Here is a 72,089-nt window from a genome sequence, read left to right as displayed (position 1 = left end):
CTTTTCTACTTTAAACAAACAGTATGTTTTTGAGCATGGCTTGGGTTGGATTGCCCACCTCCAGAGAACCTGTTTGTCTTACACTAATCAGCATTATCACATCATTCTGTCCACGTGACTGATTCAGAGTAGGCATGTGAACCATTAGTGGACAATAAAGGAGACAGTTGCTGGAGTTTTGTTTTGTTTTTTGTTTGAGACTGGGTTTTGCTCTGTCACCCAGGCTGACGGGCAATGGCGGGATCGTGGCTTACTGCAGTCTCAACCTCCTGGGCTCAAGTGATCCTCCCACCTCAGCCTCCCAAGTAGTTGGGACCACAGGAGGGGGCCACCACACCTGGCTAATTTTTTGATGTTTTGTAGATACAGGGTCTCCCTATGTTGCCCAGGCTGGTCTCTAACTCCAGAGCTCAAGTGTTCTGCCCACTTCAGCCTCCCAAAGTGCTAGGGTAAAAGGCCCGAGTCACCAATGCCGGCCAATTGCTGCAGTTTTTGGAAAAGAAAATTCCTGTCTGATCCATGGGAGTTGCTTCAAAGGTACTCTCTGCTTTTGTAGATATGAACTAGGAAGAGTGTAACTCTTGTTGCTTCTGACTACCATTAGAAGAGGCAGCCTAAGATGAAAACTGCATCACAGAAGACAGTGCAGCAGTGAAAGAAAGTAGGTCTTGATTGACATTATGGGACTACTAGTTTTCTTAAAATCTGCCCAGTGTTTGGTTCGTCAGTCATGTCGGCCAATACATTCCCCTAGTTGTTTAAATTGTTTGATTGGATTTTCTTACAATTAAACTCTTAAATTTGAGTGAGACTAATGATTTTCTAGGTCTTAGGAGACAAAGCAATCCCTTCAATTTCCTGGCTCCCTAAGTAGAACAGTCGTTAGTACCATCTTCTCCACTGTGTTTTGCTTGGTTCTGTACCACCTACCAGAATATCTAGCACACATTAGTTGCATCATCGAAATGTATTAAATGATAAGTTCCCTCCTCTTGAACACTCTCAGTAATATGATCAGCATACAGTCTTTGAAAGTAGTGGATTTCAGGGAGGCCTCTGACTTTCAGGTTGTGTGATGTGCTCTTGGAGAAGATTAAAGACAACTATTAATGAAATGAAAGTGATTAAGAAAGAAGCCAATCCACTTCATCAAGGCTGGGAAAAATAAACTGATAGTGCTATGCAAACAGACATCATACCACGTTTTTCCTTATTATATATTTTGTATAGTTATCCTCATTCTTACCTTAATGAAATTGTGGTGCTCTACATTTAGAATGCAGATAGATTAAAAAAAAAAAAAGATTACATTTTCCCATAGTCAAAATTAAGGTGTGTATCTGGGACTTTGGTACATTACCTCACATAATCCTGACAGTCCTGACTGGTGGGTATCATTAGTTCTATCATACAGATGAGGAAATTGAGGAAGAGAGATTAATTAACTTGTTCAAGTTAGTATGTAATGAGAGTTGAGACTGAAGTTAAAAGGTCTACTATTACTTTATGATAATTCCAAATACAACTCATTTATGACCTCTCTGGTCTTGCTAGGTCTGAAGCTCTTGCTGAAAGGATATCATAGCATGCATAGACTATCTCTGGTGATAGTGGTTCCCTCCAAAGATGCTAACTGGGTAACTGGGAGTGGGAGACATTTATTTTTCACTGTCCAGTGTTTTGTACCTTTTGAAATTTGAACTATATGCTTATATTACTTTATCCAAAATATACATATTTACAAAAAAAAATTGTATCATGGAAATTTTATCTGATAAAACAATAGGCCTATAATAGATGATTTGGAGATCCCTTCTAGTGCTAAATGTATTTCATTGTGTGAGTCTATAAAAAGGCCTCCCAGTTTTAGCGAATACAAAGATTTCCGCACTGAATGTTCTCCCAAACCACTGAAATTGCCTAAAAGGATCTTTAAAAAGGTCATCTATAGTTTTGGCAGTATGAGTGACTTAAAAAAAAAATCAGATCAATTAAATTTTGGAAATTAAGCTTCAGATTCAGATTAGGCCAAATGTCTCTGGGGCCCAGTAAAACCTAAAGGGACCTGCCAGCATTTTTCACTTGAAAGGACAACTTTGTTGTGATTAACACCAAACTACCAAAGGAATGGAGAGAGGAGCAGTTAAGAGTCCCGCAATTAATCACTCAAGATGTCTCCCATGGGTATGGACAAGCTGAAGGGAAGCATGCGTTGCACATTTTATTTTCTCAGGAACACAGCAGGCATCTTGTAAAATCACTAGGATGGGCCTCATAACCAAAACAAAGGAGGATAAAGAAAATTCATATACATAGGCTTTGGCAATTTGCCTTTGTTCTCTAATGACAAACCCTATAGGAGACAGGAACCCCTTGGAGTCTGACCTTGCCTCTTCTTAGTGAGGACAGCTTAGTATGTGCATGTGTGTGTTTAAAGCAACTGCTTCACATGTAGGAAATCTTTCAAGTGTCGGATATACCAATTGTATGTTATCATAAGAGCTTTTTTGTCAAACATGTCATAATTTTTCAGTACAGCTACTTGAGTGTGCATATTTTTGAGTAGCCTGAAACAATAAAAACAATGAAAAACCTTTTAATGCCCTGAAATTAGCACAAATATGAGCTATGTAGCTAAGCTCCATTGTTCATAGCATTGAAGATAGTCACATCTAATTTTGCTGCTATAGAAAGCAAATCAGTTCTGCTAACTGAAGCCCACGGTAGTTTGCACATTATTTTTTTTTATTTTTTATTTTTTTTTATTTTTTGAGATGGAGTCTCGCTCTGTCGCCCAGACTGGAGTGCAGTGCCGGATCTCAGCTCACTGCAAGCTCCGCCTCCCGGGTTCACGCCATTCTCCTGCCTCAGCCTCCCCAGTAGCTGGGACTACAGGCGCCCGCCATCTCGCCCCGCTAGTTTTTTGTATTTTTTAGTAGAGACGGGGTTTCACCGTGTTAGCCAGGATGGTCTCGATCTCCTGACCTCGTGATCCGCCCGTCTCGGCCTCCCAAAGTGCTGGGATTACAGGCTTGAGCCACCGCACCCGGCCTGTCCCAGCATTCTTTCTGGAAAAAAGTCTGTATACTGTCTTTTGATCTCTGCTACTAGTTCACAAGTCACTCTTGACTGAAGTTATAAAGCAAGAGAGGGGATTTTATTTATGGGCTTTTGTATTTTTTTTTTCTATTCACTATAGTGCTTTTCCTCCTCCCAGGCCATAGGATTCTGCTGCAAATTCTAACAGGAAGAGGCAATGGCAGCCCTTACTAAAACAGAACTACAGGAAGAGGATCCCTGAGTAGGATTCCTGTGTGAAAGGCATTTTCGCCTTTTTGTGTATCTTCAGAATCTTAACTTGCATGATACAAGAATAGAAATGCAACAATGGAACAATCCACTGTATATATGTAGCTGGCGATTTAATAAACGTGAAGGAAATGCTACGGAGTCCTGTCAGTGTCTTTCTTGGCCCACATGGGGCTTCTGTAGGAAACCCTGTCTGTGTCAGGCCAGGAATTCCATGTAACCAGTCTTAGATTTCCCAGTGGTGGTGCTGAATGGAACGTTTCACTTGGTGTCATTGTCAGACAGTTCTGCCAAGGTTGTTATTAGGCCTCACATGGCCTATATAACAGGTTTTCCCCTACATCTTGTCTAACCAACCTAGCAAAACTTCCAGTTCATCCCCTTCTATTCCAATCTAATCAAAGCTTGAGAGTGTCTCATGAAATTTTATAGGTTTTGTTGTCTCATTTAAATCACCACCATGAAAATCTCCTGGATCTTAAGATTAATGTAAACTTTAATCTACAATGTGATTTCTTCCCTACCTGTGGCCTGATTTTTAGTTCCTTTGTAATTGTTTAATGGAAGAAGGCAAAATCCTTTGAGAAAAGTAGTTCACAACCTTCCCTGTTGCCTCTGGAGACCTCTGCTCCATTTTGCTTGTTATGGTTTTATAAAAGCATTGAGACTTCCCTTAATGAAGAGAACTCAGAGAGCCTCTGTCATGAACTTTGCTGAACTCAAATCAGAAGACCAGAACATATAAAACCGATTAATTCATGAAGACCCTTAAGGGAAATTCTTAACAGTCTGTGGCTCAAGCTTTATGTTATTTTGAAATACAGATGAAAATGTCATCCTTAAAGGGATGCTTTATGATTAATGAGATAATGTGTATAATGTGTTCTGAGTTCCTACAGCAATCATCCAATATAAGGCAGCTATTATTATTTATTATCAGCACCCAGATACTGGGACTATATATTTGCCAAGGACAAAATAAAATATAGGACAGATGCAAAAATTCCAGATTATCAGTAAGCTCTAGGGAAACTAGCATATGGTGGTTATCCTTTGATAAATATGCTAAATATGTATTTATATGATAAACTGGCTAGTGAAATTAGAGATGCCTTTGAGAGTTATCACCAGAATTCAGCAAGTCCTTTGGTGCACTGACAAGTGGAGAATTCTACAGGCAGTAGATGGGTTCTTGCCAGTATTTGGAATACGCCCCTTCTCTTACTGTAGCTGGAAGCAATGATTAAGAAAAGAACCAGTGAATAAAAGATGTGCTCTTTTATTCACTTTTAGTGGGAGTGAAACTCGGCAACTCTTTAAGAACCCAATTTAACAGTATCTATCAAAACTGCAAACCACCTGTAATTCCAGCACTTTGGGAGGCTGAGGTGGGCAGATCACAAGGTCAGGAAATCAAGACCATCCTGGCTAACACGGTGAAACCCCATCTCTACTAAAAATACAAAAAATTAGCCCGGCATGGTGGCGGGCACCTGTAGTCCCAGCTACTCAGGAGGCTGAGGCAGGAGAATGGCCTGAACCTGGGAGGCGGAGCTTGCAGTGAGCCGAGATTGCGCCCAGAGGGAGGGAGGGCTGCTAGGACGGTGTCATCTCTTAGTATGAGTGCACTTGTGTTAATGAGACAAAGGAAACCTGGGATGTATGCAAAATATTTTTATGTGTATATTTACCAAACTACTATTAACTTTGCTTAATTCTGAGGAGAGGAAGAGTGTTATAAAAAGGAAAACCATTTTTCTTTTATTTAATACTTTAAAAACCATATATATACTACTTTAATTTTAAAAACAACTTTTTTCTTTTTTTTGTTTTTCTTTGTAATGGTAATCAATTTTTTTCTCCAAGAAAGAAGGAATCCTTTTTTCCTTCTACTGCAGCTTAGAAGGCATCTTGAAAAGCTATACCGTTTTTCCGCCACGGCCGCCTCTGGAGAGCAGTAGCCATGGCTCTACGCTACCCTATGGCCGTGGGCCTCAACAAGGGCCACAAGGTGACCAAGAACGTGAGCAAGCCTAGGCACAGCCGCCGCCGCGGGCGTCTGACGAAACACACCAAGTTCGTGCGGGACATGATTCGGGAGGTGTGTGGCTTTGCCCCGTACGAGCGGCGCGCCATGGAGTTACTAAAGGTCTCCAAGGACAAACGGGCCCTCAAGTTTATCAAGAAAAGGGTGGGGACGCACATCCGCGCCAAGGGGAAGCGGGAGGAGCTGAGCAACGTATTAGCCGCTATGAGGAAAGCTGCTGCCAAGAAAGACTGAGCCCCTTCCCCTGGCTTCTCCCTGAAATAAAGAACAGCTTGACACAAAAAAAAAAAAAAAAAAAAAGAAAAGCTATACCTATTTGGCAGCTCACACTGTGGCCATTATTCCTTTTTTTTTTTTTTTTTTTTTCGGAGGCCCCCTCTTTCCCCCAGGCTGGGGTGCAGGGGGGCAATCTTGGTTCCCTACAATCTCTGCCTCCCGGGTTCAAGCGATTCTCCTGCCTCAGTCTCCACAGTAGCTGGGACTCAGGCTCATGCCAGCAGACCTGGCTAATTTTTGTATTTTTAGTATAGACGGGGTTTCCCCATGTTGGTCAGGCTGGTCTCACACTCCTGACCTCAAGTGATCTGCCCGCCTTGACCTCACCAAACTACTGGGATTACATGCATGAGCCACTGCGCCCAGCCCCCAAGATATGTTTTTCAACAAGATGTAAACCTATGTGTATGGTATTGTGTCTGGAATTGGTGGGTTCTTGGTCTCACTGACTAAGAGTGAAGCCACAGACCCTCACGGTGAGTGCTACAGTTCTTAAAGATGGCATGTCTGGAGTTTGTTTCTTCAGATGTGCCCAGAGTTTTTTCCTTCTGGTGGGTTTGTGGTCTTGCTGGCTTCAAGAGTGAAGTGCATACCTTCACAGTGAGTGTTACAGCTTTTAAGGCACCCTGTCTGGAGTTGTTCCTTCCGGTGGGTTTGTGATCTCCCTGACTTCTGGAGTGAAGCTGCAGATCTTGGCAAAGAGTGTTACAACTCATAAAGACAGTGTGACCCCCAGGAGAGAGCAGCAGCAAGATTTATTGTGAAAAGCAAAAGAACAAAGTCTCCCCAAGGTTGAAGGGGACCTGAGCACACTGCCCAGCTGGTGGGGGGCAGCCTGATTTTATTCCCTTATCTGACCCCACCCACATCCTGCTGATTGGTCCATTTTACAGAGAGCTGACTGGTCCGTTTTGACAGAGTGCTGATTTGTGTGTTTACAACCCCTGAGCTAGACACAGAGTGCTGATTGGTGCATTTACAATTCTTTAGCTAGACACAAAAGTTATCCAAGTCCCCACTAGATTAGCCAGACACAGAGCACTGATTGGTGCATTTACAAACCTTGAGCTAGACACAAAGTGTTGATTGGTGCATTTACAATCCTCCAGCTAGACATAAATGTTCTCCAAGTCCCCACTAGATTAGCTAGATACAGAGTGCTGATTGGTGCATCCATGAATCCTGAGCTAGACACAGAGTGGTGATTGGTGCATATACAATCCTCCAGCTGGCATAAAAGTTCTCCAGGTATCCCCCCGACTCAGGAACCCAGCTAGCTTCACCTGGTGGATTACGTGCTGGGGCAGTGGGCGGAGCTGCCCGCCAGTGCCCCGCCGCACAGCGGCACTCCTCAGCCCTTGGGCGGTAGATGGGACACGGCTCCGCGGAGCAGGCGGCGATACCCGTCGGGGAGGCTCCGGCGGCGCGGAGGCCCACCGGTGGGGGCGCTTGGGCGTGGTGGAGGGGCTTGGGCATGGTTGGGGGGCTTAGACATGGCGGGCTGCAGGTCCCTAGCCCTGCCCCACAGGGAGGCGGCTGAGGCGCGGCGAGAATTCGAGGGCCTCACGGGCGGGCTGATAGTGCTGGGGGGCCCAGCACACCTTCGCAGCTGCTGACCCGGGTGCTGAGCTCCTCACTATCCCGGGCCGGCGGCGTCGGCCGGCTGTTGCGAGTGTGGGGTCCGCCGAACCCGCGGCCACCTGGAACTGGCGAGGCCAGGTTGCCGCAGGCGTCTCTCCCTCCACACCTCACCGCAAGCAGAGGGAGCCAGCTCAGGCCTCCGCCTGCCCAGAGCGGGGCTCCCACCAGTGCAGTGGCAGGCTGAAGGGCTTCTCAAAAGCAGCCAGAGTGGACGCCGAGGCCGAGGAGGCGCCCAGAGTGAGCGAGGGCTGCTAGCACGGTATCACCTCTTAGTATGAGTGCACTTGTGTCAATGAGACAAAGGAAAGGTGTATAACCTGGGATGTATGCAAAATATTTTTGTGTGTATATTTACCAAACTACTATTAACTTTGGTTAATTCTGAGGAGTGTTATAAAAAGGAAAACCATTTTTCTTTTATTTAATACTTAAAAACCATATATATAGGCCGCGCGCGGTGGCTCAAGCCTGTAATCCCAGCACTTTGGGAGGCCAAGACGGGTGGATCACGAGGTCAGGAAATCGAGACCATCCTGGTCTACACGGTGAAACCTGGTCTCTACTAAAAATACAAAAAACTAGCGGGGCGAGATGGCGGGCGCCTGTAGTCCCAGCTACTGGGGAGGCTGAGGCAGGAGAATGGCGTAAACCCGGGAGGCGGAGCTTGTAGTGAGCCGAGATCGCGCCACTGCACTCCAGCCTGGGCGACAGAGCGAGACTCCGTTTCAAAAAAAAAAACCATATATATATTACTTTAATTTTAAAAACAACTTTTTTCTTTTTTTGTTTTTCTTTATAATGGTAATCAATTTTTTTTTCCCCAAGAAAGAAGGAATTCTCTTTTTCTTCTAATCTAGCTTAGAAGGCATCTTGAAAAGCTATACCTATTTGGCAGCTCACACTGTGGCCATTATTCCCTTGACAGAAGCACCTTTGGACACCCATGGGGTTCCCGAAATCTCATCGTTATGCTAGAGTGATCAGATCAGAACCACTTGGTTCACATCTAAAACATCTGTGAGGTAAAATCTCTCTTATTCTCTAAGCCAATGTGGAAGTGGAGGGATAAAATGGTATTTATTTTCCACTCTCATCATCAGTAATTTTGCTTAAAAAATCTGTTTGCCTTAAATTCACCTAAAAAAAAATTTGTGACTATGTAATTGAAGTCACAAATCTTCATTTCTAATTGTTATAAATTAATTAAAGACTGTAAATGTTGTCTCTCTCATGAAACACCTGTTCTTTCCATAATTAACAATTTCCACTTGAGCATATGCATTTAAAGTAATACTCTTCCAACAAGAATATGAAAACCTGGCCGGGTGTGGTAGCTCATGCTTGTAAACCCAGCACTTTGGGAGGCTGAGACGGGCAGATCACCTGAGGTCATGAGTTCAAGACCACCTTGGCCAACATGGTGAAACCCCATCTCTACTAAAAATACAAAAAATTAGCCAGGTGTGGTAATGGGTGCCTGTAATCCCAGCTACTTGGGAGACTGAGGCAGGAGAATCGCTTGAACCCGGAGGCAGAGGTTTCAGTGAGCTGAGATTGTGCCATTGCATTCCAGCCTGGGCAACAAGAACAAAACTCTGTCCCCCCCTCCCAAAAAAAAGAAAAAAAGAAAAAGAAAACCTAGCAGGTATTATTTCCTGTGATAGCCTTTCTTATTTGAAAGTCATATGTAATATATGTTTGTGAAAAAGCACTTACTATAAAAAAAGGGATGAAGTGTACAATTATGAAGGAATCCTACACTTAAATTTGTTACAATAAATGCATCATCCAAAAACATTTTCAGGTTTCTCATTTTAAAGGAATTTAAAACTAGTTGCTAGAAAGAATCACAGCACAGTCATGTTGAACACACGCTATGCAAGTATGTAGTTATGAATCATAGTTAGAAAATAAGTCATTTACGAGAATAGTAAGCAAATTTTCATCATTAACTGAATCTTCCATTTTGAGTTCTTACACAACATCCAAATGTTAGGGAGGAGAAATAATCCTCAAACTATTTCTCTCCTGACGTATGCTCAAATTGAAACAACATATTTTGCTAAGGCTGAACCCAGTACCCTTACACGTGTCATTTAAACCCTCTCAGGGAAGTTTTAGGATGGCTGTGCAAAACCACTGCGATGTAGTTGAAGGAGCAAAATCTGCACGTCTGCACTTTGACCTCCCTGGGCTGGTCTTGAGACCACCTGGTATAATTGATGGGTGAAATGATTCTCTTGCTTTAGTGTGTAAGGCTGTGTAACATTTGCCACCATGGATCAGAATTACTTTATGTTTCGGCCGGGCGAGGTGGCTCACACCAGCAATCGAAGCATTTTGGGAGGCCGAGGCCGGCAGATCACCTGAGGTCAGGAGTTCAAGACCAGCCTGGCCAATATGGTGAAACCCCATCTCTACTAAAATACAAAAATTAGCCAGGCGTGGTGGCGGGTGCCTGTAATCCCAGCCACTCTGGTGGCTGAGGCAGGAGAATCACTTGAACCCCGGAGGCGGAGGTTGCGATGAGCGGAAATCATGCCACTGCACTCTAGCCTGGGTGACAGAGTAAGACTCTGTCTCAAAAACAAACAAAGAATTACTTTATCTTTTATGACTTTTTTTTTTTTTTAAGAGACTTGTCTATGTTACCCAGGCTGGCCTGGAACTCCTGGGCTCAAGCAATCCTCCCGCCTTGCCTCCCAAAGTGCTGTAATTACAGGCATGAACCCCATGCCCAGCCTATTTTTTAATGCTTAAAAAAATATATATATAATGACCAGCATGGTTTTCTTCATGTTGCTGACAGAGGAGAGCAAAGTAAGTTGACTGCGAACAACATGGGTTTGAACTGCGCAGGCTTACTTATACCCGGATTCTTTTTCAACCAAATGTGGATGGAAAACAGCATTGGTGGGCTAGGAACCCTGCGTGTATGAAGCGCCAGCTTTTCACATTCGCAGCTTGGGCAGGGTCAACTGCGGGACTTGTGTGTGTGCGGATTTGGCGTTGTGCTGGCGGAGGGGTGAGGCGTAGGGGAGGTGTGGGGGGCGGGGTGGGGGACGGGGGAGGGTACGGGGGAGACAGGGAAGGGGTGGGGGGACGGAGGGGGCGGTGTCCTGGAACTCATCCCTCTTCCCCCCCTCCCCTAAGGCCACGCATACCCAAGGACTGTGTTACAATTCTGTGAAGCTGAAGAGCAGGAGTTTTTAACATACGGTCACCCGCGAGCGTGTTACAGCTAATTCTCCGATCATATTCTAGACCTACGGAGTCAGAAATAGTGTGGGACTCAGCAATCTGTATTTTAATAATCCTTAAAGCTTGAGAAACACTTCTGTTTAGGAATACTTTAAGTGTGGGACTAAGTACCATGAAATATCTTGCCTTGCTTTTGTGATATCTCTGATCTTCTTCTTTTTTTTTTTTTTTTTTTTTGAGACGGAGTCTTGATCTGTCGCCCAGGCTGGAGTGCAGTGGCCGGATCTGGGCTCACTGCAACCTCCGCCTCCCGGGTTCATGCCATTCTCCTGCCTCAGCCTCCCGAGTAGCTGGGACCACAGGCGCCCGCCACCTCGCCCGGCTAGTTTTTTGTATTTTTAGTAGAGACGGGGTTTCACCGTGTTAGCCAGGATGGTCTCGATCTCCTGACCTCGTGATCTGCCCGTCTCGGCCTCCCAAAGTGCTGGGATTACAGGCTTGAGCCACTGCGCCCGGCAATATCTCTGATCTTCTAACCAAAGTATATTTATTCAATATATTTACACATTTCTGAGTGATTATTTTGAAAAGTCAGCTTCCTAGGCTGCGTGCATCAGAATCACATGGAAGGTGTGTTAGAATCCAGATTCCCAATTTCTCTGAAGGCGGGGCCTGAAAATCGGCATGTTAAACACATATCCTAACACATTTTCATGTACACCGACGTTCCCGCTCCAGCGCCGTAGAGTTATTGAGACAGGCTCTTATTCTACCTTCTTATATTTTTGTTTTGGCGTTTTCTTAGTGAAAGAGCAGGCGATGTTGATTAATAGTGGTGGAACTGGGGAAGGTGATCAAAATAATACAATTTTTGCGAATTTGTTTTATCTACTTAAAACGCTGTATGCAGACCAATTTGCATGAAAAGCAGGAAGCTGAGTAAATTGAAAGAAAATGCTAAATCTTCATGTTGCACCTTCATATCAAGAAAAATTCTATTAGGTACACACACAAGTAGGGAAAAACAGGAGCTAGTGAGGAGGTTGTGCAGTGGCCTCCCACACATCTCCTGCTTCTGCTTTTGTGCTGCACTCTCGCAGAGCTCCTACTGACCCAAATACCAATCCCGTGGACTCTTCCTTTGTCTTTTTTTTTTCCAGACAGAGTCTCACTCTGTTGCCCAGGCTAGAGTGCAGTGGTCGGATCTCTGCTCACTGCAACCTCCACCTCCTGGGTTCAAGCAGTTCTCGCACCTCAGCTTCCCGAGTAGCTGGGATTACAGGCGCACGCCACCACGCCTAGCTAATTTTTGTATTTTTAGTAGAGACAGGGTTTCACCATGTTGGCTAGGCTGGTCTCGAACTCCTGACCTCAAGTGATTTGCCTGCCTTGGCCTCTCAAAGTGCTGGGATTACAGGCTTGAGCCACTGCACCCAGCAAGATCCAACTTTTGAACCAACACTTCATCTTGAGATTCTTACATTCCTTGCTGGTTTTAATTTCTTTTCTCCTTTAGCAACTTTCCAGGCTTTCTTATAGCCCCCTTCTCTTTGTCCACTGCTTTTCGGTGGGCTTTTTTCCTTGGCTGTCTTTCCCACCAATCTTTTTCTGTCTCTGCCTCTCTCTTTTCCCATGTCCCCTTTTTCTCTCTTTACAGATTATTGGATGTTTACTATGGGCCAGGCACACTTCTAAGTACATTACATAAAATAACTCAGTTAATTTTCAGAACCTCATATTTGCGGGAACTGAAACAGAAAAGTTAATTTGCCTAAGATCACATGGTTAGCTAGTAATGGAGCTATGATTCAGATGCTAGCATTTTGGCTCCAGAGACTATGCTCTTAATCACTCATTACATACCTTCTTTTCTTAGTCTACAAGCCCATTTGGCTGAGCTTATCCATTTTTTTTAGCTTCAACTTCTAACTATAAGCTCATTTATTTGATATCTCTAATTCCAATCATGCCTGTCATCTGAGTTCGTCATCCCCGATGCTCACTGGACAACTTTACTAGTATTTCCCCATAGGGTATTAAACAGTTCATATTCCCACAACTGAACTCACTGTCTTTCTCGCCTTTAGTCTTCATCTTAGCTTATAGTGCCTCCATTCTCCTTGTCACCAATGCAGGAAAACTATGAAACATCCTATAGTTCTTTTGTGCGGTGTGTTCTACCTCCTGAGCATTTTAATTTCATTTCTGTTCCTTTCTCGTCTTTCCTTCTGCCACCACAATTACACTGTGGGATTATAGTAAGTATTTTTCTCATTCTTTTGAGGAAAGGATTAGTTTTTACCTTATGATATGATGAGTCTTAACTGATGAGGTTCTCTTCTTTGATTTACCTACTCTGATGCATGGAGGCACATGTGAAAGCTATCTGTTAAAAAAATCTATAGAAACCTGGCTGGGTATGGTGGCTCACACCTGTAATCCTAGCACTTTGGGAGGCTGAGGTGGGCAGATCACTTGAGCTCGGGAGTTTAAGACCAGCCTGAGTAACATGGCAAAACCCAGTCTCTACAAAAAAAGAAAAAAAAAAAATTAACTGGGCTTGGTGTCACACACCTGTAGTCTCAGTAGTCTCAGATACTTGGGAGGCTGAGGTGGCAGGAATACTTGAGCTCGGGAGGTTAAGCTTGCAGTGAGCTGAGATCTTGCCGCTGCACTCCAGCCTGGGCAACTGAGTGAGACCCTGTCTCAAGAAAAAAAAGAAAAAAAAAATATATGTAAACATATGCAATGATTTTCTGAACAACCTTCTCTCTTGCTATTATATTCCCTTAGGCTGATTTTTAAAAACTTGTTTTCAATTCTATTTTATGTTACTCTACCCACAGTAAACTACTTGCAGTTCCCTCAAATTTGCCAATATATGTGTGAGTGTGTATGTGTGTGTACATACCTGGACCATTGCCCATGCTGGAATGCCCTTTCTTGCCTCGCCTACTTGAAAAATATCTACATTTTCCAAATCTCAATTCAAGATCATTTTATTCTTGAAATTATTAATGATACCTAACTTATGCCACCTCAGTGTGCCACATATAGTTTAAAATTTTTAACTCCTATTGCCCTCATGTGCTTAAATATTTTTGTCCCTTCTGAAGTGTAATTTCTGTGAGATCACAGACTGTATCTCATCTTTCCATTTTCAGTGGCCTAATAAAGCTGCATCTTTAGAAGTGGCTCATGAAGTGATTCTACAAATAATAACTATCATCCTTATGGAGCAGGTACCAGATGACAATAAACAGGCCAAACTGCAATGACATCTCAGCAAAGCCCACATATACCACTTCTATATTTGGGAGATTTTCATAGTTTTGAAATGCTTTTGAATCTTTTAAAAGCCCCGTTTCTCTGCAATAGTAAAAAAAAAAAAAAAAAAAAAAAAACTCTCAAAAACAAGTATGCGTTACATGCTGGTTCCAAGAAGGAGGGAAGTTGGGGCAAACCACATCCTGCTTTCAAAGGAACCAACAAAGACCATGAGTAAAGCATGGGCTGAGGCTGATGAAGTGCACCTGTCCTGTGACAGTTCATGAGCAGTCAGCCTCTCATAAAAGCGGCACGTTCTCTGTGTTTTTACATAGCCAAGTCAGGCATTTCTAGGCTCATTTGTGGGACAAGGACACAATAAAGCAGGGAACGGTTTTGATGCTCCCAGTTTTAGTTTCCTAGGGCTGCCGTAACAAGGCACCACAAACTGGGTAACTTAAACATCAGTATTTGTTTCACGGTTGTGGAGGCTGGGAATCTAAAGTGAGTGTTGGTAGGGTTGGTGCCTTTTGGAGGCCCTAAGGGAGAAACTGACCTGGGCCTCTCCCCTAGCTTCTGGTGCTTGCTGACATTTTTGGCATTCCTTGGCTTGCAGCTACAACCCTCCAATCTCTGTCTCCATCATCAAATGGCCCTGTCTCTGTGTATGTCTACATTTTCCCCTTTTCTAAACTTTTAATTTTAGGTTTGAGGGGTACATGGGAAGGTTTGTTACATAGGTAAACCAACGTCACGGGAGTTTGTTGTATGTATTATTTTATAATCCAGGTGTTAGGCCAAGTACCCGATAGTTATCTTTTCTGCTGCTTTCCCTCCTGATGCCCTCCCCACTTAAGTAGGTCCCAGTGTCTTTTGCTTCCTTCTTTGTGTTCATAGTTTTTATCATTTAGCTGCTACTTATAATTGAGAACATATAGTATTTGGTTTTCTGTTCCTGCGTTAGTTTGCTAAGGATAATAGTCTCCAGCTCCATCCATGTTCCTGCCAAAGACATGATCTCATTCTTTTTTTATAGCTGCATAGTATTCCCTGATATATAAGTAATGCATTCTCTTTAGCCAATCTGTCATTGATGGGTATTTGGGTTGATACTATGTCTTTGGTATTGTGAATAGTGCTGCAATAAATATTTGCATGTGTGTGTCTTTATGGTAGAATGATTTATATTCTTCTGGGTATATATGGGATTGCTGGGTAGAATGGTACTTCTGCTTTTAGCTCTTTGAGGAATTGCCATACTGCTTTCCACAATGGTTGAACTAATTTACACTCCTACCAATAGCATATACTGATTGTCAGAATGTTCATACCTCTTTCCATGCATATACTCTAATGCAGTATAACCTCACCTTAACTTGATTATATCACCGAGCCCCATATTTGTTTCCAAATAAGGTCTCATTTGTAGGTTTTAGGGGTTCGGACTTGAGCAAATGTTTTTGGGGACACTATTCAACCCACAACACCCCATCCCACTTTAAGTTTCCTTGGACCACAAGGTCAGCATATAGGCTTTTCTACTGCTTTCTTGGAGGTGTTGGTGAGAGTGGCAAAAAGGTGACCATGATCTGAGAATCTTGGGGTTCTGGGTCATGAGTTATCCCCCCATCTACCTACTTTCAGATGGATGAGACTAAAAAGCATTATTTATTTACTTTTATTGTTTAAGGTTTCTGAAAATACATTTGAAGTAAACACATATTTTGAATGTAATCATTTAAATTATTCTAAATCATATGTTTGCTATATAAAGCATTAGAATCAAAAGTTTATGTCCCTTTTAGTTTTTTGTTTTTTTTCTTTTCTTTCTTTTTTTTTTTTTTTAAGAGATGGCATCTTGCTATATTGCCCAGGCTGGTCTCAAACTCCTAAACTCAAGTGATCCTCCTGCCTTTGTCTCCTAAGTAGCTGAGATTACAGGTGTGAGCCTCCATGCCTGGCTCCTTTTTAGATTTTTAAATTATTTATTTAGTAGAGATGGGCTTTCACTATGTTGGCTAGGCCGGTCTCAAACTCATGACCTCAAGTGATCTGCCCGCCTTGGCCTCCCAAAGTGCTGGAATTATGGGCGTGAACCACTGCATCTGGCCTGATTTTTAAAGAATTTAAATGATCTCAAATCATTTAGCCACTAGAAAATTAAATCAATGTGCCAAAAATCATATTTCAAAAAATAATAAAAATAAAGGAGAAAATGCAATAGATAAACTGAAGAATTAGAAAATAATAGAGCTAGAAGGCTCTTAAATATTTTTTGTTTAGGCCAGTAAGTCCTGCCTTCCTCAGTGGGTAAAGTGAGGCCCATTTAAACATTTTTTTCCTAAAGTTACCCAGCTAATTAGTGGGCACAATTTAGACTATATTTCAAGTTGTATTTTTTTTTGAGATGGAGTTTCGTTCTTGTTGCCCAGGCTGGAGTTCAATGGCAAGATCTCAGCTCACTGCAGTCTCCGCCTACTGGGTTCAAGTGATTCTCCTGCCTCAGCCTCCCCAGTAGCTGGGATTACAGTCGTGCATCACCACACCTGGCTAATTTTTTGTATATTTAGTAGAGACGGGGTTTCACCATGGCCAGGCTGGTCTTGAGCTCCTGACCTCAGGTGATCTGCCTGCCTCTGCCTCCCAGAGTGCTAGAATTACAGGCGTAAGCCACTGCTCCTGGCCTATATTTCAAGTTTTTAAACTTCTTTGTTGTTATTCTTTTCACTGTATCACAGTGCCTTTTGGTCTTTACTATTAGACATTCTGATGGATCATGTCAAGGTTTTTTCTTTTTGCTTTTTTTGGAGAAAGTCAACTTGCAAAAGGAATAAGTTCTCAATTTCCTGGTGTGTAGTTAGGTTAGTAGATAGGATTAAGCATACATTTTGTTGGTGGGGCATGGTGGTTCATGCCTGTAATCCCAGCACTTTGGGAGACTGAGGCAGGCGGATCACAAGGTCAAGAGATTGAGACCATCCTGGCCAACATGGTGAAACCCCGTCTCTACTAAAAATATAAAAATTAGCTGGGCATGGTGGTGCGTGCCTGTAGTCCCAGCTACTTGGGAGGCTGAAGCAGGAGAATCACCTGAACCCGGGAGGTGGAGGTTGCAGTGAGCGGAGATCATGTCACTGTACTCCAGCCTGGTGACAGAACAAGACTCCGTTTCAGAAAAAAAGCAAGACCTCCTGATAATAAAAGAAGGTGTTATTAATAATTACGTTAGGTCAACAGGTGTAAATTGGGAAGGCTTTGGGCAAACAGTTAAAAGTAGCACCCTATAAGTCGATGTTATAATGAATAAAAATGCCTCTGGGTTGACCTTACATTGTTCATTTGTAAATATTTTGAATATGTATGTTAATTTTACTGTATTATGTAACTTAACAATCCAAAAATAGGCTTTTTAATGATTGTCTTCTGGAAAATCCTGTAATTCCTTTGAGAATGGAAGGAAAGAGGGCTCCAAATTCCTGATTGAGAGTAATTAATTAATTTATTAAATAGGTGTTTATTGCTTATTAAATATCCGGCATTGTTCTAGGAGCTGGAGATGTGGTAATAAGGAAAACAGACAAAAACCTCTACGTTTCTGAGGCTTAGATTTCAGTAATGAAACAAAGGTGATCTTACTGACCTATACAGTTAGTAAGATTTGGGTTTTGCATTGCTTTTTTCGATAATGCTGATAGAGGAATTACTGAAGCATCCCCATTCTTAGGCCAAACCAGGTTCCTTGGTGACCTGTGCCATGTATTATAAAGCAGTAGATTTAGATGTGGTTAGGAATACAACTGTGGTCGTAGCAGAGATAGTTTGTATGTGAGTGTCTGAGCAATGTGGAAACTATGCCTATGGCCTTGAACTCTCTAGTCCTATAGTCTGATCCAGTGAGCTGATGAGTTTACAACAAAGTAAATTCATTTGTTTAGCCCAAGGGAAACATTTGCCAATTTTACAGTTGGATAATTCCTTTAAAAAATACATTAGTAGTTATTTCAGTATTAAGTTTTCCCATGAATTAAATCTGTGTAGATTTCCAGCTGAGTTAGAATTTTACCAAAATGATAGAATCCTACTAATTACTATGTTAAGTAAATCCTCATCCTCTCTGTAAATAACATAGGTGGTAATTTACCCTTCTGTAGATGTATAAATTAAGCTACCAGGAGGTTAAGTAATTTGCTCAAGGCTACAGTGTGTGGTAGGTTAGAAATTGAATTACAAGCCTTGATGCCTAATTTTTTTACATCAGATAATTTATTTCCCACATTTAGATGTACATAATAACTGATGTCTATAAATAAAAAAACTTCATCTATAAATAATAGGCAATATTTGTAAGAATTCGTTTACCTAATTATCATAACATTGATATTGATGCAATATTAACAGTGCTGTGGTTTATCCCAGGAAGAGCTATTGAATGACTATTTTATCTTAATGATTTTCAAGAACGGCAGACCTCAGGGAAATGGATGAGTTTTAGGTCAAGAAACATTTACATTCCCAAACTTATTCAGGCGTTTCAGCTTGTAAGAAAAAATTTAATTGAATTTTTCTTGTTAAGTTTTATTCTCCTTTTAGGCCTACTCTAGGCAAGAGTGGCCTATGAGTGGTTTTTCTGGGCTATGCAGAATGCCTGGTAGTTTACTTTCTGACACTTGATGAGGTCTCAAGATTTGGGAGTTAGGTATATGAAACAAGTTTCGCTCTTCTGTATTTTTTATTTTTTATTTTTTTTGAGATGGAGTTTCGCTCTTGTTTCCCAGACTGGAGTGCAATGATGCAATCTCTGCTCACTGCAACCTCCGCCTCCCAGGTTCAAGTGATTCTCCTGCCTCAGCCTCCCAAGTAGCTGGGGTTACATGCCACCACGCCTGGCTAATTTTGTATTTTTAGTAGAGACAGGGTTTCTCCATGTTGGTCAGGCTGGTCTTGAACTCCTGACCTCAGGTGATCCACCTGCTGCAGCCTCCAAAAGTGCTAGGATTTTGGAGCACGTGAGCCACTGTGACTGGCTGGCTCTTCTGTATTTTACAGGACAATAATCCATATTATGAATGAAAAATCAGTTGTGTATTTACTTATTTAAATGTAGTTAAACAGCCACCAGCATTTAAATTTCTATGCCATTTATAGTGATAGATGAAAGAGAAGCAAAATAAAACAAAGACCCTAAAAGATAGCTCTAACTCTTGCAGAAGAAAAATGAGAAGCCTTTCTCAAATTCTCTTGTACCCTACAATAATGAATTAAAATAATTTTCTTCTGACTACTCATCCTAATGTTTGTACTAAAAGACAAACGAGTTTAAGGATATCTGAGTACAAATAGTATATAAATCACAACTTCTTTTTTTCTTTTTTGAGACGGTCTCACTGTGTCATCCAAGCTGGAGTGCAGTGGCATGATCACAGCTTACTGCGGCCTTGATCTTCTGGGCTCAGGTGATCCTCCCCCTCAGTCTCCTGAGTACCTGGGACTATAGGTGCAGGCCACCTTGCCTAGCTAATTTTTGTATTTTTTGTAAAGACAGGGTTTTGCCATGTTTACCAGGCTGGTTTTGAACTCCTGGACTCAAGCTATCCACCCTCCTTGGCATCCCCAAGGGCTGAGATTACAAGTGTAAACCACCACTTCCAGCCTAAATCATGACTTGTAAAGAATAAGTTTGCAATGATTTTTCTTGAGACCATAGGCCCAGAATAACAGTGTGTAAATATCTCAGACCAAACAAAAAAGTCCCAAACACCAAACAAAGCAAAACTCACATAGGCATGATTTATTCCACATACAGGCATACCTCATTTTATTTCATTTCACTTTATTGTGTCTTTTTTTTTTTTTTCTTCTGTTTGAGATGGAGTCTCGCTCTGTCACCCAGGCTGTAGTGTGGTGGTTCGATCTTGGCTCACTGCAACCTCCACCTCCTGGGTTCAAGCGATTCTCCTGCCTCAGCCTCCCAAGTAGCTGGGATTACAGGCCTGTGCCACCAGGCCCAGCTAATTTTTGTATTTCTAGTAGACACGGGGTTTCGCCACGTTAGCCAGGCTAGTCTTGAACTCTTGACCTCAGATGATCCACCTGCCTCAGCCTCCCAAAGTGCTGGGATTATAGGCGTGAACCACTGCGCCTGGCTTGTGCCTTGTAATTTTTACAAATTGGAGGTTTGTGGCAACCCTGAGCTGAGTATATTGGCAAAGTATTTTGAAAGCATACAAGGCAAAGTATATTGAAAATCTTCTGGGAAGGATTCACCATTCTAGATGCCATTAAGAACATTAGTGATTCACAGGAGAACATCAACATTAATAGGAGTTTGGTTGGATAGCAGGAGGTTGGATTCCAACACTCATGAATGATTTTGAAGGTTTCAAGATTCAATGGAGGAAGTAGGCACCATTTTCCCAACAGTATACGCTCACTTTGCATTTCTGTGTCAAATTTTGGTAATTCTTGCAATATTTCAAATTTTTTCATTATTATTATATCTGATATGGTGATCTGTTTTTTTTTTTTTTTTTTTTTTTGAGACGGAGTCTTGCTCTGTCACCCAGGCTGGAGTGCAGTGGCTGGATCTCAGCTCACTGCAAGCTCTGCCTCCCGGGTTCACGCCATTCTCCTGCCTCAGCCTCCCGAGTAGCTGGGACTACAGGCACCCGCCACCTCGCCCGGCTAGTTTTTTTGTATTTTTTAGTAGAGACGGGGTTTCACCGTGTTAGCCAGGATGGTCTCGATCTCCTGACCTCGTGATCCGCCCGTCTCGGCCTCCCAAAGTGCCGGGATTACAGGCTTGAGCCACTGCGCCCGGCCCTGGTGATCTTTGATCAGTGATCTTTTGTGTTACTATTGTAATTGTTTTGGGATATCAGGAACCACACCCATATATGAATGAAGGTGAGCTTAATCAAAAGTCTTGTAGGTGTTCTGACTGCTCCACTGACTGGCCTTTTCCTTCCACTCTCTCCTTAGGCCTCTTCATTCTCTGTGACAGAACAATGTTGAAATTAGACCAGTTATAGCTGGGTTCAGTGGCTCACACCTATAATCCCAGCACTTTGGGAGGCCGAAGCAGGCGGATCACTTGAGATCAGGAGTTTGAGACCAGCCTGGCCAACATGGCAAAACCCTCTCTATTATAAAAATACAAAAATTAGCTGGGCATGGTGGCATGCACGTAATTCCAACTATTGAGAAGGCTGAGGCAGGAGAATCGCTTGAACCCGGTAGGTGCAGGTTGCAGTGAGCTGAGATCCTGCCCCTACATTCCAGTCTGGGCGATGGGAGTGAGACTCCATCTCAAAAAAAAAAGGAGAAAAGAAAAGAAAAGAAAAGAAAAAAATAAATTAGGCCAGTTAGTAATCCTATGATGGCCTCTAAGTGTTCAAGTACAAGGAAGATCATACATCTCTGACTTTAAATCGAAAGCTAGAAATGTTTAAGGATGGTGAGGAAGGCATGCCAAAAGTCAAGAAAGGCCAAAAGCTAGACCTCTTGCTCCCAACAGTTAGCCAAGTTGTAAATGCAAAGGAAAAGTTCTTGAAGGAAATTAAAAGTGAAACTCCAGTGAATATATGAATGATAAGAAGGTGAAACAGCCTTATTGCTGACATGGAGAAAGTTTTAGTAGTCTTGACAGAAGATCAGCCGCAACATTCTCTTAAGCCAAAGCCTAATCCAGAGCAAGTGTCTCTCCTCAATTCTATGAAGGCTGTGAGAGGTAAAGAAGCGGATAAAAAATGTTTGAAGTTAGTAGAAGTTGGTCCATGAGGTTTACAGAAAAAAAACCATCTCCATAACATAAAAGTACAAGATGAGGCTGGGTGCGGTGGCTCACACCTGTAATCCCAGCACTTTGGGAGGCCCTCGATCACCTGAGGGCAGGAGTTCGAGATTAGCCTGGTCAACATGGTGAAACCCCATCTCTATTAAAAATACAAAAATTAGCTGGGTGTGATGGCAGGCACCTGTAGTCCCAGCTACTCAGGAGACTGAGGCTGGAGAATCGCTTGAACCCAGGAGGTGGAGGTTGCAGTGAGCTGAGATTGCACCATACACTCCAGCCTAGGTGGCAGAGCAAGACTCCATCTAAAAAAATAAAAAAATAAAAAAATAAATAAGGTGAATCAGCAGCAAGTGCCGAAGTAGAAGCTGCACCAAGTTATCCAGAAGATCTAATTAAGATCAGTAATGGAGGTGGCTACACTAAACCGCAGATTTTCAATGGAGACAGAACAGTCTTCTGTTGAAAGAAGATGGTGTCTGGGACTTTCATAACTAGAGAGGAGTCAATGTCTGTCTTCAAAGTGTCAAAGAATAGGCTAACTTTCCTGTTTGGGACTATTGTAGCTGGTGACTTTGAGTTGAAGACAATGCTCATTTGTCACTTTGAAAATTCTAAGCCCCTTAATAATTATGCTAAATCAACTCTGCCTATGCTCTATAAATGGATGACAGCACTTCTGTTTATAGCAAGGTTTACTAAATATTTTAAGTCCAGTGATAAGACCTATTGCTCAGAAAAAACGATTCCTTTCAAAATATTACTGCTTATTGATAATGCACCTGGTCACCCAAAAGGTCTGATGGAGATGTACAAGAAGACAAATGTTGTTTTCATGCGTTCATTCTGCAGCCTATGGATCAAGAAGTAATTTTGACTTTCAAGTCTTACTCTTGAAGAAATATATTCTGTGAGACTATAGCTGCCATAGATGGTGACTCTTCTAATGGATCTGGGCAAAGTATATTGAAAACTTTCTGGGAAGGATTCACCATTCTAGATGTGATTAAGAGCATTGGTGATTCACGGGAGAACATCAGCATTAACAGGAGTTTGGAAGAAGTTCATTCCCACTCCTCCCATGAATGACTTCGAAGTTTTCAAGATTCAGTGAAGTAAGTAACTGTAAATGTGGTGGAAATAGCAAGAGAACTAGAATTAGAAGTGGAGCCTGAAGATGTCACTGAATTGTTGCAGTCTCATGATAAAACTTGAGCAGATGAAGAGCTGCTTCTTATGGATGAACCAAGTAAGTGGTCTCTTTTTTTCTTTTTTTGAGACGGAGTCTCGCTCTGTCACCCAGGCTGGAGTGCTGTGGCCGGATCTCAGCTCACTGCAAGCTCACCGGATCTCCGCCTCCCGGGTTCACGCCATTCTCCTGCCTCAGCCTCCCAGGTAGCTGGGACTACAGGCGCCACCACGTCGCCCGGCTAGTTTTTTGTAGTTTTTAGTAGAGACGGGGTTTCACCGTGTTAGCCAGGATGGTCTTGATCTCCTGACCTCGTGATCCGCCTGTCTCGGCCTCCCAAAGTGCTGGGATTACAGGCTTGAGCCACCGCGCCCGGCCAGTGGTCTCTTGAGATAAAATCTATTCCTGGTGAAGATGCTGTAAACATTGTTGAGATGAGGACAAAGGATTTAGAATAACCCATAAACTTAGTTGATAAAGCAGCAGCAGGGTTTGAGAGGATTGAATCTGGTTTTGAAAGAAATTCTACTGTGACTAAAATGCTGTCAAACAGCATCGCATGCCACAGAGAAGTCTTTCATGAAAGGAAGAGTCAATCTTTGTGACAAACTTCATTACTGTCTTAGTACAATCAGGTTGTCTTACAGCCATCCCAACCTTCAGCAACCACCACCCACTATGATCGGTCAGCAGCCATCAACATCAAGGCAAGACACTCCACCAGCAAAAGATGATGACTTGCTGAAGGTTCAGATGATTCCTAGCATTTTTTAGCCATAATGTATTTTAAAATTAAGGTTTCTACTTTTTTTTTTTTTTAAGACATAATGCTCTTGTACTCCGAATAAAGTCCCACTGCTAATTTTGACTGGCTTAAAAAAAATACACTACAGTATAGTGTAAACATAAATTTTACATGCAGTGGGAAACCAAAAAATTGTATGACTCCCTTTATGATAATACTCACTTTATTGGAGTGGTCTGGAACCAAACCCACAATATCTCTGTGTAATTTATATGTATATGAGAAGAAAAAATACATTTGGGGTTCACATTGCTTAATATATTTCTCTAAGCAAAATTCTGTCAAGTTGAAAACTTATTAGCCTTTTAAGAGGGTCTTGTTCTGCAGTTGATCCATACTCACAAATTTCAATGAATTCTTTGTAAAATCTGTGCAAAATATTACTAGAATCAGAATCTTAGAAATTATGCATATCTAAAGTAAATTTAATTTTTGGAGGGTGTTCATTTGGAAAGATCAGGGAGATTAAGGGAGAAAAATTATGACATAAAAAGGAAACAATCTTACTTTCTGGGTGAATTATTTTCCTGAATGATTAATTTCTCTTTTTAGGAGTTTGGTCAAAATGAATTACACATTTTAGGCTTTAATATCCAGTTTGCTTTCAAATCTCTCTCTCTCACATACACATGTGCAGAGCACACCTTTAATTTTCAAGTCTTTACTAATGATTCCAAAGCACGCAAGATATGAAAATATTTAGAAAAAGCTAATAGAATGTATGTTGTTTATTTTATGAACTACTGTAAGGCAGTTCATTAGCAAAATGTAAAAGCAAATAGAATACTAAGAGACAAATGGGTCACTTTGGTACATCTAGAGAATTCTAAGGGGACAGAATCAAATTCATCTGAATCTACTTTGTAATTGAAAAGTGTTATAATGCAATGAGAAAATATATCAACAAGTTGTAATTTCACCTACCTTTAAAACAGCAAACACAATAAAAAACCCCAAAACCTCTCTTTAGGTACCTATATTGACCCTGGTTGTTTCTTCTCAATCTTCTTTGCTGGTTCTTTCCATTCTTTGTGACCTCTGAATATTGGTATGTTCTGTGGGCTCTTCTTTTTCTCTAATTACACTTACTCTTTAGATGACCTCATCCAATGCCATGATTTTAAATACACTCTATAGGCTGACAGCTCCCAAATTTATATTTCCAGCCCAGCCCTCTCCCCTGAACTCTTGACTCATATATCCAGCTTCTTACTGACAGAGCCACTTTGGTGTCTATCAACAGGTCCTGGTATTCCTCTCCATGCCCTCCCACCCCCAGCTGCTTCCAACCTCAAATCTGCTCCTCTTAAAGTTTTTTCAATCTAAGTAAAAGGCAATTTTATTCTTCCAATTGCTTGAGACAGTTACACTCTGTCACTCAGGCTGGAGTGCAGTGATGTGATTTTGGTCCTCTGCAACCTCTGCCTCCCAGGTTCAAGTGATTCTTGTGCCTAAGCTTCCTGAGTAGATGGGATGACAGGCATGCATCACCTTGCCTGGCTAATTTTTGTATTTTTGGTAGAGACGGGGTTTCACCATGTTAGCCAGGCTGGTCTTGAACTCTTGAGCTCAAGTGATGTACTTGCCTCGGCTTCACAAATTGCTGGGATTACAGGTGTGAGCCACTGAACCCTGCCCCTGCTTTATTTTTTATTATGTGCTGCAGTGAGCCAAGATGGCACCATTGCACTCCAGCCTGGGCAACAGAGTGACACCTCATCCCAAAAACAATAAAAAAAGTCAATTATGGTCAATTATGGTTTTACTTAACCAACTTTCTTTTATTTTTACATTTTTATTTATTTATTTATTTATTTGCAGCAAGGTCTCGTGCTGTTGCCCAGGCTGGAATGCATTGATGTGATCATGGCTTACTGCAGCCTTGATCTCCCGGGCTCAAGTGATCCTCCCACCTCAGCCTTTTGAATAGCTGCGACCGTAGGTGCCTGCCACTATACCCGGTTTACTTTATTTTTGTTTTTGTAGAGACAGGAGTCTTCCTATGTTGCCCAAGGTGGTCTCAAACTCTTGAGCTTGACGAATCCTCCTGCCTCAGTTTCCCAAAGTCCTGGGACTACAGGCTTGAGCCATGTTGGTTACATGCCCAGCCCTAACCAACTTTCTTGATATTCTGGCCAGTTCAGAATTTCTTTCTGCAGCATAAAAAAACCAAACCAAACCAAAACAAAAAACAAACTGTAATTTGAATCACAATTATTTATTCAGTGAACTAAGAAGCATAGCTTTTTCTTTGTTATTTTGTTATTGAATTTATAGACTGTTCACCCTAAGAAGGAAAGCCAGCAGCACTGTATAAGAAGCATTCATTTAAATTTTTCTTTCTTTTTTTTTTTTGAAGCAGAATCTTGCTCTGTTGACCAGGCTGGAGTGCAATGGCACCATCTCGGTTCACTGCAACCTCTGCCTCCCAGGTTCAAGTGATTCTCCTGCTTCCGCCTCCCAAGTAGCTGGGATTACAGGCCTGTGCTACCATTCTTGGCTAATTTTTATATTTTTAGTAGAGATGGCGTTTCACCATGTTGCCCAGGCTGGTCTCAAGCTCCTGACCTCAAGTTACCCTCCTGCCTCAGCCTTTCAAAGTGTTGGGATTATAAGCATGAGCCACTGTGCCCAGCCAAGCTAAATTTTTCTTTTTCTTTTCTTTTTTTTTTTGAGACAGAGTTTTGCTCTTGTTGCCCAGCGTGGAGTGCAATGGCATAATCTCAGCTCACCACAAACTCTCCCTCCTGGGTTCAAGTGATTCTCCTGCTTCAGCCTCCTGAATAGCTGGGATTACAGGCATGTGTCACCACACCCGTCTAATTTTGTATTTTTAGTAGAGATGGGATTTCTCCATATTGGTCAGTCTGGTTTCAAACTCCTGACCTCAGATGATCTGCCCACCTTTTCCTCCCAAAGTGTTGGGATTACAGGCGTGAGCCACTGCACCTGGCCTGAATTTTTCTACACTAAAAAGTATAGCAATTTTAATGAACCAACCAGTGTCATTATTGCCATAGACTAAAAATTCAGCTACCTAATCTGCTTGCCAATTTGGGTTGTTGCCAAGAATTTCTTCCAAATTTGATTGCATTGACTCAATAGACTTTCCTAGGTTGAGATAAAAGATAGGTAAAGAAAGATCACAAACATGTTTTTAAAAAGTATTGGGAAAAATGAAATACAGTGTATCTATTTATGTACTTGCTTGTTATCACCATTTGTATGCTTCAAATCAAATCCAGGAACCTACATAAAAAGACGAAAAGATATGAAAACACCAAGACTCTGTTTTATGTACTTTCCCTCACACTCATTTTTTGCTTACACTCTTATTGCTGTTGTTCTTCCAGTTAATGTATAACTTAGTGTTATTTTTTGAGATAAAAAAGTTTACATGATATGAATCACTTCCTTCTTTGTATACCCCATACTCCTGTAATAGACTTACGAATCTTACTGCCTTTCAAATACTCCTCACCAGATTGCAAGCTCCTTGGCAGGGCCCATGACTAACCCTTTCTTTGTATCTCCAGTGCATACTACAGTATTGGTACATGCTAGGAACTTTATAAACATTTGTTGAAATAAATTGATTTGGCCTATCTGCCATAGTAACAGCAGGAGGGTAATCACCTGCTACTTTCTTGTTTCTGGCATGGCATATATTAATTAGCTGCTGAGGTGAGTTTTTCTAGTTAAATAGCTTTCCATGGAAAATAGGCGAATAATAGTTTCTTTTTCTTTCCAACTTTTATTTTAGGTTCAGGGGTACATGTGCAGGTTTGTTACATTTCATGGACATTTGGTGTACTGATAATTTTGTTACCTAGGTAATCAGCATAGTACCCAGTGGATAGTTCCTTCCTTCCTTCCTTCCTTCCTTCCTTCCTTCCTTCCTTCCTTCCTTCCTTCCTTCCTTCCTTCCATTCTTCCTTCCTTCCTCCTCCTTTTCTTTCTTCTTTCCTTTCCTTTCCTTTTTTTTTTTTTTTTCAGACACAGTTTCGCTTTTGTCACCCAGGCTGGAGTGCAATGGCGCAATCTTGGCTCACTGCAACCTTCGCCTCCCGGGGTTCAAGTGATTCTACTGCCTCAACCTCCCGAGTAGCTGGGATTATAGGCACCTGCCACCATACCCTGCTAATGCTTGTACTTTTAGTAGAGACAGGGTTTCGCCATGTTGGCCAGGCTGGTCTCAAATTCCTGACCTCAGATGATCCATCAGCCTCAGCCACCCAAATTGCTGGGATTACAGGTGTGAGCCACCACATCAGCCCCCAGTGGGTAGTTTTTCAAACCTTACCTTTCTCCCACCATCTGCCCTCAAGTAGGCCCTGGTGTCTGTTGTTCTCTTCTTTGTGTCTATGTGTACTCAATGTTAATAATAGTTTCTTACTCGTAGAATTATGACGAGGAATAAATGGAATAATATATGTAAAGTGTTTTGCAAAGTACAGGGTAAACATTCAGTTTTTAGTTAGCTATTATTGTAGCTGCTACTTTTATTATTGTTCTTATTACTATTAATAATTTTGATTTGGTTTTGGTAACCCATGCACTATTTCAGATGAAGAGCATAAGCATGATGGACTGTTTGTGTCCCCCCAAAATCCATACATCGGAATCCTAATTCCTAATATGATGTTATTGGGAGGTGGAACCTTTGGGAGGTAATTAGGTCATAAGAGTAGAGTCCTCATGAATGGGATTAGTGCCCTTATAAGAAAAAACATGAGGAAGATGATTTCTTTCTTGGCCAGGTGAAGATACAACAAGAATACAGTCTTCTGCAAACCAGATAAAGAGCTCTAAATAAACACTGAGTCTGCTGGTGCCTTGATCTTTAAGTTCCCAGCCCGCAGAACTGTTAGAAGTAAATGTTTGTTGTTCAAACCGCCCTGTCAATGCTGTTACAGCAGCCTGAACTGAGGAAGACAGAAATTGGTAGTGGGAGTAAGGTGCTGATGTAACAATTACCTAGAAATGTGGAAGTGGCTTTGAAGCTGGGTAGTGGGTAGAGGCTGGAAAAGTTTTGAGGTGCATGCTAGATAAAGCCAACATTGCTAAAGATATTTTAAAGGTGATTCTGGTGACAGCTCAAAAAAAAGAGGAGTGCTGTAGAGAAAGTTTCCATCTGATTAGACAACACATAAATTAAATAACCATGCACAGAGTGTCGGTGGAAATATGGACATTAAGGGCAATGTGGTCTCAGAATGGGGAAATATGTTACAGTATTATGGAGAAAAGACTATTCATGTTATAAATTGGCAAATAACTTGGCTGAATTTTGTTCATGTTCTAGTGTTTTGTGGAAGGTAGAACTTGCAAGTGAATGTTGAAGGAGTGGCTAGCGAGAAGAGAGAAATAAAGAGAAGATAACGTTGTTAAGCAAAAAGGAGGCAGAACTTAAGGATCTGGAAAATTCTCAGCCTGTGTACATTACAAAAAAATGAGAAAGTGTGATGGGAAGGGAAGGGTGGGGTGTGGAGGAGCCACCATTTGATGTGGAGATTAGCATGGGTATGAAACATGGACCTAATCAACCACCCCAACAGAAACACTGTTTTCTTTTATTGTTTTGTTTTGTTTTCTTGTTTTCTTTTATTGTTACAGATATACTTTCTGCTTTTGAAACACTGACAGTTTTTATTTTTTTTTTAATTTTTTATTTATTTATTTTTTTGTACCATTTAGTCAGACTTCAAGGAGAAGCACTGACAGTTTGTGCTGAAGGAGACAGAGAGAGAACAAAATGAAGGAAGGCTGTTGAACTTCTCAGACCCACAGGACCAGACCACAACACTATTCAGCTTCGAAAGGGGGAAGAGATGACTCCAAAGGTGATGCAGAGATCATCAGGGCTGCCACTCTCACCACAGGCCCAGAGTGCATGGGCCCGGGGGCATGGCTGCTGCCACCTCAGTTTCAAAGGGAAACAAAGGGGCAGAGCTGTAGGGACACAGCCGCTGCCCCAGTGGGTCCTTGGGGTGGGACTGCTACTCCAGTGGGTCCAGAAGGCAGAGCATTGAGCTAAAGAGAATTATTCTTGAGCTATAATATAACATGGAGTTTGCCTTGTTAGAGTTTAGACTTTTTGGGAACCCATCACCACTTTCTACTTTCCTGTTTCTGTCTTTTAGAGTGGAAATATCTACCCTATGCTTGTCCCATTATTATATTTTGGAAGTATGCAACTTGTTTGGCTTTATAGGTTCACAGCTGGAGAGGAACTTAGCCTCAGGATGAATTGTACCTTGAGTTTTACTTGTATCTGATTTAGATGATGTTTAGCTGAGACTTTGCATTTTAGACTTTAGAGTTGATGCCTCAAAAAGTTAGGACTTTTGGGATTGTTGGTATGGAATGAATATATTTTGTATGTAGGAAGGACATAAATTTGGGGAATCAGGGGTTGCGTGCTGTGAACTGAATGTTTATGTCCCTCCAAATTCATATATTGGAACCCTAATCCCCACTGGATGGTATATGAAGGGAGGGCCTTTGGGAAGATATTAAGGTTTGGTTAAGTAATAAGACTGAAGCTGCCATAATAGGATTAATGCCCTTAAAAAAAAAAAAGAGACACAAAATCTCTCTTTCTGCTTCCTGCACTGAGGAAAGGCCGTGTGAGGAGGTAGAAGAAGTGGGTCCTCACCAGACACAGAATCTGTTAGCTTCTTGATCTAGGACTTCTCAGTCTCCAAAACTGTGGAAAAGAGATGTTTGTTGTTAAAGCCATCCAGTCTATGGTAATTTGTTGCAGCAGCCCAAATGGACTAAGACAGTCAGCACTGAGGTCATATTGGCTGTTGTAATTATTACTATTATTGGTTTGATTTTAGCCTTAAGGCATTATAGCCAGTTGCAGAAAAACAAGGGCTTATATACCTCTTCTTTTCATGATTAAGGAAGACTGAAAAGAATTTTCAAATGTAGAAGGCTACCCTTCTCCAAATTAGACCTAGAGCATGAGTGAGTGTGTGTGTGTTTTCCTCTTTTTTTTTTCTGGTTTTTTGAAACAGAGTCTCGTTCTATTGCCCAGGCTGGAGTGCAGTGGCGTGATCTTGGCTCACTGCAAGCTCCGCCTCCCGGGTTCATGCCATTCTCCTGCCTCAGTCTCCCAAGTAGCGGGGACTACAGGTGCCCGCCACCAGGCCCGGCTAATTTTTTGTATTTTTAGTAGAGACGGGGTTTCACTGTGTTAGCCAGGATGGTCTTGATCTCCTGACCTCGTGATCCACCCGCCTCGGCCTCCCAAAGTGCTGGGATTACAGGCATGAGCCACCGCGCCCGGCCTCCTCTCTTTTCTCTAGCAAAAGAGTGGCAGAAAATTCCTTTGGCCTCTCTTAAGAAAGTAACTGACCTCTGAATCACTGAAGATAGCTCCCTGAGCAATGTGGATAACAGGTTCACTGGAAACACTAAGGTTAACCACACTTGGGTACGGATGGAGAGGGGGGTGGCAACGTTGTGGATAAGGAGATTTCATCAGAAACACCTTATTTGGGCCAAGCGTAGTGGCTCACACCTGTAATCCCAGCACTTTGGGAAGCGGAGGCGGGTGGATCACTTGAGGTCAGGAGTTTGAGATCAGCCTGCGAAACCACGTGTCTACTAAAAATACAAAAGTTAGCTGGGCATGGTGGCATGTGCCTGTAATCCCAACTACTCAGGAGGCTGAGGCAGGAGAATAGCTTGAACTTGGGAGGCAGAGGTTGCAGTGAGCCGAGATCACGGTACTGCACTCCAGCTTAGGAGACAGAGTGAGACGGTGTCTCAAAAAAAAAAAAAAAAAAAGAAGAAAGAAACACCTTGTTTGGAAGATGGTAAAAGAATATCTGCCTGGTTCCTGGTGGACTGTTATTCTGGGTCTTCAAGTAACAATTCAATGCTCTTGAAAAATGGAGACCAGGAGCATGGGCATCTGGTTTAAAAGGACTGAGCTCTAAGTTTTGTAATCTAGGAGTACTGCTCCTGGCCTTGGCTAAGTTTGCATGGAAGATAAATGATGGAAGGAGCACAGTGACCCTTGCTGTAATATAAATAAATAAGCATCATTGCAGAATGTGATATTAGAAGGAAAAATCATTTCTGTAAATTGAAAGATAAATAGTTTAAAAGAATAATCAAGGAAAGTTAAAACCATAAGTAAGGTAAAATCCATAGGATGTAAATGAATGCCTTTTAATTGAATCTTTTATGATAGCTTTTAAATTTTTTTATTGTAGTAAACTATACATAACATAAACTTTACCATCTTAGCCACTCTTAACTATGCAATTAGTGGCATTAAGTATATTGACAATGTTGTGTAACTATTATTACTATCAATTTCCAGAACTTTTTCATGATCCCTAATAAAAACTCTGTATCCATTAAATAATAAATCCCTATGCCCTTCTCCTCCCAAACCCTGGTACACCTGTATTCTACTTTCCATCTCTATAATTTTGTTTATTTTATGTATCTTGTGTAAGTGGAATCATAAAATATTTGTCCTCTTCTGTATGGTTTATTTTACTTAGGATAGTGTTGACAAAGTTCATTCATGTTATAGCGTGTATCAGAATTGCAGTCCTTTTTAAGGTTGAATAATATTCCATTGTATGTATATACCATATTTGGTTTATCCATTCTTCTGTTGATGGAAATTTGGGCTGTTTCCACCTTTTGGGTATTGTGAATAGAGCTACTATAAACATTGGTGTGCAAGTATGATACCATTTAATCTTTTTTTTTGGCTCATGAATTCACTATAACTTTTTTTTTTTTGTTATTTTAGTGTTTTCTACAACTTTGTAGGGCTTATACATCTCCTTTTCTTTTCTTTTTTTTTTTTGTTTTAATCGAGGCAGGGTCTCTCTCTGTTCCTCAGGCTGGAGTGAAATGGTATGATCATGACTCACTTAGCTTTGAACTTCTGGGGTCAAGGAATTCTCCCACCTCAGCCTCCCCAGCAGCTAGGACTACAGACATGCGCCACCATGCCTGGTTTACTTTTTTACTTGTTGTAGAGATGAGGTCTCACCATGTTGCCCAGACTGGTCTTGAACTCCTGGACTTAAGTGATCATCCCACCGTGGCCTCCAAAAGTACTGGGATTACAGGCGTGAGCCACTGTGTCTGGCCAGGCTTCCACTTCTTTAGCTTATTATAGTTTAACTTCAAGTGATATTATAGGACTTCATGTATAGTACAATAAATTTATAACAGTATACTTCCTTTTCTCCCTTGCCTGCATTTATGCTGTTAGTATTATGCGTTTTACCTTTACATATATTACAAACCCCAAAACACATTGTTACTACTGTTGGGTAAACAGTCAACTATCTTTTAATAGATGTAAATAACAAGAAAAAATACTTTATATATTTACTCATGTGTATTGGTCAGAGTTCTCCAAAGAAACAGAGCCAGTAGGGTATAGTAAATATGTTTATTATGAGAAATTGGCTCCCATGATTATGGAGGCTGAGAAGTCCCACAATCTGCCATTCATGAGCTGGAGACCCTGGAAAGCAATGGTGTAATTCAGTCCCAAGTCCAAAGGCGTGAGAACCAAGGGACCTAGTGTTGTAAATCCCAATGTGAGTGCTAGGGAAGATGGGATGAGATGTCTCAGTTCAACCAGACAGGCAGGAAGCAAAAGGGGTGAATTTTCCCTTCTGCCACGTTTTATTCTATTCAGGCTCCTAACAGATTGGATGAGGCCCATCCACACTGGGAGGGCAATCTACTTTACTGAGTCCACTGATTCAAATGTAATCTCATTCAGAAACGCCCTCACAAACATGCCCAGGAATAGTGTTTAATCTGGACACCTCATGGCCAGTAAGTTGACACATGAAATTAACAATCATGCCATGTATTACCATTTTTGGTTCTCTTCGTTAATTTGTGCAGATTAAAATTTTCATATAGGGTATTTTTCTTCTGCCTGAAGAATTTCTTTAACATTTTTTGTAGTGTGGATTTGCTGGTGATGAACTCTTTCAGCTTCGTATGTCTAAAAGTGTCCTGGCCAGGCACGGTGGCTCACACCTGTAATCCCACCCAGCACTTTAGGAGGCCAAGGCAGAGAGTTGTTTGAGCTCAGGAGTTCAAGAACAGCCAGGGCAACAGAGTGAGAACTCATCTCAAGGAAAAAAGGAAAAAAAGGAAAAAATTCTTATAAAGACATTTTTACTGAGTGCAGATTTCTAGCTTTTTTCTTTCAGCACTTTAAAAATGTTGTTCTACTGTTTTCTGGATTGCGTTATTACTGAAGTTAAATCTAATGTCATCCTTATCATTGTTTCTCTGTATATAATGTGTTTTTTTCACATTGCTTTGTGAAATGGTTTGGCAGATCTGGTTGCTTTTAAGATTTTCACTTTATCACTGATTTTGAGCAATTTGATTATTGTGTGCCTTAGTGTAGTTTTCTTCATGTTTCTTCTTCTTTATTTTGTGTTGATAGGGTCTCACTCTGTCACCCAGGCTGGAGTACTACAGTGGTGTGTTCACAGCTCACTGCAGATTCAACCTACTAGGCTCAAGAGATCCTCCTGCCTCAGCCTCCCGAGCAGCTGGGACTACAAGCGTGAGCCACTGCACCTGGCTTCTTCATGTTTCTTGTATGCTTGAGTTTTGTTGAGTTTCCTGTGTCTACCATTTCATCAAAGTTGAAACAATTTTAGTCATTATTTCCTGTAATATTTTTTCTCACACCCTCCTTTCAGGGACTCCAATTGCATGTCTTTTGTTCTAGGATGCAGTTAAATTACTTGAAAAGCATTTACTTCTTTTAAGTCTGTTTTTAATACTTTTCTGGTGGTACCAGTACAGTGTTTAGTCCACATCTATTTATTCCCCACTACTGAGGTAAGGTTAACTAATGAGTAGACTTTTTTACCCAAAGCCCCACAAATATGAAGTTCAGTCAATCTGGATGGGAAAATAGGTTATTTCTGACCTTCTGTGAGTGCTAAAACACTCTTTCCTTTAATCCTCTTGGATGGTTTTTTTCCTGGCCCCAGGTAACTACCTCAAATGCCTACATTGATTCATACTCTGCTAAATACTTAAGAGAGACCCTTTACAAATCTCTGGAATTCTATCTCTGCTCAGCTCTCTCTTCTCTGGTACTCTGTCTTGCAAACTCCAGCTGCCTTGGGTCTTCTTGGACTTTCAGCTCTGTCTCCTCAACCTGGGTTATTCACTGGCCTCTGCTTAGATATCTCCTCTTAGTGTCATGGCCTGGAAACCCTACAAAGCAGTAAGTTGCACCTGTCACAGGGTTCACCTCATTTGTTTACTGTCTCACAGGGATCACTTTGGTTTGTTGTCTGATGCTAGTATCTTGAGAGCTGTTGTTTAATATATTTTATCTGTTTTTCTTTTCGTTGTTTCACCCAGGGGAATTTGTGCCCGCTTAGTCCATCTTTACTGGAAGAAGAAATTCCAGAGTAGTGTCTTAAAAAATATGTCAATGGAAGAAGGGGTGATAATGTAGTGGTGCTAGAATGATAGAAATGCCGTTTGCTAGAACGTTGTTTAATTGTGGCTGTAAAAGATTATTTTTGCCTACAGTAAACAGCCTGATGAAGTGAAGAGAATATCAACCTTGTAGTTGGTGGTTTGAATTTCAGCTCTGTCACTTAGTAGCTGCCCGACTTTGAATAAGTTACTTCATCTTTCTGAGCCCTGGTTTCTTTATCTATACATATAAAAACGAGAAATATGAATATCTGACTCATGGTGTTACGGTAAGATTAGATAAGATGGTATATACAAATTGCCTACTACAGTGTTTGGCATAGTAGCCCCTAAACAAAAGTTAATTCCTTTCTTCTTTTTATTTATGTCTGTATTTATTATCACAGCTCACTGCAGCCTCAACCTCATGGGCCCACGTGATCCTTTCACCTCCGTCTTCCAAGTAGCTGGGATTACAGGCATGCGCCACCACACTTGGCTAATTTTTATATTTTTTTGTAGAGATGGGGTTTTGCTGTGTTGCTCAGGCTGGACTGAAACTCCTGAGTTCAAATGATTCACCCACCTTGGCTCCCCAAAATGCTGGGATTACAGGCGTGAGCCTCCCTACTCAGCCATAAATTAATTCCTTTCTTTAATAGCCTCTTTTATTCTCCATTTTCTCCATTTCTTCTACAAGATAATTGTGCATGTTTCCTATCATTGAATTTTATACAATCTGGGAGAAAAGCAACAAGCCTCATTATACATTTCTTCAGGATACAGGACATAGAGTTTTCCTTCCTTTCTTCTTTTATTTCTTCATACATCAAACACCTGTTATATAAAAGAGAATGTGCTCCAAACTGAGGGATAAAAATATGCATGATAGGGTCCTTGCTCTCCAAGAGCTGACAAACCAGCAAGTGAGATGGGCATGTAACCCACCGTATGATAAGATGGCACTATAGAAACACCATGTCTCTTTGCAAAAGAGAAAGTTGGTGGCTTGCTGGCTGACAGATAAAAGCGCCATGTCTGTATCCAGTCTGTCTTCAGCTTCTTTTGTTGTTTACTTCTTCAATATCTGATTTATTTCAAGGCTGAGGCTCTGATCCAGCTGACCCTGTCGCTGCAGAAACCATTTGATTCTTGCTACTTAGTGTGTTCAAAAGTCACTTTGTGGTAGACAGTATTCTTAATGAGCTGACAAAGCTGAGGCCAGAGTTCCCCGAGTCATGGCACCTCATCTGGGGGACTCATTGCCTCTGGACATGGAGTGATTACCTAAGGCACTGACTTTAGGAAAAGATGAAAGGCATCTCTTTATAAGCCTTCCTTGATCTTGACACTGAAGGCCTAAATGGCATTCTCATCAAGCATTTACTAAACTCATCACCAGCCAATCAATAGGAATTTGGCAGAAGGGAAGAAAGAAGGACACAATTCTTCTTCAGGCAGGGAATTAAAACTAACACAGTTAGAGAAGGACAGTCTTTCAGTGGAAAGGGTACAGGACTGGAAATGAGGAGATGAACGTTTCAGTCTAATCTTTTTATGTAAAATGGCATTAGACAACTATCTAGGAGTTTTAAAATTCTAGACTCTGACCGTGGAAATAATTAAGTACTATAGTGCTATGCACATTAGTAAGAAAACCCAATAAAAATGTATGATCATTGATGTGATTTTTAAAGGTTTTATTTCTGCAGTGTAGCTTTAAATTTATTTATTTCAGATGAAACAAAATGCAATTTTTCTTCTGACTAAAGAACAGCAATTGTTTCTTTCTTTAAATGCCGTGTTAGTAGAAATAGAAGGGAAAGTGCTTATAAACCAGAGAGGAAGTGGCACCACATGGCCAGATGGACTGACTGTCACTAGCCCCATCTGAGTATGGGTGACTCTGGTTGTGGGTGTGTCTCTTTTGGTCTTACATCCTAACAGAGGAAATTACTCCACTTGCTGAAGACCTGGGGTTCATTCAGATCTTCCAGGGTAGATGCAAAGAGCAATCTGACCCTGCACATCTCTATACTATGACTTTGGATATGAGGTCCTCAAGGGCGGGAACTTGTGCACTAAATACATACATGTGAAATGAGTGCCGGGCACCCAAAACCTACCTGTTTCTAAGAGACAGCTTAGCATAATGGCTAGGCACATGGGCTTTGAAGTCAGATTCCTGCTCTGCCACTAATCAAGTGTGTAAGCTAATTAACCCCTCAGTGTTTCAGTTTTCTCATCTGTAAAATGGGAATCACAGTTACCTCATTAAGTTGATATGAGAATTACATGAGGTAATACAAGTCAGGACCTGACACAAGGCTGAAGAAACACTCATTAAGCCCAAGCAATATAGGTGGAGCTAGGGTAGAGCGAATGACGATAACCATCAGTAGCTTAATCGTGCAGGAAGAACGGATATTGTTCTCATTGCATAAATGAGGAAACTGAGGTTCAATGAGCTTAAGTAACTTGCCCAGGCCATACAGCTAGGAAGGGAATGGAACCAATTCTAGATCTCATGGTTTTAGACCCCTGAGTCAGTCTAGTGCTATCTCCACAATGAATTGCCTCAGGTGACTACAGGTCGTGACTTGTCCAGTGGGCCAAATCTGACCCTGGAACATGGGGGTAGTCTCACCTCCCAGATGTTCCAGGCCAAATGGTATGTGCCATGTTTAAACCAGGGACTGCCTAGAGCTTTCTGTGATAGGAAAGTGGAAAATTGATATTTCTGGGAGTTCTTGATATTTCTGGGATATTTCTTGATATTTCTTCACAGCATCCAGTGCTCAGATGCCTTCAAGAATTTCCATTTTCAAATTATAACTGACATTGATTTTCTAAACAGGAGAGACCTCCTGACAGTATCCCTTATCTGATCTGCCCAACACTTGCTTAGAGAAGTGACAGATACTGACCTTTTAATCCTCATTGCATATAGCCATAAGAACAATCTTTATGACTTTAAAAAAAGATGGTCAATTCCCATTGAAGCAGACATTATATCAGATGATTTGCACACTTACTAATTTATCATTACAACATTCTGCAGAGATATAATTTATTATCTCCATTTTATGTTTTTTTCCCAAGGTTAAACACTTTATAAGGGAAGTAGAATGTGAACCTATGACTTTTTCAAAGAAGCTTCTTTCAAGTTCCTTCTCTGAGTATATGACACTGCCTTGCTCTTAACAAACAAACGAACAAACAGATACTTCATTCCATTTGATTCATCAAAATTCAACTAAAAAATTACCTACTGATGTGTTACTCTATAACCAGCCCAGTGCTACAGTTCTAAGCATCTTAAAACCTTGTTATGAAGTCTTAATATCTTTATGTTTTAGGTTGTGCTATTTTAGGGAAAGTTATAATTTACATTGTTCAAAGCTACTCCCTGGCATATCTTCAAGACTTAATAAAGATTTTGTGGAGGTGGGAAGATGGAAAGATAAAAAACAATCAAGGCCAAAGAAAGACCTCCATGCACAAGATCATTGGCTCTGTATAAATGGAATAAAAAGCATGAAATGGCCTGTATTTTATTAGGATAACACACTTAAGATGTAATATCAAGTCCTAAGCCAAAACCATGCAGTGTAACTTTTAGACATTCTTGTATCACTGCGAAGTAATTTAGGGCCGGAGCAGGGGTGGCTAAATACAGCCTGCAGGCCAGATTAAGCCCATAGGGATATTTTGTCCACACTCAGCTCCCACTGAGAACAGGCAACAACCTTCAGCTGTGGGCGGACGCTGACTCACAGACTCTGTTGCTACTCAGAGCCTTGCCAGCACCAACTAGCTGCAGAGAGATGGGATAGGAGAGTGTCAATCTGGCCTCTAAGGCCCCTTCTGGCTATAATCCCCTGGGACTTGATGATTCAGTACTGCCACAGATCCTGGATTTGTTGGCTAAGCACACCCATGGAGAGAGGTGTGGGAGAATGGAAAGGTAGCTGTAGCAGAGAGAGGACAGTAGCAGTGGTGCCTTAGAGGATGCTTCCTCTTGCTTTTGCAGGATTTCAGTCCCATGAGCGCGACCCTTCTGTGTGTCGATGAGTCCCCAGGGAGGGGTTTGTGAATGCTGGGTACGAGTTTATCTGCTGGCTGCTGCCCCTTTCAGCAACCTGTTTCCAGTCGTTTGTTAGGGACCAATGTGATCTTTTGTAGCTGAATCAGACACCCACAAGAGACCACAGATACGCCTTGCTGTGCCATATAGTGGGAAAGAATGTCTCTCTTCTATTTTGAGTTACACTTTGATTTTTTGCTCGTGGACTCTTTCCCCCCTGTGACTTAGACATGAAAACTTGGGGAGCTGCTACGGGGACAAAGCAGACATGACATTGGACTCAGAGACACCACTCTCCTCTAGTGGCCAATCTTTGTGTCCGACTTCTTGTTCTGATAGGATGAGCTCTTTTTCTTTTTTCTTTTCTTTCTTTTTTTTAATTTTTTTATTTTCAGCCAACTCACACCAGGATGAATTCTTTTCTAAGGGACTCGTGGTTGCTCACGCAAAATGACTTTTGGACTACAAAGCTACTAGCTTGCCAGGGGTATCTATATTTGTTGAAACCTCAAGAGTGGGCACAATTTAAGACAAACGGAAACTCGAATACGCAAGTTATTAATGAAATGTCAAATCCACCCTTTATTGTCCTTGAGTCTATAAGATGTAAATAATTAGAATTCTAAGATTTGCCTGTAATCTGGGAAATTTATTATAGAAAAATCTGAATACCACATAACGTGGAGTCAAGAAATGTCAAGGGAGAGCAAAAAAATGGCATAGATAATATGGGAGGAATGGTGGGATAAAAAATTTAAAAGAAATATTTTTAACCCCTTCTGACTTAAGAGGAAAATCACATTTTTGCAAATTAGTCACAACATGATGTATTGATATTTTGTAAATAAATTGTAACTTTAAATTTAGTTTTAGAAAAACCAGTGTGGACAATAGAAAACTTCGACTTGTTAAACTATAAAAGAAAACAAATTGTAATACAGTATGGAGAAGACTACATACCTAATTGTATCAGTCTCTTTTCACTTTCATTTTCAAGGTTATCACCCTTCAGTGAAGATAAACACTACTAAAAGCTTGTCAGCTCTTTTTGAGACAGGAAAAAGGATTTGTTTCTTTGCCTGTCTCAAGGAGATAGATGTGGACGTCGGTGTCCTTCGATAAAGCAGTTGATGAGCCTAAACAAGATGAAGTGGCAGCATGTTGATGGAGTATATTCAAAGGTGACAAGCAGCCTTGCAGACAGCGATGTTTTCTTCATTATTTTGCAAACAAGACTTCAGAGAGCGCTTACAACAGGAAAAAAAAAAAAAAAAAAAAAGTGCCCTTCCAAGGTTAGAAGTTAGGAATGCATTGTGCCTTGAAGAAGGCCAGCTCACAGATGAGGACATAGAGTTTTCTTTTGCCTGAAGGGCATTTTCTTTTAAAAAATGATACACATATCCTAAACATTAATTTAGAGTTTTCAGAGAATGAAATAGGCTTTAGACCTTTTTTTTCTTAGGTTAGAATCAGAGGGTTCTTTTACAGGAAATATCACAATTTACAATTTCTTTGGCAAAGAGTGAACTGGGTAGCTCTTTGAACATTAGAGATGGTTAGAGCTGTGAGAGTTTTAAGATATTATCTGGTCCAATTGCTTCTTTTAAGAGAATAGAAAGGTGAGACACAGAGAGTTAAATAACTTGGAGTAAAAGGTAAAAGGGATAGTGTGTAGCAGGACCAGATTAGCACTTTTATTCCTGGTCTTGTAAGTTTCATTCAATCATTCTGTCCAATACTGAATATATACTATGGCATGCAAAATTACAGAACTCTCTGTCTCTCTGTGTGTGTGTGTGTGTGAGAGGGAGAGACAGAGAGAGAGAGAGAGAGAGAGAGACTAATCAATAAGCCTGTTTGGCTACCATGTAGTGGCTGCCATTTTTTCCTTCTGTTTGGGCTCCCCAATGGGTAGTACTTTTATGGGACATTCTCTCCTAAAAACACATGGCCACCATTTCCTCTGTGTACTTCACTGGAACCCTCAAGGTGCTAACAGTGTCCTGTGAAATGGGGGAAACTACCTCTACCCTTCTGCTCCTTTTTGTCTTAAACTCTCTTTGAATGCTCTATGGGTAGACTTTTAACATTTTTTTTATAATGTAAAGTTTTTGGTATTAGTTGTCATGGGGCATAAGACTAATTTTATTTCCTCCCACTCTTCTATTAATGTAACTTCCACTGCTCGTGGCCTCTGGCATCCATACAATGGACAGTTGGCAGGAATTAGAGTGACATGGGGGATTGCTTGTTGCTTACTGCTTGAGTAACTTTTATAATTTCCAGTGGGTGCAAAAGAAATCAAAGGGTTATAGCTATACACTTTTTTTTCCCCTTGAGTAAATTTGGACCTCTAGGGGAGTCAAGAGTCTTGGGAAGAAATCTATCTTTACTGGCCAACGATTGATACAGGAGTGGGTTAGGGAAAAAACCTTTGCTATTCTCTTCACTTCTCCTGTCATGTGATCCTGAGCAAACAACTTAATTCCTTAAAAATGTACTTTTGTCATTCATGATACAGGAATGATAAGAGTAGCTCCCTCAAAGGTCTGTTTTGGATAAAAAAGAAAGACTGTATTAAGACATCTTATATCACACTGCCTCAATAAACATTGTTATCAGTGTTCCCTACTATCCCTTTCAGCAGGCAGAAAGACTGGCAAGGATTAGGGGTTGCAGGGAAAATATTTGCAAATAACATATATAATAAAAAACTTGCATCCAGAATATGTAGAGAACTCTTACAAAAATAAGAAAACAAATGGCCCAGTTTGAAAATGGGCAAAGATTTAAGTAGACACATCATCGAAGAAGGTATGAAAATGGCAAATACAGATGCTCATTAATCACCGGGGAAGTGCAAATTTAAATACAGTGAGATCGCACTACATATCAACTAGAAAGGCAACAATCAAAAAGATATAATATCAAGTGTTGTGAAGGATGTGGAGGAACTTGAACTTTCATCAGTGCTGGAGGGAATGTAAAATGTGAATTGGAAAGCAATTTGGCATTTTCTTAAAAGTCAAAAATATAGTTTCCTAGAATCCACCCAAAAGAAATGAAAATTTAAGTCCACAAATTCTTGTATGTAAATATTCATAGCTGTATTATTCAAAATAGCCAAATAAGAAGTGTCAAAAAAATCTAAATGTCCCTCAGTTCATGAATGGATAAACAAAATGTGATATATCCATTTTACTGAATTCTACTGAGCAATAAAAAGGAATAAATTATTAATACAGGCAGCAACATAGATGAACCTCAAAAACATTATGCAAAGTGAAAGGAGCCAGGCACAAGAACGACAGGTGTTAACATTCCATTTATATGAAATTTCTAGAGATAGCAAAACTAGTGGCCCAAAAAGCAGACCAATAGTTATGTAGGTATGGGTATTGTAGTTGGAACTGATGGCAAATGGGCACAGAGAAACTTTCTGTGGTAACAGAAGTGTTGTAAAACTGAACTGTGGTGGTAGATGCACAAATGTACACATTTATTAAAATTCATTGAACTGTATACAGAAAATGGATAAATTTTATAATATGTAAATGATACCCGAATAAAACCATTAAAATATATTTGAACAGGGGATGCAGTGGTCACTGATTGACTTTTGGCTTCCTAGTATGCCTTTCACCATTATTTTGGTAATAGCAGTGTAATCTTTTCCCCATTGATGAAAGCCGAGGGAAGGGCAGTTAGTACTCTCTGTTTTGAAAAAGGGAAAATCTTACTTCAAACTTTCTTAAGAAATAAAGAAGACATTAAGTTGTTGGTAGTATTTCAAGCCTTCAATGGTGGAATAAGGGAAGTCCCACGGGCTATGATTGGTCTACCATTGGTTCCTGTGCCTTTCCTTGAACCACTCATGGTTTCTAGGGAAATACGGTTTAAATGACCGGTCAAGAGCAAGTCACATGCCGCTTTTGGCAACTTCACCAGAAACTGACCAACTTTGGGTTTTCTTTCTTTGGAGAGAGGTTGAGTCCTTTGTCAATTTTATTGGCAATACTTACAAAATGTTGGATAGGGACATTTTGGATCTGTAATGCAAAGAAGGATGTATGAGGATATCGGGAAGCCAAAGGGCTGGACCAGGGTGGACGTTCCTTGTTTTCTGCTGCCTAACATCCATTCCAACTTTTGGTATTACTAAATTTCTTTTTTCAAGGAATAGCCTCTTTCCATTTTGAAAAATGGGGTGAGGTGGGGCATGTGATTGTAGTTAAATTAATCAGATGCTTGTTCCATTAACATGAAACTTGAGTAGATTACAGACAAGACTAAAATTAATTGGAACAAATTCATTCAAGGGAGGCTGTGTCCTGGTGACTCCTGGAGCTCCTTTGGAGCTGTTCAACATTCCCATCGGTTCACTATTGCAAATCATTCTGACAAATTCTTTTTTATACCTAAACAAGACAGATTTAATGGACAGATAGCAGGTATTATTAAGGTAAACTAGCAATTATTTTGTTAACGATATTAACAAAATTGATGAATTTGTATGTTGAGAACTCTGGTTTTTAGTTCTCTGCCACATTTGTGTTTGTCATTCATGAGCAGACGTGAAAATGTATATCTTCATGAGGATGCGTTCATCATATGTCAGGAGTGTGAATTTCAAGACAGGAAAGGGTGATCATGAGAGTCTCAGTCTGCGGTGTGAATCTTTTATATAATCTATATATTGTGAGGCTAGAAATACGGCTTAGAAAGTCTAGTTTGAAATAATATGGTTTCTAGAGATATGGAAGCAGAATAATAATAAAAAGAATTCCTTCTTTGAAGAATGAAACAAAGAAGTTAGATATGCGAGTTTTGCTTTAAACAGACCTAAAAGAACTCTGTTGATTCAAGCACTATTTTGTTAATTGTTCTTCTTTGATGATAAAGAAAACTATGCAAACAGAATATGTCCACCCTTGGACTTAAAGCAAAAAACTTGCCTTCTAACAGATCAGTTTGTGACAGCCTCTCAAGTAAAACTTGGTTCTGCTTAACAGTAATTGGCAGATTCCTGAGATGTGTTTCCCAGCCATTCACTATTAAAAGAAACAGACTCTCCTGCTCCATCCTGTTTTATTAGCCATCTAAGAAGTCAACCTTTGGGTTGTCAAAACCATGAAACATATTTGGGTAATTATGAGAGGACAGAGAGCATGACTGGCATAGAAGAGAAATGATGGTTCAGAAATTGAACTTAGCTTTCTTCAGACATAACAAGACTTAATTAATTTTTTAGTTACTGGTTTTACCATCTATAAAAATTTGGAATATATTTTTAAAAAGGTGTTCCTTTTATTTCCCTGTTTCCTTTTTGTTCAAGATGAAAAACAAACATAAAATGAAAGTGCCCCTGACAATTTCTAAATCTAAAAACAAACAGGAATTTTGTGTATACATCTACAATATGCAATGCCTATTTCTCTGTGGTGGGGGAATGGAGATATTTGCTGATTTTCTTCTTACTAGATGTGAGGATCTTGAAGGTGGACGTGAAGGTGGGCTTGAAGGTGGCAGAACTCAGAGACTCATGATAGACCAGGCTTTTTATGTTAATAAAATATGATTGATGTGTTTTTCATATTGTACTTACTAATTTTAAAGTAATTTCTATTCTGTCATCACTGCTAGGATTATGAATAGTAGGTTTGCATTTGGAACTGAAAGGGCCAATGGAATCCTGGAGTTGGAATAGTAATTTCATTTTAAACCATAGTCATTAGTTACCCACGTATTGTTTGATGATGTCTGTCATGTGATTATTTAAGGACATTTAAAAACATATCTGAATAACTTAAATGGAGTTATATGTGTCAGTGTCAATAACTTTTAACTACTTTCTTTGCTAGACTAGCATACACCCGTTATACCTCAAAAATGTGAAATATTTAGGTTTCCTTATTAGAGTGGAGAGGTGAATACCAATTCTCAGATGTGTTTTGTGATAAGATGGCACTCTTTCTTAAGCATTACCATCAATCTTAAGCCAGGAAATTCACCTCTACAAAGTGTCAAATCACTGGCTCCAAATCAGATTCTAGTGAGTATTCCCCATGAAATCAGCTGTCATCCTCAGTAACAAGGAGACAGTCCTCTACTTTCACTGTATTCCTACTTGAGAGCCCCAGCTTGAGAGTCTGGATAATGCTGAAGGATGGAATCGGGAGTCTGTCTTCTATAAATAAAGAGAATAAAATTGCTGCTTTTCTTCCTCTCCTTCCTCACCACTACCTTGTCTGTCCCCAGCACATTCTTATTTCTCCTCAATGTCAATGAAGTTTGGTAGAAAGTTGTCTCTCATCTTAGTGTGCTATCTTACTTCGCTCAGCCTTATTTTCATCCCCTCTTCATTCATTGACTTATCCAGGAGCTTCATCTCTTTAGAGAAAGGAGTGGGTACACAGGCAGTTCTCTTGGGAATTCTGATTAATTCACCGTCTTGAACCACCTTTCTATTGGGTTGCTGGATGTGACCATAGTGCTGACCACATGCTTCTTAGCTCCCCATGTAATGAAACTTAACACAGGCCAAGCAGATTTCCCAGACAAGGCTTTTATGTGCTCAAGGGCAATGGAGACAGTGGAGGTGAGGTACGAGGATCCTCAAGCTGGCCCCCCCAAAAGCTAGTAGAGACTTTTTAATCAGACAAAGCATGGGGAATTGACACAGGGGTAAGGTATACAGGCTGGGCTGGGAGAAGCATGTGTGGGGGAGGGTATGTAGGTCCATATATCTGGTCCTGATGGTTATCTTGAGTAATGGGCCACCTGGTGGTCTGGCCAGCGGCAAAAAGGCTGCTTACAAATCATTCTTTCCCAAGGTTTGACATTCTGCACTGTGGTTTGATATTTAGGTTTCCTAAGGCCAGTTCCGGGAATTCTTTAAGTAAAAGGCATAGTTAAACATTATGAGAGCACAGAAGAGTGATTCTTTTCTTTGTATGACTAAAGCCTTGGGGTTAGCTTATGTAACGTCAGCGAGGTGGTGATGTGGGTTTTGTGATCAGCAGGAATGTATGAAAGAATGTTCCACCAGCAGGGGTGGTGGGCTGGGGAGCTGAAGCCAAGCCCGGACCTTACTCTGTCTCATTTCCTTTCTATACTTGGTGTATTTGCTGTCTGTATTTTTTTGTTTTGAAAGAGGCTACTCTCAATTCCCTAGATCAACTATGTTCTCTTTTCTTGTTTTTTGAGTCAGAGTCTTGCTCTGTCACCCAGGCTGGAGTGCAGTGGCACAATTTCGGCTCACTGCAACCTCCAACTGCTAGGTTCAAGCAATTCTCCTGCCTCAGCCTCCTGAGTAGTGGGGATTACAGGCTTGCATCACCACACCCAGCTAATTTTTTAAATTTTATTTTATATTTTTGGTAGAGAGGGGGTTTCACCATGTTGGCCAGGCTGCTCTCGAACTCCTGACCTCAAGTGATCCACCTGCCTTGGCCTCTTAAACAGAGAAATACATAACCATAATTTATGGGTAGTGTGTTATAAACCAAAAAGTATCTGAGACAGATCTCAATTGATTTACTTACTTATGTTTTTGAGACAGGTTCTTGCTCTGCCACCCAGCCTGGAGTGCAGTGGTACAATCTCAGTTTACTGCAACCTCTGCTTCCTGGGCTCAAGTGATTCTCCCACCTCAGCCTCCCGAGTAGCTGGGACCATAGGCGTGCGCCACCATATGTGCTCAGATAATTTTTAAATTTTTTGTAGAGATGAGGTATCCCTATATTGCCTAGGCTTGTCTCAAACTCCTGGGCTCACGCAGTCCTCCTGCCTCAGCCTTCCAAAGGGCTGGAATTACAGGCATGAGCCACCATGCCTGGCCTTCATTCAGTTTAGAGGTTTATTTTGCCAAGGCTAAGGTCTGGCTGTGACACAGCTTTTGGAGGTCCTGAGAACATGTGCCCAAGGTGGTCAGGCTATACTTTGTTTTTTATACATTTTCAGGAGACATAAGACATCAATCAATACATGTAAGATGTACATTGGTTTTTGTGGAAAGGCAAGACAACTTCAGTTGGGGGCTTCCAGGTCACAGGTGGATCCAAAGATTTTCTGATTAGCAATTGGTTGAAAAAATTTATCTAAAGACCTGGAGTCAATAGAAGGGAGTGTCTGGATTAGGATAAGGAGTTGTGGAGACAAAGCTTCTTTTTTTTTTTTTTTTTTTTTTTTTTTTTGAGACGGAGTCTCGCTGTCACCCAGGCTGGAGTGCAGTGGCCGGATCTCAGCTCACTGCAACCTCCGCCTCCCAGGTTCACGCCATTCTCCTGCCTCAGCCTCCCGAGTAGCTGGGACTATAGGCCCCCACCATGTCGCCTGGCTAGTTTTTTGTATTTTTTAGTAGAGACGGGGTTTCACCATGTTAGCCAGGATGGTCTCGATCTCCTGACCTCGTGATCCGCCCGTCTCGGCCTCCCAAAGTGCTGGGATTACAGGCTTGAGCCACCGCGCCCGGCCCCCGACAAAGCTTCTTTTTTTTTTTTTTTTTTTTGAGACGGAGTCTCACTCTGTCACCCAGGCTGGAGTGCAGTGGTGTGATCTTGGCTCACTGCAACCTCTGCCTCTTGAGTTCAAGTGATTCTCCTGCCTCAGCCTCCCAAGCAGCTGGGATTACAGGTGCCTGCCACCACGCCCAGCTAATTTTTCGTATTTTTAGTAGAGATAGGGTTTCACCATGTTGGGCAGGCTGGTCTCGAACTCCTGACCTCAGGTGATCCACCCACCTTGGCCTCCGAAAGTATTGGGATTACAGGCTTGAGCTACCATGCCCAGCCTAATTTCTCCATTTCTTTATGGAACATTATACATCTGATTTAACATAACAATGTGATCATTTTAATTATCTATTTCCTTTTTCTCTTTTGGCACCTGTCATTCTATCCTCATAACAACCTTGTTCCAATTCTTCTAAAATTCCCCAACTTCCCTTAGTATGTGTTGATTTCATTTTTGGAATAAGGTTTGTCTAAAGCTGCTTTAACTTGTTTAACTTTTGTGGAGTCTGGCACGGAGTTTAACATTTAAATACATTTGGAGGAACCTTTTGGATGTCATTTTAGGAGTGTTGGGAAGAGCTTATTCTTCCTGTGCCCCCTCTCATTCCAACCCATTTCTCTCTGATTTGATTGTTAATATTTGCAATTTTATCCTTTGAATTTGCTTCCTCTAATATTAAAATACAGACACTCCTGGAAACAATCAGTTACTCACACTTGATTGTGAATGAGGCTCAGAGGGTGGGATTTGATAAGGGGGTAGAGCAAGACAATTCTGGAAGCTGGTACAGATGTTGTTGTCAGGCTATTTGTGGAAAGACTGCTAAATATAGAGTCTGGTCTGCTACTCACTACCTGTAAACTTGTTGGAGTCACTGAACACTCCTGAACCTCAAATATCACATATGAAATATGGGATAATCATGCTTGCCTGGTTTACCTAACAGGATTATTTGAAGGCCCAAATGAGAGTATATCTGCAGCAAAAAGTTTGTAAACTCTGATGTGCTATGCAAAGTAAAGATACCAAAGGGCTCAATGAAAGGGAGAAAGAAATGTGGCCAAGGCAACGTCTACTTATGTCACAACTAAGGTGGATTCTGGTGCCACTCTATGATCATACTCAGAATTATGACAGTTCAGATGACCAGGAATCATATATCACCTTCCATATACCGTTGCATTAAAGTAAGCCACTTCCAGCCTGGCCAACACAGTGAGATTGCATCTCTACAAAAAATAAGAAAAACCTAGCTGGGCATGGTGGCGCTTGCCTATGGTCCCAGCTACTTGGGAGGCTGAGACGGGAGGATTGCTTGAGCCAGGGAGGTTGAGGTTACAGTAAGCCTTGATCCTGATTGCACCACTGCACTCCAACCTGGGCAAAAGAGTGAGACCATGTCTCAAAAAAGGAAGCCACTTTTCTTTTCTCTTTACTTTTCTTCTCTAGGACAGTCCATGCCAGCCTAGCTGCTGTCCCTGAGTGGCAGCATAGGGAACTGTAGGGGCAGGGACTGTGCCCTTCCTAGGGAAGAAAGGAGAGGATGGCTACCCATGCACAGCTGATCCTTTGCCTTAAGGTTTACCTTTGTCTGAAACCTACTCTTTTTTTTGAAACAGGGTCTCTGTTGCTCAGGCTGGAGTGCAGTGCTGTGATTACAGTTCACTGCAGCTGTGATCTCCCGGGCTCAAGCGATTCTCCCACCTGAGCCTCCTGAGTAGCTGATACTACAGGTGTGCACCACCATGGCTGGCTATTTTGTTTTTTTATTTTTAGTAGAGATGAGATAACACTATGTTGGTCTCCAACTCATGAGCTCAAGTGATCCTGCTGTCTTGGCCTCCCAGTGTTGGGATTATCAACCTGAGCCACTGTACACAGCCTGAAACATACTCTTCAGTAGGAGAAAATTATGTAGCTTTGTGGGGAACAGCTATTCTCTAGGAATAGGCTCCTTCAAGATCAAAGATCAGAATTGTTCAAGTAGTGTAGCAAAAGGAAAGATACTATATTTCAGAGAATGTCCTAATAGCTCAGGTGAAGATGCCATCACTTAAATATGACCAGACTCTATATGTATTAGTTGTTCTTCTTTCTTTTGTTCAAGAAGGACTATTAAGCACCAATAAATAAATAAATGCCTGCTACCACACATCCAAGATCACCAAATGGAGCTGTACATGTGTAATAGGCAGAAAAATGGACCCCAAAGGTATATATACCTTAATGTTTGGAACCTGTGAAAATTCTTTGCAAATATAATTAGAATAGGGAAATTAAACTGGATTACCCATGTGGGCCCAATCTAATCACATGAGCTGTTAAAAGCAGAGATTTTCTGTGGCCAGAGGCAGCAGAGAGACGCAGCAGATAAAGAAGTCAGAGAGACTCTAAGTATGAGAAGAATTTGACATGTCCATGCTGACTCTGAGATGCAAGAGGCCATGAACAAGGAAGAGATATAAACCTTTCAGAGCTGAAGGTGGTCCCTAGCTGATAGCCAGCACAGAAATAGAGACCTACAATCCCAAGGAAATGAATTCTGCCAGTAACCTGAGGGGCCTAGAAAGAGTCTTTCCACAGCCTCTGGATAAGAGCCCAGAGGGCTGACACCTTGATTTTGGCCTTGTAATATTAGGAGCAGAGAAGCCAGTTGAGCCAACCTGGCATTCTGATCTATAGAAACTGAGAGGTAAGACATTTTTGTTGTTTCAGGCTGCTAAGTTGGTGGTAAGCTGTTATGATGGCCATAGAAAATTAATATAGCTGGGTGCAGTGGCTCACGCCTGTAATCCCAGCACTTTAGGAGGCTGACATGTGCGGACCACCTGAGGTCGGGAATTCGACATCAGCCTGACCAGCATGGAGAAACCCCGTCTCTACTAAAAATACAAAATTAACTGGGCGTGGTGGCACATGTCTGTGATCCCAGCTGCTGGGGAGGCTGAGGCAGGAAAGTCACTTAAACCCAGGAGGTGGAGATTTCAATGAGCCGAGATCACGCCATTGCACTCCAGCCTGGGCAACAAAAGCGAAACACCATCTCAAATTAAAAAAAAAAAGAAAATTAATACACTATGTGAGAGGCGGCTGGACAGCAAATAGCTGTTTCAAAGAACTACCTTTATGATTTTCCATTTAGCCTCTGTATTTGAATATTTTTTTCTGATAACATCATGTGAACATGTAGTAACATGACTCTTTAAATCAGCAGGTACCTCAGTTTCATATACTTTAGACCAGGGCATGACTGCCTTTATTTTTTATTCTCTTGATGCTCCTTAAGGTAAATTTTGTGCACAGCTCTTTGTCTCTGTAACTTAAACCCAAGATATTACATACATTTAGTATATGTGCTATTATTAAGTATATAGCTTGATGAAGTTTTCATACGTAAATACCTGAGAACCACCATCCAGATTGAGATATAGAATATTTTCATCACTTTAGTAGATGTTTCTGCAAGCTTAATGCCTTTTTCTAGTCAATACTTGCTGCATTCAGAGTCATCCACTCTTCTAACTTACACCGTCATTGATTAGTCATGTCTGTTGTTGAAATTCATGTAAATGGAATCATGCAGTGTGTACTTTTATGTCTGGCTTCCTTCACTCAACACACTGTTTTTGAAATTCACTCATGTTGTATAAACAGCTCATTCCTTTTAAAGCACTGTATAGCATTCTGTTGTATGCCTAAACCTATATTTGTTTATTCAGTCTCTCACTGATGGTTATTTGGGTTGTTTCCAGTCTTGAGCTTTAATGAGTACAGCTGCCATGTGCTTTCTTGTACATGTCTTTTGGTGGACACATATACACATTTCTCATGGGTACATCCTTATGAGTGGAATTTCTGGGTCTGCTCGTAGGGTAGATTAACCTATATTTTAAGTCAGATTATTCCAAACACATAATTCAAAATTGGTGAATTATGTTTAGGCATTTTCATGTGATATATTATTATTATTGTTAAAAAAATGTTTTTGGAATGCTTCATGAATTTGCGTGTCATTCTTGCTCAGGGGCCACGCTAATTTTCTCTGTATTGTTTCAATTTTAGTATATATGCTGTCTAAGGGAGCACTTCATATGATATATTATTGATAGAAATAATTAAAAAGAAATTTTTTTTGAGACAGAGTCTTACTTTGTTGCCCAGGCTGGAGTACAGTGGCGTGATCTCAGCTCACTGCAAACTCTGCCCCCTGGGTTCGAGTGATTCTCCTGTCTCAGTCTCCCGAATAGCTGGGATTACACAGCCATGCTAATTTTTTTTATTTTTAGTAGGGATGGGGTTTCATCATGTTAGCCAGGCTGGTGTCAACCTCCTGTCTTCAGGTGATCCTCCCGTCTCAGCCCTGCAAAGTGCTGGGATTATGGGCGTGAGCCACCACACCCAGCTGAAATAATTTTATTTATACAAATAAGCTAAGAACCTATTGCCAAGACCAGCTCGGTCAGGGAGACCCTAACCCAGCAGTGTCAATGGTATTAAAGACACACACACAGAAATATAGAGGCAAGAAGTGGGAAATCAGGGGTCTCACAGCCTTCAGAGCTGAGAGCCCCGAACAGAGATTTACCCACATATTTATTAACAGCAAACCAGTCATTAGCATTGTTTCTATAGATAATAAATTAACTAAAAGTATCCCTTCTCCTGACCTCGTGATCCACCCGTCTTGGCCTCCCAAAGTGCTGGGATTACAGGCTTGAGCCACTGTGCCCGGCTAAGACTGTGAAACCCCGTCTCTACTAAAAAATACAAAAAACTAGCCGGGCGAGATGGCGGGTGCCTGTAGTCCCAGCTACTTGGGAGGCTGAGGCAGGAGAATGGTGTAAACCCAGGAGGCAGAGCTTGCAGTGAGCTGAGATCCGGCCACTGCACTCCAGCCTGGGCAATAGAGCGAGACTCCGTCTCAAAAAAAAAAAAAAAAAAGTATCCCTTATGGGAAACCAAGGGATGGGCCAAATTAAAAGAATCGGTTGGGCTAGTTAACTGCAGCAGGAACACTCCCTTAAGACACAGATCGCTCATGCTATTGTTTGTAGCTTACAAATGCCTTTAAGCAGTTTTCCACCCTGGCCAGGCCAGATGTTCCTTGCCCTCATTCCTGTAAACCCACAACCTTCCAGCTTAGGCGTTAGGGCCATTATGAACATGCCACAGTGCTGCAGAGATTGTGTTTATGGCCAGTTTTGGGGCCAGTTTATGACCTGATTTTGGGGGGCTTGCTCCCAACAACTGTAGATGTTATAATATAGGTATGTTATCTGCATGTAAGTGGACCTCTATTCTTTTGAAAAAGAGCACACAATCAGAAAAGCTATTTATGATTTAAAACAAAGCAGCTATAGGAAAGTTTGGTTTCTCAGAACTTAAAAAGCCACACTAAAGGTGACCCTGTATCTCTGTGTTATATTTAGCTTTGCAGCATTTTCTGCTCTACTCAACATAGTAAAGACTATACTTCCCATCTCATGACCTTTCTTTATCACTGGATGTCATTCTCAGCATGAGGAGGCACAGCATGAGCATTCCTGATTTCACCAAAGCAGCGACTTTCCCTTCCTTTTCTCTGAGTAGCCAGGAACCCAAATCTCTGTTTGCAAAGAGGCTTATAAGTGCCCTGGCCATTGAAAAAGAGGGGTTCCCTCTACATTGAGCAGTTTGAATGGGCCTCTGAAAAGTCTTGCAGCACAATTCACAGGCAACACGTGGGCAGCTGATGGCCACACTGTAGTTACCAGATTGCAGTCAGTGTGGTTCTCCATCATCCAGGTGATGCAAGGTGCTCCCTCACTTGGTCTCCTCCAGACCTTGGCCTGGCTCCCAAGCACTGGCCAGCCCCCAGGTGTTCTTTGGGCTCTCGGTATTAGTTCTGCACCTTTTCATGGGACCCACCAGGACCAGACCATTGTCTCTTGCCCCACGCCTCTCACCTTCTCTACTTTCTTTATAATTTTTCTGTTATCATGGATACTCTGGGTGTTACTTCCCTTAAACCTTCCCTTTTGATTCTTTGACAATATTCAGGAGTCAAAAATAAACATTGCTTTTCCTTCTCAAGGCAATATGGGTGACTCTGCTGACTTGGGGAAGAGTGTGTGAAGGGGAAGAAAACACACATGTTGTTATTTCTATTATGCCATGTATTCATTAAGATTCTCCAGAGATACTGAATCAATAGTATGTATATACATTATATATTATAAGAATTGATGTATACAATTATGGAGGTTGGTAAGTCCACAGTCTTCAGTGTGGGTCGGAAGACTTTAGACCCAGAAGAGCTGATGGTGCATTTCCATCTCAAGGCAGTCTGCTAGAATTTCTTTCTTGAGGGGGTGGCCGATCTTTTGGTTCTTCTTAGGCTTTCAACTGATTGAATGAGGCCCACCCACATTATAGAAGGCAATCTACTTTACTTAAAGTTTACTGATTTAAATGTTAATCTCATCCAAAAACACCCTCCAAATTGACACATACAGTTAACCATCACATGTCATTACACTCATTATCTTCAGCAGCACCCCATGACTAAATTGGCATCTATCTAGTACAAGATTTCCATTTTATGGGAAAGACAATGCATTGTGGATTAAGATGATGTGGATTTGAATCCCAGTGATCTTTCAATGTGAATCCTAATTGCGTCATTTGGAAAAACCTTTAACTTCAGTCATCACAGAGCTGTAGTTCTCAACTGGGGCAATTTGTCCCTCCCCCTATATCCCCAGAAGACATTTGATTACATCTGAAAACATTTTTGGTTGTTACAACTAGGGTGGGGGTGGGAGGAGTTGTTATTGGCATCTCTGGTGGGAACAACTCAGGGATACTAACATCCAATGATGCACACAACAGCCCCCGACAACAAACAATCAATCACCAGGCCCCAAATATCAGGAGTGTTGAGGCTGTGAAACCTTGCAGTAGAGGTAAACAGACAATGCTAGGGTATAAAAAGCTGGGCATGAATGGAACATGGGAGGATTGTCAGGCAAGAAAACCAATACAATTGTGTTCAACCCGATCTTATAGTTTTTGCCAATTTCTTTTTTTTTCTTTTTTTTTTTTTTGAGATGGAGTCTCACTCTGTTGCCCAGGCTGGAGTGCCGGATCTCAGCTCACTGCAAGCTCTGCCTCCCGGGTTTACGCCATTCTCCCGCCTCAGCCTCCCGAGTAACTAAGACTACAGGCACCCACCACCTCGCCCGGCTAGTTTTTTGTATTTTTAGTAGAGACGGGGTTTCACCGTGTTCACCAGGATGGTCTCGATCTCCTGACCTTGTGATCCGCCCATCTTGGCCTCCCAAAGTGCTGGGATTACAGGCTTGAGCCACCGCGCCCGGCCTAGTTTTTGCCAATTTCTAAATAGAATATTGGGAAGGTGATATTTTAAATTGGGAAATGAATTATTGGAGGCTATGCTATGATTTGGGGAAAAGAGATCAGACCTCAGGTTGGCAGGAACATAAACGTGTTAGTATTTTACTGAATTTTCCCCTTGTGTCATTGGCTTACAGGATTTCACAAAGGTTTGAAGGTCTGGGATGGAATGGTGAAGGTGACATCACTGTGAGCAAGTGTGGGTCAAATGAGGGGGATGAACTGTGGCTAAGAAACCTAAGAGAATATTTTTGTAAGAAGATGTAAAAGGATAAATAAAATATGACTTACTAAATGCCTTTAAGTAATAGGTTACTATTTTGTTAGCTCATAATTTATTCTGGCAGTCTGTTTAACCATATGCACAGTCTCCTGAATATGATTTAAATGTTAAGTCCTAATTACAAAACTCTAATTCAAAACAATTTTAAGTAAGGCTGTTGAAAATTAATGTGAATGCAAATCATGAAGTCACTCTCATTAGGGAAATACACATTATTTTTAATTTTGGGCCTCTCTGAACTAATATCAAATAGAATTACATAAAAAACAAAAATGGCCAAAACTTTTGAGAGATTATATTCTGCCAACTAAAGTTATCCAGGAATATGTAACAACTACGTAATCTCTTTATAAACAATTTTGAAATAATTTAACAATATATAGATTATTAGGGACCTTCTAAACTTTTAGAACTGATTTTGTTGGCTTCATTAGCTCCTGTCTTAACAGGCTTTCTTTGTATATGTTGAATTATTGGAGTCGACTAAGTTGGTCAGTGTGCTGTGAGGGTCACTACACATACCCTTTTGTTTAAATTAATCAGTCTCTGAAAAGAAGAAAGACAATTTAATTTTACCAACTGAATCCAGGAGAAAAATGAATACATTAAAGCAAGTGTGAAATTCTTTCCAGTTAGCATGCACAGAGAATGTAGCTAATAATAGCCACGAGTTTTCTGCCAAGCAGGTCAATATATCTCTTTATCTATTATAGTCAATATTGTAGCATTCATTCATTCATTATTCATTCACTTACCATTTATTGAAGCCTTAAATTTGTGCTCAGTCAGTGTACTGTGAATGGTGATAAAGAGACAACTAAGAATCTAATCATTGTCTGGTGGGAGAGATTGACATTACGAAGTGCAGTGGTACATGCATTCTGTGAGACAGAAATTCATGGAGGAGAACTGGAAGAGATTCACCTGGACAGGTAGCCTGGGGTATAAAGAGTAGGCCTAGAAAGCCCAAAGGACATTAGGATTTATTTTGAGAGATGATGGTTTCTTAGGGTGACAGCAGGGTGGTGATGAAAAGAGGTCTTAATCTAAATATATTTTAAAGGTGGAGCTAACAAATTTTGTGGTATGAAATCAAAGAGAACAGTTTAGAAAGGCTTTAAAGATTGTGGAGCCAAGCACAGTGACTCATGCCTATAATCCCAGCACTTAGGGAGGCCGAGGTGGGTGGATGACTTGAACTCAGGAGTTCGAAACCAGCCTGGGCAACCTGACAAAACCCTGTCTCTACAAAAAAATACTAAAATTAGCTGAGTATGGTGCCATGTGCCTGTAGTCCTAGCTACTCGGGAGTGTGAAGTGGGAGGATTACCTGAGTCCTGTAGTGAGAGTAATGAGACACGATCGCACCACTGCACTCTAGCCTGAGTGACAGAGTGAGACCCTGACTCCAAAAAGAAAAAAGAAAAAAAAAAAAAAGATATTGGCAAGAGCGAGAAGGTTGGTGGTGTTATTTACTGAGACTGAGAAGAACTGACATGATCTAAGTGTGACATGATAATTATGTATCCAAGCGGAGATTGAAAGAGATAGTTGGGGTAAATAAGCTTGGAATTTGGGGGACAGTCTGCATTGGGAATATACATTTGAGTATCTCAAGCATTGAGATAATATTTAAAGCCACAAAACTGGGATAATCCCCTCATTCAGCAAAGTGACGTGTAGTGACTGGGAAGATGAGGAGCCAGCAAGGAGGACTGGGACCATTAGGGCAGGAGGAGAATCTCAAGAGGGTGTGCTATTCAGGACATCAGACACTTGAGATGGTGTCCAAGGAGGAAGTGATGGACTGTGTCAAAGGCTTGTGACAGATTTAGCAATATGCGGACTAAGTCTGGCAATGTCGATGTCACTGCACCCTTGATAAAAGCATCTTTAGTTGGAGGGCTGGGATAAAAGCCTGATTAAAGTAGGCTCAAGAGAGAATGGAAGGTGAGGAAATGATGAAAGCATATACAATTAACTTTTTGAAGACATTTGCCTGAAAAAGGAGCAGAGGCATGACTCAGTAGCTGGAAGAGTGGAAGTAGCTGGAGAAGAGTGTGGGGTTGAGATTCTTCTTTTTGTAAAGAATGGAGACATCTCTGGCTGTCTGCATGTTAACAGAAACAATACAATGGAGAAAGAAAAAGTAATGCTGCAGAACCGAAGGGGGCATTGTCTAGAGAGAAGTCTTTGAGAAGATGGGATCCATTGCACAGAGGGAGAAGCTGGCCTTGACCAGAAGCACGAATAGTTCACCCACTGGAACAGGAGCAAAAGCAGGGGTGATGGTTGTGTGTGCAAACCGGCTAGCATATTAGGTGGTGGGAACATGTTTTAGCATACGTAAGCACAGGCAAATGCAGCAGAATCCTTTTCTCCCCCTTGGTTAGTTGTATGTTTTTTCCTGAAAGCATTGAGTGTTCTCAACCCTGGCTACACTTTAGAACCCCATGGAAAGCTCTTAAAAAATACAGATTCCTGGGGCCTAGTCCCACAGTTAATTGGTCTAGATACTAATATTAAAAAAAAAGAAATCTCTCCAGTGGTTCATTTAGAACCACTAGGTTAGATGGTTTATGTAATATTTTATGCTTAGCGAATGACTAGAAAATCAGATAATTGTTTGTTATGGTATCAGTACTGTAAGAAACAGGACTAATATTTCAGGAAAGTGAGCTTATGTGGCAGCAGATTGAGTTCTCCAGAAATCAGTCACCAAGACTGAGATTAGTATGTAGGAAGTTTACTGTGGAAAGAAGGGAAACTATGCAGGATTGAGCTGAGAGAGAAGCCAAGCATCAAAGCAGGCCCTGTGATAGCCTCTGCAGACTCCATGCAGAAACTTGGAACTAAAGATGCTCGGTCAGTGTGGCTCTGCATGGGGTTGAAATGACCCAGCCTCCATGTATCAGTCATTGGAGGTAGACCTTCTTGGGAAGGGCATTGACCTAGACAAGGAGGCTCTTTGCAGTTTTGCCTGACCCTGAAGGACCTGACAGCTGAAAAAGCTGCGGCAAAAAGGCCTTCCTTGGCTCCAGCCTGACAGTGTCTACTACATTGGTTAATGTTGCAGGTCCACATGACAGATTCTAGTCTATGAGACAGGTTAGCTGAAAAGTGAGCCTCCTCCATGAGTCCTGGAAGGCTCACCAAGAGTTAGGTTTTTTTTTTTTTTTTTTTTTTTTTTTTTTTTCGAGAAACATGTTTACCAGTTTATGAGTCACTACCACTATTTTTTGAAAATGTTTGCTACACAAATACACAAACAGTCCACATATCTGATCAACTTTCTTCTAGAACTACAGCCAAAGGAAGATTAGTATGTAAGCATGTGATTACTGGTATGCTTGGCTCTACTTCCTGCAGTGTATTCTCTGATAATACGGAAGTAGTGATACTGTTTGGAAGTTTTAGATTAATTTTTAGATTAATTTTTCTATCAGTTTACATTTTAAATGTGTAATAATGGAAAATTATAAAGACAATTGGGAATGAAACCAGCTTTGTAAAAATTATAACGGAGGAAATTATGACAGTGAGAGAAATCTGACATGGCTGACTCCATCTTGCCTCTAACTCACAGGTTGGCTAATCTTTGCTCATTCCTGGGCGTGGGCAAGGCTAACTTTGGGAGAAATTAAGTTTATAGTTTAAATAATGGCCTTTCCCCCAAATTAAACTGTTCTTGTAAAACTAATGAAAGGCTACCAAGAAAGGATGAGAGGAGCTTGAATTCTAAATAATTACCAGCCATTGTTCTGGAGGTCATAAGATTTGCAACTTCCCCAATTACTCTTGAAGATAACACGACTATTGCAGAACCTAAGATTGACCTTTGAGATGTCTTTTCAGGTTTTTGCATTTCTGACAGTGGGATGTCCCCACTGAGACCTGACAACCAGTCCTGTGGCCCTCACCCAGGAACTGAGTCAGCATAAAAGGACAGCTTCAACTCCCTATCAGTTCATCTCTGAACCAACCAATCAGTGCTCCAGACTCACTGGCCTGCTACCTACCAAATTATCCTTAAAAACACCAGTCCCTGAGTTCTCTGGGAGACTGATTTGAGTAATAATAAAACTAGTCTCTCACACAGCCAGCTCTTCATGAATTAAACTTTCTCTATTGCAATTCCCCTGTCTTGATAAATTGGCTTTGTCCGGGCAGTAGGCAAGGAGAACCTATTGGGCAGTTTCAGGAACATAGAGCAGTGGACAAAAATACGGTGCTTAAAGCCAATGTAAATATTCATGGTAATAAGGAAAGTTTAGAGCAATCTGACCCTGGCACTGGCACTGGCAGCAAAGAAGGTGGGAGCATCATGACAAACACAGCTAGAAAATGCACAGAAAAACCAAATTAAAAGAGATAAGATTAAGAGGGAGATACAAAAAAACCAAAGAAAAACCAAATTAAAAGAGATAAGATTAAGAGGGAGATAAGATGTTTGTTTAAAATATGAAGCTTGCGATTGAGGAGATGTAAATAAATCTACAACACGATGCCTCTTGTAGCCATTACCTTTGCAGTAATATTAAAAAAACCAGACACATTTCAAAGGAGAAAAATCACAAGAAATCTTGCAGCTAAATAGAAGAACATTGTAGGTAGAGACAATACTATGAAAAGCACAGTTCCCAAGCAAAGGAAAAATTGCTCGATGGTCTTTTCAAGGTTAGATAAACTAGCGGTCCTGCTTCTTGCTATGAAGCTTTGAAAAGCTTACTTTGAATGCAGACTCCATCTTAGGAAACAGGAGGAGGAAAAGAAAAATGCCCTCATGGGAAGGTATATTTTGAATTGACTGAAAATTTCCATGAAAGAGAGTGTTTTAAGCAAGGAAATGTGAATTAGGTTTAATCAGCAAATTTAAATGCACGTTGCTCTTCCTCCATCAGTGAAATTGGGTTTCATAAAGTAGTTTAATTTAATTATAGAAAATAAAGAACATGGCCTTATTGAACTCTTCTATGAATATCATATTAATTTTTTCATGTTACAAATGTATTATTTATTTTATTGAAAAAGAATTATTCTTTTTTTTTTTTTTCTTTTTTGAGATAGAGTTTCACTCTTGTTGCCCAGGCATGAGTGCAATGATATGATCTCGATTCACTGCAACCTCCATCTCCTGGGTTCAAGCATTTCTCCTGCCTCAGCCTCCCGAGTAGCTGGGATTACAGGCATGCACCACCAAGCCTGGCTAATTTTTTATTTTTAGTGGAGACGGGTTCTCCATGTTGGTCAGGCTGGTCCTGAACTCCCAACCTCAGGTGATCTGCCCAGCTCGGCCTCCCAAAGTGCTGGGATTACAGGAGTGAGCTACTGCGCTTGTCTGAAAAAGAATGATTATTAAATGAGTTTAGTATATATTTTTTACATGATGAAAATTATATTTACAATAAAATAAAGAACATCATCAGCCATCTTTATGTGCTGGAAAAATGATTTAATAAATCCTTTGAAAGTAAAACACATTGTATCATTGGTCATAAGCAAGCAGAGATTTTACTCCTTTATAAACTGGTACAGGTTAAATATATCCACCAGCAAATACCTAAAACTATTTTTCATTCACCAACACTTTTGGCAACGTTCTGACAATTATTATTCTGACACAGTTGTTAAAGTTTAAAAAAAAAAAAAACCAATGAAACCATCGCCATTATAATCCCATGCTTAGGTGAATCTCAGTTCTCAAAATATGACACTCATACCCAGAAGGGGAATTGATTAGGTGTAAAACCTGATGTATGTTTCAGCAGCAGCAACAATCATTCATTTTGATGGATTTTCTCAAATTGTTAGTGGTTAATTTCATTAGTGGTATCATTAGTGCAATAGCTTCTCACCTGTTGATCAGTGAAGGACGTAGGAAATTTTTGTTCTTTTATATGATGGCAAGATAGTTTAAACCTTTATGTCTTAAGAGAAATTTGGTTATGTCACTTAGAGGATGGCAAAATTTACACATATTTTAAAGATAAAAAGAACATTAAGTTAATTTCCAACTTGTCCAGTTTTTAAGTTTAACTTCTGTACTTAGGAATATGCTTTCCAGTCTCAACTGTTAGTTGTATTTTGACAGGGAAGTTTGAGAAACAGCGATGTGGTTGTATGGGAGACAAACTTTCACCTTGATCTCCTAAGGGTTTTTGTCTGGGCCTAAGAATTAAATTGATGTAAGACATAAGCAGGAGAAAAACATACGTATTTATGTGTTTTACATGACATGGGAGCCCTCATAAGGAAATGAATACACAAAGAAGTGGCAAAACCTAAATGCTCATATAGTAGGTTGAATAAAGACTAAACTGTGTGGAAAGGCTAAAGGAAGATAAGAAATCTTTAACGAGGTCTGGTTGTACAGAATTCTCTTGGCCTCAACTCATCCTTGATAAGAACGTTACTTTCCTTCTGGTATAAGGAGGCCATCTTTCACAGAGAAATTTAATCTTCTGCTCTTAAGAAAAAGAAGAAGGTCAGAGTTCTTCTTTTATCTGCTTCTTTTCAAGTGCCTCAAGCTCAAAAGAATTCTTATGCCAAGGTAGTATATTTTTTGGGTGGCATATTTTGCTACCTCTCATTCTCAAATGGGATCTAGGAGAAAGTTTTAAGCAGGGCAGCAGAGTTGTTTTGGGGACTATTACTTTGATGGTCATGAGGTTGTGCTATAAAATATAGTAGCCACTAGCCATATATGGATATTTAAATTAAAATTTATTAAAATGACATGAAATTAAAAATTGAGTTACTTGCTTACTATAGCCATATTTCGTGTGCTTAATAGCTTCATAACTAGATGTTGTGACTGCATTGGATAGCATTTCCATCATCACAGGAAGTTCTAATGGACAACACTAATATAGAGGGTCAATTGGAGACAGGAGAAACTAGTAACTAGTAGCAGGAAAAACTATTAAGAATTTATTAATGTAGGCCAGACCCGGTGGTTCATGCCCATAATCTCAGTACTTTGGGAGGCCGAGACAGGCAGATCACTTGAGGTCAAGAATTTGAGACCAGCCTGGCCAATATGACGAAACCCGTCTCTACTAAAAATACAAAAATTAGCCAGGCGTGGTGGCTTGCACATGCCTGTAGTCCCAGCTACTTGGGAGGCTGATGTGGGAGAATCGCTTGAACCTGGGAGGCAGAGGTTGCGGTGAGCTAAGATCTGGCCACTGCACTCCAGGCTGGGAGACAGAGCAAGACTCCATCTCGGGGGAAAAAAAAAAAAAAAAGAGAGAGAGAATTTATTAATGGCATAGAGTATTCTTAGAGTATTCTTGAAGCAAACATTTTCATGCCATTATGCCTTTTTTTTTTTTTCTTTGAGATGGAGTCTTGCTCTGTCACCAGGCTGTACTGCAGTGGCGATCTTGGCTCACTGCAACCTCCAACTCCCAGGTTGAAGTGATTCTCCTGCCTCAGCCTCCCGCATAGCTGGGATTACAGGCACGTGCCACTATGCCCAGCTAATTTTTGTATTTTTAATAGAGATGGGGTTTCACCGTGTTTGCCAGAATGGTCTTGATCTCCTGACCTTGTGATCTGCCCACCTTGGCCTCCCAAAGTGCTGGGATTACAGGCGTGAGCCACGGCGCCCGGACTGCTTTTTTTTTTTTTTTGAGACAGAGTCTCGCTCTGTCACCCAAGCTGGGGTGCAGTGGTGTGATCTTGGCTCACTGAAGCCTCTGCATCCGGGTTCAAGTGATTCTCTTGCCTCAACCTCCTGCGTAGTTGGGATTACAGCCATGCACCATCACGCCCAGTTTATTTTTTGTATTTTTTTTTTTGGTAGAGATGGAGTTTCTCCATGTTGGCCAGGCTGTTCTCAAACTCCTGGCCTCTAGTGATCCACCTGCCTTGGCCTCCCAAAATGCTGGGATTACAGGCGTGAGCCACTGCACCCGGCCAACATTAGGCTTTTTGTACTCAATTCCTTTTGCATGTTGTTTTTTACTTCTTAACAATTGTAGTCTGTAAGGAAGAAGAAAATGAGAAAGCAATTTACTAAAAGATATTGTAGTTTAGACTTTAAAATGTATTTTATTATAATCACAGAACGTCAGTAGTAGAAATGACCTTCCATGTCTTCGTGTCTAACCACCCATTTGACTGAATCCACTTTAATTACCCATTCAGTTTATGGTTGAACACCCTAGGAGCTGAGAGGCCATGGTTTCCTGAGATACAACATTTTACCTTGGTAGACTGTCTAGGTCGAGTCTGTTCTAAAGTGACTGATCCAGCCTTCTTGAAAGCTCAGAGCAAGAAGTGGTGAGTACTGGCTGCCAGTCAGGGAAGAAATGGAGCCAGAGTCCAAAAGACCCCTGCTTTTTGGTCCAAGGCTCCATCCCTAAGAACACAGGCAGTCTCTTTCCTCTGTTTTCAACCTCACTTTTAAACAGAAAAAAAATAACATTGGCAAGGAGTCACAGGCTAAAACTGATATGGGTTAATACACTTTGAAATATTTAAAGTGCTGTACATGTAGAAGTTTTTATTATTACACAGCCATGGGGAATTGTAGTGACACAGTGAAGTCCAGGAAAGCTGATATTATGGTAGTGGAAACCCTTAGGGAGCTTAAGGTTATTGTTTCAGCAGGGCTGGCTTACAAAAGAAACTTGTTAAAGAATAAGACATAAAGTTATATGAGGTTATGAGAACATGTGTACATAAAGATGAATATATTCCTGGCCTAGGGGCTCAGAAAAAGGCACCTTCTTAAATATACTTCTTATTACTGGCTCAGGTGAGAACTGGAAAAATCCAGGTCTATAATGCATTATAAAAAGTTTTGAGACAAGTAGACTTGGAGAATGAAACACTGCTATAAAACAAAATCCTAACGTTTCTATTCAGCTTTCCATAAAAAGAACAAAAAGTTCATTTTCCAAAGGTAAAGACCATGGCTAAGCTGACAGAATTTGTATTTTAATGAATAAAAATTTACTGAGATGTTTGATTATATCATCCCATAAGAAAATTTAGAAACAAATATCTACAAATCCTGAACTTTGCTCTCTTTTTGTTGAGATGAAGGGAAAAATCTGTGCTGGTTTTCAAATTGGGACTAACAGTGTGACAAAGAAAGGTATGTGAAATTAAAGTATATTGTTAGAATTTGCCTATGCAGTTTGCTTTGGTAATTGAAACTGTCCTCATTTATGAAACAGTAATAATATATGTAGAATCTCCTGGGTGCAGTGAAGAGATAAAAATAAAGTAGAATCATAGGTGATTTCCTTCAAATGTTTAAAATCTTTCTCTTACGAAAAGGGGACTGGTCTTCCAAAGCCCTCACTCTTTATCTAACAAGCTGCTCTACATCTACTCTTAGGCACTCTAGACAGTCACTTTTCTTGACCGTAGGTTTCTCATCCATAAAATTCAGGATTTGGCTAGGTAAGCGCTGAAGTGCCACTGTGGCTTCATTTCAATTTCTTTCTTTCTTTCTTTTTTTTAAGATTTATTTTATTTTATTTTATTTCATTTTTTATCATATTTAAGTAATTTATTGCTTCGCATCAGTTACCCTTACACAGATAAAGACAAGACTAGAGCAAATTGGTGAACTAGTTCAACACTGTCTTTGCCCCAGCCCCTATCTCACTAGCTAATTACATTAGCAGACATTTATCACATGTTTCCTCTGCGCTGCCCATTGTGCTGAGCTGTGAGATTTGGCTTTGATTTCAGTATGGATTCTAGTAGGGCTTCCAGCACCTGCTTCTCCCTTTGGGGCTTCCCTCAATTCCATTCAACAAATATTTATTGAATTCACAGTGGGGTGAAAGAGGCTTCATTTCAATTTCACAGCAATAATTGTTTAATCCTTTACGAAGGCCATTTATTTACCTTTATTTTTCAAATCACAGTTAATTTTTACAAAATTCTGTTAGATATTATTCTCACACCATTTTACAAGTCTGACTTTGAGAGTAGGCAAGTCACATATTCTATTTCACAGCTTGTGCAGGAGACAAAGCCAGGACTCAGTTCACGCCTATGACACCACTGACCGTGTGCTTTCTCAGCACCGAATCACCTCTGTGGCAACACCTATGATTAACGAAAACAAATTCCTCAACCTGTTAGCGGTCACGGAGCATAGCTAGAGAAAGTAGCCCTCAAATACTGTTTTTGATGTCTTTTATTTCTTAAAGGGCCACAGTAAGGCAAAATAAAGGCAATTTTCCGTTTCAAATAGTAGTAATGGTATGAGTAGCTCAGCCGAGCTTGTCTAAAAATCCTTTGATCATTCAACTTTGTGTGCCATCAATTTGCTTTTATTAAACTCTTTTTTAAAATTTTGATAATTGTAGATGTACATGCAGTTGTAAGAAATAATACACAGAAATTCCATGTACCCTTCATCCAGTTTCCTCTATCGTAATCTCTACATTACTGTGATACAAAAGCACAAACAAGAAACTGATGTGGAGACAAGCCATTCACATTCAGATTTCACCAGCTTTCCATGTGCTCACTGCTGGGTGTCTGTGTATTTTGTCTACGTATTTTGCCCTATGCAATTTATGACCTGGGTACATTCATGTGACAACCACCACAGTCAATATACAGAAGAATTCCACTGCAAGGAACCCTCCTGCTATCCTTGCATAGCCACCTAACTTCAATTCTTGGCAGCCACTAATTTGCTTTCCATTATTTTGTCATGTCAAGAATGTAATATAAATGGGATTATATAGTATGTAACCTTTTAAGATGGACTTTTAGTGGGCTTTTTCTTCACTCAGTGTAATTTTCTTGAGATCTATCTAAGTTGATTAGTGTATCAATTCCTTTCCATTACTGAATAGTAGTCTATGGCTTGATGAACCACAATTTGTTTAACTGCTCATCCATGGAAAGACATTTGGGTGGTTTCCAGTTTTTGTCTATTATGAACAAAGCTGCTATGAATATTCATGTACAGGGTTTATGTGAACATAAATGTTCATTTCTCTGGGATAAATGTCCAAGAGTGCAATTTGTGGTTCATATGGTAAGTGCATCTTTAGTTTTGTAAGAGACTGCCATGTTCTTTTCCAAGATGACTATATCACTTTACAGTCCCGTCAGCAATGCACGAGTGGTCCAGTTTCTTAGTATTTTTGCTGGAATCTAGGGCCCTGTTTAGGGAAGACCCTCTAGTCTACAAGCTGGGTAAGGAAGGGAGCTGCTGACTGCTCAGCTGCACTCACCTGGAATTTAGCCTCTGTAATATGGAACTGAAGAAAGGATGAGAAATGATGGTGGACTGCCCCTCCTGGGGAGATAAAGGGAGAAGGATTCACATATACTTGATGGTACCCATCCAAAGTGAAATTTCTGTTTCATTGAGGTAGGAGGGGGATGGTGAGAGTGGGCTGTAGTTCAAATGTCAGAAACTCAAAGAGGTTTTTTTTTTTTTTTTTGGTAATATTACTAGTTACGGTTTTTCTTTGTGGAGTAGGTCTGAAGAGCCCTTCAAGCCCTTCAATTCTCAAAGTGGAACCTAGTACTGTTGAGTTTGAGGATTTTAAATATATTTGATATTACAAGTCCTTTGTCAGAGATGTGAGATGTGATTTACAAATACTTTTTCCTAGTCTGCTGCTTGTCTTTTCATATTCTTCACAGAGACTTTCACCAAGCAAAAAATTTTTATTTTGATGTGGCTCAATTTATTTATTTATTTTTTCTTTAATAGATTGTGTTGTTAGTATCAAATCTAAGAACTCTTCATTTAGCTTGTGGTCCTGAATATTTTCTCCCGTATTTTTCTTAAAATTTTTATCGTTTTACTTTTCCATTTAAATGTATGATCATTTTGAGTTGATTTCTGTGAAAGTTATGAAGATTAGGGTGAGGATTTTTTTGTTTTTTGTTTTTTTGCGTATGAATGTCTAATTGCTCCAGCACTATTTGTTGAAAGGGCTATCCTTTCTCCATTGATGGCTTTTGCATCTTAAAAAAAAAAAAAAGTCAGACATATTTGTGTGGGACTATTTCTAGGTTTTCTGTTCTGTGGGTCTATGCACTTATCCCTCCACTAACACCACATTATCTTGATTACTGTATCTATATAGGAAGCTGTAATAGTGGGTGGAGTGATTCCTATCACTTTATTCTTCTTTTGCAAAATTGTTTTGGCTTCCTGTGCCTTTTAGTATAAATTTTAGCATAAACCTGTCTGTATCTATGAAACACCTTGTTGGGATTTTGTTAGGATTTACATTAAAGCTATATATCAATTTGGGGAGAATGGACATCTTTATTTTATCAATCCGCTTCTGAATTAATAGAACATTCCATTCATTTTTGCTGTTTTTACAAATATAAATAAAGAATACAAACAAAGTAAAGAAGCTTTCCACCTAATTCATAGTAAAAATACACTGGTATCAATTTACATACTTAAAAAAGTAAGAGTATTTTTTTTTCTCCTGAACTCTTTGGGTTGATTTAATTTTTTACATTATTGTTTACAAGCAGAACTTTTGTTTCTATGTAGACACAGCCATGGATAATCATAGCAACTATGACTCTACCTCCAGTCAGACTTCAAATAAATGCTTGAATTCAATTTCCCAGCCAATGCCTGGGAAAGGTAAGTTAGCGAAATAGGAGTAGTTGGACATACAATAACTAAACATTCTTCTGAGTAAAGAAAAATCTGGAACACAGATTACTTAGCCAAATGACTCATGGACTGTGGCCCTCCAGAGAAAACTGAGAGCACATTAAACCTTCCAAAGCTCTTCGGGATGGGAAAATGTGTTGCTAAAAAAGAATTTTTACTATATTCCCCCTTTTAAACAGGGTTCAAATTGGAAAGCTCTTATCTTGGTGTACCTTTTCCATTTTGTTTTGCTAGTTATTATTATTTCCAGCTCTATTAGGTGAGTGATCCCACACAGAGAACGGAAAATTGAACTTTTCTGGCTGGGCACTATTACTCTGCCCAACTGAAAGCTGCTATGCTGGACAGCATCTTTTCTGTAGCTACATTTGTAGGCCACAGGAACTGTGGATGGTTATGTATGCAGTTGTTACAATCATCTATTTATTTGCCTTAAGAATGAAAACAAATCTTCCAATTGACCTTAATTTTTTTACAGCTGCAGTTTTAAATAATTATAGTATCTTTTTATATTAAAAACTTTTGTATAAGCCAGTAAAAATAGAAATTTGATCCACGAGGTTTTTTTTTCTAGAACAATTTACTGGCATTTATTTCTCTTAGAGACTGGGATAGAAGAAGAAATGCAGATGATTAAAACTCAAGCAATAGATCCCTTGCTTTAAACCAGAGCCAAGAAACTTACTAACTATATATTTGTACTGCTTCCAGTTTTAGAAGGCTGGTCGTCTTTACTGAAGGCAAGTCAATGTGGAAAGCTCTATTGATGTGTGTTCAAATACTATATTATAACCCTGTACTTGTTTTCTTCTGTACATTTATACAACACTCTGCAGTTATTTCTTAGTTCATATACTTTTGGTGGCATGTGACAGAAAACTCAACTCAGTGTATTGACCCAAGTAACAGAAAAATCAAGGTGTAGACATGGCTGGATAGTTCATTCCATCTCTTGTCTCTGCTTTTAATTGTGTTGGCTAACTTTTCAAGTAGGCTTCCCCCTGGTGGCCCACTGAATTTTCCTCTCTTGTTGACTCTTATAAGTTGGACTTCTGAGTCCTGCAATTAGTGCTAATTGGGTCATGTATTCATCCACAAACCATTTACTGTGGAGAGGGCTAGTCTATTCCCCAGTTAACAAGTCTAGGGTCAGAGGCAGTTTTCCAATCTGAACCTTGCCATTTGAGCCAAGAGCTTTGGAAGACTACATAGATCTGTAGTTTGGAAAATATGTAGGAGTAGGGAGAATGCAGTTGTAGATAGCATTTTTGCGTTTCTGGTTATAATCAGGGCACTTTTCTTTGTTCAGAAATTTCTCTTCATTATAAATTACTCAGTCTGTGATATTCTGTTATAGCAGCATGAAACTAAGAACTACCGAGACATTCTGTATCTGAGGACGGTTTCAGCTCCATCCAAGGACTTAGCCTCAAGATGTGGAAAAAGTTAGTGATTTAGAGCTGTGTGTGTCTGGGGAGGAACTGAGGGTTACTAAGCAGGCAAAAATCAACAGCCATTCACTACAACAGGTTCTAAAGAGTTGTTCGTTAAAGAAACAACTGGAAAATAAACAAAACAAGTTCATGCTTGTTACTATGGTTTGAATGTGTCTGAAACTTGATCACAAATTCAATGGTGTTAGGAGGTGGGACATAATGAATGGTGTTAGGATCATGGGATCTCTGCACTCATGAATGGATTAATGCCATTCTCACATGAATGGATTCCTTATAAAAGGATGAGTTCAGCCCCCTCTTGCTTTCTTTTGCCTTCTCTTTTTTCTTCAGCCTGGGTGACACAGTAAGAAGTCCCTCATCAGATGCTGGCGCCCTGATGTTAGACTTCCCTGCCTCCAGAACTGTGAGAAATAAATTTCTCTTCCTTATAAATTACTCAGTCTGTGATATTCTGTTATAGCAGCATGAAACCAAGACCCTTGTAAATCAACAAAAATGGGGAAAATGGTAAATAATGTCTTATAAACAAAACCTTTTTATAAAAGTGTTTAATGAAACAGTAAATGTTCATCAGTGGCTTCTTGTTTTTGGGTCTGGATCTGCTTATATATAAATTTAGGCGGCTGATTAAATAGCTTCTTAGGTGTATCAGGTTTAACATTCTGTCACTCCACCATTAGCAGTCCTCATTCCTGTTGAGTATAATGTGTCTCTCTAAGCCTTAAAGGCTGCAGTGTGATGAAGGTGAAGATGCTGCATCCGGGAATTCCAGTAGCTTTAAGTAACTGCCATTTCAGCCAAGAACTTTGGAAGACTATATAGATATGCACAATTTGGAAAATATATAGGAGTAGGGAGAGTGCACTTTTAGATAGCAATTTGCGTTTCTGGTTACACTCAGGGCACAAAGTGATAAGACGAAAGTTTCCATACACTCATTTAAAAAATCGCTGGTTGTTAATTTTCCAGACTTTTCCTTGTTCAGAGAAATGTTTAGTTATTGTATGGCCAAAAACCATTCTCTGGGATTGGCTGGTAAATTTTGAGGTTATAGAGGCCAATTTTAACTTTAGGCTTGTGATTTGTGAACATTTTCTTTGAAATGTTCTTTGAATGAGCAGTGAAACTGCTCATTCATCTATGTAACACATACGGTGAAATGTGTACTACGAGGAATACACTGTTTAAGAAAATAAAGCGGTAAATAAAATTTCTTGCCCTAATGGGGCTCACAGTATCCTAAGGAAGATAAGCAAATATATGATATGATTCTGAGAGTATTAAGTGCTGTGATAAAAAATGAAGTGGTGCAATCAATTGTGTCTGGAATGTTATTTTGTGGCCACCAGAGAAGATCTCTTCCTCCAAGAAGGTGACATTAGAGCAGAGATGGAGATTCGGTGAGGAAGTCAGCCATGTCTCCTCTTAGAGGAGGGCTTTCCAGGTAAAGAAATCAGCAGGGACGGAGGATTTGAAGTAGGCACATGCTTGAAATGTTTGAAAAATTACAGGGAGGCCAAAGTGACTGGAGCAGAGTGAGTGGGGTGGGGAGGCAGGGAAGACTGCCAGGAAGTGGACCAGGGAGATCATGCAGGTCTGGTTAAGGACTTAGAATTTTTTTTTCAAAGTGTGATGGGAAACCTTGGAGAGTTTTGATATGAAAAGCCACAAGATCTAGTTTTCACTGTAAAGAGTCTCCTGGGCTGCTGCTTGGAGAGCCTTCTTTACGGGCAGCAGAGCTGAAGCAGCTGTGAAGCCCTTGGTTGAGGCTCCGTTTGCTCCCAGCAATGAGCTCCTTCATGGGGGCAGCTCCCAGGAGAGCAGCCTGCCCCTGGACATCCTTGGGCATAGTAGCTCCTCTGAGCTACTGTGACCAGAGCAGAAATTCTCTGCTCTCACTGTGAAGCTGGGACAACTGCGTTTCTATCCCCTACCTGGAGGAGCGGATGTGCTTAACTACTAAAAAGCACCACACTTGGTGGAAAGATGCTGTAGTGAATTTCATTTTATGTTGGTTGTATAATCCGGGCTGAGAACAGAACCACCACTTATAAGATTGTTTCTCTGGGGACATTATTTCCAAGATCAAATCAACTGACTTAAGAATGTGTTGTATACTAAGAATTAATTTTGGTAATTGGAGAACTGACTCTTCTTCTAATGAAGAGTTGACAACATTATCCTAAGGAAGATCATTAACACATTAAGGATTAATAACACCTAGTGAACAACATTGACATAAAAAAGAAATTAAGGTTTTTTTTTTTTTTCTTTTTGGGAGTGAAAGTTATATGAATGACTAGAAATACAGGTGAAATCAAATCGATGTCTGAAAAATTTTCTTCTTCGAAACTAAATAGAATATTTCAAGAAAAGTAATTCTATGGGGGAAACTTCTTACAATAATCTTACAATTAAGTATAAAGGCTTTGGCTAGTCTCTTTTGAATGATCTCTGCTTCTCTCAACTAGTATGGGTAAATGGTATTGTATAATACGACACTTGTTCAATATTGAACATCATTCTGTTGGGGGTGGGTGGGCATACATTCTCCAGTGTTCAATGATTTTTAGCAATTTTATATAGTGTCTCAGATGTTAAAATGTTAAGTTCGTGTAAGATTGTTCCTGAAGTACTATATATATAATAATAAACATATTGAACAATATTTCTGTGTACTTTATTTGAGACAACAATTTAGTGGTAATTATTTCTTGTACTTTGTTAAA

At 40.5% G+C, this 72,089-nt stretch overlaps 1 long non-coding RNA gene and 2 pseudogenes across 2 annotated transcripts; 2 read left to right on the top strand and 1 right to left on the bottom strand.

Moving 5' to 3' along the window:
- The first annotated feature begins 5,240 nt into the window (after positions 1-5,240).
- Positions 5,241-5,661, top strand: LOC111546457 (annotated as a pseudogene). Its single transcript, XR_002732789.1, has one exon. The product of XR_002732789.1 is annotated as a 60S ribosomal protein L36 pseudogene (transcript).
- A 4,279-nt stretch (positions 5,662-9,940) lies between these two features.
- Positions 9,941-34,047, top strand: LOC111546465. The gene is made up of 3 exons (XR_002732791.1): positions 9,941-10,093; positions 29,222-29,367; positions 33,987-34,047. It is a non-coding gene; the product is annotated as an uncharacterized LOC111546465 (long non-coding RNA).
- A 17,511-nt stretch (positions 34,048-51,558) lies between these two features.
- LOC111549310 lies at positions 51,559-51,671 on the bottom strand (annotated as a pseudogene).
- Positions 51,672-72,089: the final 20,418 nt, after the last annotated feature.

Source organism: Piliocolobus tephrosceles, chromosome 11, assembly GCF_002776525.5.
Source record: "Piliocolobus tephrosceles isolate RC106 chromosome 11, ASM277652v3, whole genome shotgun sequence".
In the NCBI taxonomy this organism is placed as follows: Eukaryota; Metazoa; Chordata; class Mammalia; order Primates; family Cercopithecidae; genus Piliocolobus; species Piliocolobus tephrosceles.
This window is presented reverse-complemented; position numbering and strand designations above follow the sequence as displayed.